Source organism: Ranitomeya imitator, chromosome 6 (genome assembly GCF_032444005.1).
Source record: "Ranitomeya imitator isolate aRanImi1 chromosome 6, aRanImi1.pri, whole genome shotgun sequence".
In the NCBI taxonomy this organism is placed as follows: Eukaryota; Metazoa; Chordata; class Amphibia; order Anura; family Dendrobatidae; genus Ranitomeya; species Ranitomeya imitator.
This window is the reverse complement of record NC_091287.1, coordinates 404,111,672-404,183,760: the sequence shown is the minus strand read 5'-3', so window position 1 is coordinate 404,183,760 and position 72,089 is coordinate 404,111,672.

Here is a 72,089-nt window from a genome sequence, read left to right as displayed (position 1 = left end):
TGTAGTGCCAGTAGGCCCAGCTCCCCCTGTAGGACTGTTGGGGTTCGGTAACTGCGGCTGCCTCGCGGCCTAGCTGTTCTCTCCTCTCCTGTGGGCCTTGGGGTCCACCACCTGGTTCCAGCACCGTCAGCTGGTTCCGGGCCGAGCCTTTGGCTAAGGTGCCTCCTCCTGGGTATCCGAGTTCCGCCAACGCCAGGCGGTCCTTGGTAGTGCTTTTAAGCGCGGGCACCTACAGCTTAGTAACCGGGTTCCAGCACCGTCAGCTGGTCCTCGGTCGTGCCATTGGCTCTTGCACACTGGGGCAACGCATCCGAGTTCCAGCACCGCCAGCTGGTTCTCGGCAGTGTTCTTGTCACAGGTACTCCCTCGTGCCAAGCCTGGTTTCAGCACCGTCAGCTGTTTCCGGGTTGTGTCAACTTCACTGAGACGCCTATGCTTGCCCCGTCGTGGGGCGGTCGAGTTAGCCAACTCCAGGGTGCCTCCAGTTTAGGAGCTTCCTATGTGGGCTGCGTGAACTGGTAGTCAAGGCTGGTTCTGTAGTGCCAGTAGGCCCAGCTCCCCCTGTAGGACTGTTGGGGTTCGGTAACTGCGGCTGCCTCGCGGCCTAGCTGTTCTCTCCTCTCCTGTGGGCCTTCGGGTCCACCACCTGGTTCCAGCACCGTCAGCTGGTTCCGGGCCGAGCCTTTGGCTAAGGTGCCTCCTCCTGGGTATCCGAGTTCCGCCAACGCCAGGCGGTCCTTGGTAGTGCTTTTAAGCGCGGGCACCTACAGCTTAGTAACCGGGTTCCAGCACCGTCAGCTGGTCCTCGGTCGTGCCATTGGCTCTTGCACACTGGGGCAACGCATCCGAGTTCCAGCACCGCCAGCTGGTTCTCGGCAGTGTTCTTGTCACAGGTACTCCCTCGTGCCAAGCCTGGTTTCAGCACCGTCAGCTGTTTCCGGGTTGTGTCAACTTCACTGAGACGCCTATGCTTGCCCCGTCGTGGGGCGGTCGAGTTAGCCAACTCCAGGGTGCCTCCAGTTTAGGAGCTTCCTATGTGGGCTGCGTGAACTGGTAGTCAAGGCTGGTTCTGTAGTGCCAGTAGGCCCAGCTCCCCCTGTAGGACTGTTGGGGTTCGGTAACTGCGGCTGCCTCGCGGCCTAGCTGTTCTCTCCTCTCCTGTGGGCCTTCGGGTCCACCACCTGGTTCCAGCACCGTCAGCTGGTTCTCGGCAGTGTCTTTTGCTCTTGTACCTTCTGCTCCCCATCCTGGTTCCAGTACCGTCAGCTGGTTCCGGGCAGAGCCTTTGGCTTAGGTGCCTCCTTCTGGGTATCCAAGTTCCACCAATGTCAGGTGGTCCTTGGTAGTGCTTTCAGGCACGGGTACCTCCTGCTTAGTAACCGGGTTCCAGTAACGTCAGCTGGTCCTTGGTAGTTCCATTGGCTCTTGGACATTCGGCTACCCATCCGGGTTCCAGTACCGTCAGCTGGTTCTCGGCAGTGTCTTTTGCTCTTGTACCTTCTGCTCCCCATCCTGGTTCCAGTAACGTCATCTGGTTCCGGGCAGAGCCTTTGGCTTAGGTGCCTCCTTCTGGGTATCCGAGTTCCGCCAACGTCAGGCGGTCCTTGGTAGTGCTTTTTAGCACGGGTACCTCCTGCTTAGTAACCGGGTTCCAGTAACGTCAGCTGGTCCTCGGTAGTTCCATAGGCTCTTGAACCTTCGGGTAGCCATCCGAGTTCCAGTTCCATCAGCTGGTTCTTGGCATTTTCTCAGCCTTCTTGTACCTTCTGCTACATTTCCAAGTTGAAGACCCTAACGTCGACAACCCGGAAGACCACCCCGATGACGACGACCCGGAAGACCACCCCGATGACGACGACGACGACGACGGCGGAGACGACGACGGCTGAGACGACGACGGCGGAGATGACGACACTGGAGACGAAGACCCTGGAGACGACAACATGGAAGACCGAGAAGCAGAAGAACAAGAGGCTGCAGAACAAAGAGCAGAAGAACATTAAGCATAAGACTTAATATCAGAGCAAAAGATATTATCTAAATTATATGCAGAAGAAGACTAAGCAGTGTATGGGGGTGAGTCCGTTCCTCCTCGTGGTGCCCCTGGATAAAGCCTGATGCTGCAGGCAAAACTGAACGCGGACAAATGTAACTTTTGTGACTGGCAGAACGGAAGGTGTAATCTTCCAACTTTTATAGATAACAACTACGGGAATGCCTGTCACAAATGAGAATATGATGAAGAAGTAGAATAGGAAGAATAATAACAGTGGAATAAAAAGAATATGTAGAATAGGAAGAATAATAATAGTTGAAGAAAATGAATATGAAGAATGTAATAAAAAAAAAAATAGGTAGAAGATGAAGAAGAAGATGAATAAGGTGAAGAAGTTGATGTCAAGGATGCTGATGATGATGAAGATGAAAGTGTGGGAAAAGAAAAAAAAAAAAAAGAAAAAAAAGAAGGGGAAGGGCGTGGAATAGTGAAACATCAATATCTGACAAAATAAAAAAAATTTACATACTCAATATCTTTTTCAATCCGAACTTCTTTAAAAAAAACAAAAAAACATGCTATTCTATTTGATTGGACTAATCCTCATTGCCTTTAATGTCTCCGCCACCTCCCCCATACATCCTACATTATTCTTAGTTGTTTTCCTTCAGGTAGAATGAACCTACAAGGAAAGAAAGGGTTTATTTTAATTCCGATATTTTGGTCCCATTGACTTGCATTGGGATCGGGTATCGGTATCGGCGATATCCGATATTTTTTGAATATCGGCCGATCCAAACCGATACCGATACTTTCCGATATCGGAAGGTATCGCTCAACACTAATTTTAAGCTGTCATTAGCAGGGTCATTTTATTTTGATTTAATTATTGTATTATTGTTATCGTTGTTATTTAGGACTGTTGTGTTTGAAACTGTTAAACTGTAAATATATTGGCTATATATATATAAATATATATTATTATCAGAGCACAGAGATGCAGGATGGAGACGTTAAGTATGGCGTCATTGCCGCTCACCATCTTGGTGGATTCCTCAAAGTTTTGGAGGATGGTACATATGTCTGACATCCATGTCCACTACTGAGATCTTATGTGTGAAGTCAGAACTGAATAGCGACGGCCTTATTGATGCTGGTAGTCACCAACTGCTCTCTTCTGCTCACAAATCCTTTCCAACAAGTGCAGTGTAGAGGTCCAACGCTTGGAGACATCACACATCAGTCACTGAGCCAGAAGCTGCAAATGCTGCTGAAGCACGGCAAGGGCAGTTGAAGCTCTAGCTGACTTTCTGGGTATGCAGGGCGTCGTACTTTCCATAGCAGAGCCGGCAGCTCTGTGTCGCTTTTCATAAACCGTTGAACAATTAGGTTAAGCACATGGGCCAGGCATGGCACATGTGTGAGCTCACCTCAGAGCAGCCACCAAGTTCCAGCCATTGTCACACATGACCATGCCTGGCTGTAGGTTCAGCGATGTCAGCCATAGATCTGACTGGTCTTTCAGAGCTGTCCACAACTCTTCAGCATTGTGCGGTTTTTCACCTAAGCATATTAGATTCAGCACAGCCTGTTGCCGCTTGGATGAGGCAGTGCTGCAGTGCTTCCAGCTTGTGACTGATGTGCTACTTTTGGAGGTGGAGGCTGAAGAGAAGGAGGAGGAGGAGGTGGAGGAGTTGTAGACTGTGGGGGCCAGATTGACGTAGGGCCCGCAATACTCGGGGTTGAGAGGGCGTGCACAATCCCAAGGTCAGACTGGTTCCTGGCTTACAGTCTATAGAAAATGAAGTGCTCACTGTCCTTAGATAAGGTGCTCAGGAGAAAAATAGTAGAATCAATAGAAAAAACTCCGGCACACAATGGAAGTAAATGCAATTTTCTTGTGAATTTATTGGGAAATAACAACGTTTCAAATAATATTAAATCCGTTAGAGGAAGAATATGTAACACCGCATACGGAGGGAAAAAAAATTCTATGCATCAATTCACAGGTAACAATTTCATTTCAACGTTTCGGCCTGTAAGCCTTTTTCAAGAAAACCTGTACATGAATCTGTAATGATAACCAAAGTAAATGCATTAAGGTACATATAAAAACCAAAAAAGTGACAAAAATAAAATAAAAACAAAACAATAAAGCAATAAAACAATAATAGAATAGAGCAAAACAACACAGGATCTCGAAATGTAAAGTCCCTTAAAAGGGCCCCTTGCGAATATATGAAATTGTATGTCTATATTCAGAAATACACAAGCGGAACCAGAAGACAACATATATACTGGTCAAACTAGAAAACATCCTAAAACTAAAAAAACAAGAAGAGAAAGAAAATAAGAAGACATGATAGTAGGAGGATCACTGTAAGAAGAGGCTAAATGGAGCAAAATATCGGATATACATATATATGTGTACTCACATTCAAAAACAACGCACTGGCATCTATACTCACACACATACACTCACTCACACACACACTCACACACATTCACACACACTCTCACACACACACTCACACACACACTCACACACACACTCACACACACACTCACACATACACTCACACACACACACACACACTCACACACACACACACTCACACAGATACTCACACACACACTCACACACACACTCACACACACACTCACTCACACACACACACTCACACACACACTCACTCACACACACACTCACACACACACTCACACACACATTCACACACACACACTCACACACACACTCACACACACACTCACACACACACCCACACATACACCCACACATACACCCACACATACACTCACACATACACTCACACATACACTCACACATACACTCACTCATACACTCACACATACACTCACACATACACTCACACATACACTCAGACATCCAACCATACATGCATATATACGTATATACAAATGAAAGGAGATATAAGCATGGAAAAATAAAAATAAAGATAGCTAGGTAAATAACCGGGCTTACACTATGTTAACCCAGTGTGCCATCAGTGAGATGGTAATGTCCCTGCCCACAAGCACTTGTCCACATGTCTGTGGTTAGGTGGACTTTCCCAGTAACAGCATTGTGGAGGGCATGGGTCATATTGTGGGACACGTGCCTGTGTAATGCCGGGACAGCACACCGGGACAAATAGTCCCACACGTTCGGGGTGGTCCTCGACTCTGCTCTCTTTTTCAAGCTACATATCCAAGCCCTTGCCTTTTCCTGCCCACTACAACTCAAAAACATTTCCCGGATCTGTACATTCCAAGAAACTGCAAAAACATTTGTGCATGCTCTCATCATCTCCTGCCTTGACTATTGCAACCTTGTACTCTCTGGCCTCCCCTCTAGCATGCTTGTACCACAATCTATGCTGAACTTTGCCCCCCAAGTAATCCAACTGTTCCTACGTTATTCCCCAGCCTCTACTCTTCCAGGCCCTTCACTGCCTTCCTATTGCGCAGAGGCTACAATTCAAAACCCTAATGTCAGGGACACCACACTGTACTTACCACCTGAGTTGGTGCATGTGTCCAGAGTGGAGCTGGCAGAGCCCGGAGATTCCTGAGATGTGGTGCGGCTGTGGTGGTGAGACGTGCAACGGGTGTACAGGAACTGAAGCACGTGACTGCCAGAGGAGTGGCGGAGCCTAACCCTGGAGCCCCAGAGAACAGAGCACTGGCTAAGGAAGCCAAAAGAGGTGTCAGACAGGAGCGGGTCCAACCAGAGGACAGCATGGTTACCGAATTAAGAGAACAGGGACGTGGTCAACAACTAGCCGGGGTCAGAACCAGAGATTTACAGGAGGTACAGAATCAAAGGGCAACACTCAGAAATGTGAACAGACCGGATCATACACAAGCAAGCAATCAAGAGCAAACAGTATCCACAGATACACGGGGTCAGTATCTCAGTTGAGGACAAAAGTATCACTGACAACAGACAGAGCCCAAAAGAGGCTATTTAAAGCCCCCACAGCCAGAAGGAGGCCAAAGACATTAACCCCTGACACCCTAGACAAGCACATCCATACAGACCATAACACCTAACTATGACATACAAATCCTTGCACAACCTGTCTCCTCCATACATCTGTGACATGGTCTCCCAATGTCCAACTGGGTCATGCCTTCCTCTACGCTAACCCAGTGTGCCATCAGCGAGATGTACCATCCCTGCCCACAAGCACTTGTCCACGTGTCCGTGGTTAGGTGCACTTTCCCAGTAACAGCATTGTTGAAGGCCCGGGTACTGTTGTGGGACACACGCTTGCTTGTGTAATGCTGTGCCAGCAGACCAGGAGAAATTGTGGTGGCTGGGGACCGAGAACCTTGTGATGGTCGCTGCCATCAGGTTGCGAAAAGCTTCCGTCTCCATTTCAAGCGCAAGCAGATGAGAAATGTGTGAATTTAGTACTGTGGCCTGTGTGGCGTTGGCTACATATTTCCACTTGCTTTCCAATGACTGGGGTATGGATAACTGAACGCTGTGCTGGGACAAGAACGTAGACGTGCTTGTTGATGGTGCTAATTGAATTTGTGTGCAACTACAGATGCAGGGCAGGAGGTATCTTTGCATGCACCATGGACAGGGGATTGGCTTACACGCACAACAGCAGAAGAAGCAGTGGTATCACCCGCAGACACTGTTCATGGAGCCTGGTGTTCAGCCAACAAAGTCAGATGCTTTGCTGCCATGTGCCTGGTCATGCTGGTGGTGGTTAGGCTGGTAGTTTTGCTACCCCTGCTGCTGGGGCATGGCCCGTGGTGCAAATGGCCTTTTTATGGTTATCAGCAGAGTGTTTAAAAAACAACCAGACTGACGTTTCACATATCGGCACTTACCCGGTTCACTTTGTCAATTTGTCGCTCAGACGTTGGAGAGATGAGACAGCCACGTTCCCTTCCATACATATCCCACCTCCCCTCCCAATATTCATCCCCTCCCCCTTCCTTTCTTTTTCTATACTTTCTTTGTTTGTCCTCTTTCTTATCTAGATTAAATTTTCTTTATCTTTTTTGAATAATTATCACAATACCAATAGAAGGTGTTACTAAATATTTTTATTGTTCTTTTATTATTAACTAGATGGCAGCCCGATTCTAAAGAATCGGGAGTCTAGAATCCATATATACTTTATTTATTCAAATGTAAGAATAATACAATTAATAAATAATAGTAAGATAGAACAAAAATAATAGGCAGTATATGGAGAAAACACCAAACAAAAGTTCAAAATTGGTGTGAAAATGTCACTGAACCACTTCACAACTAAATATATATAGTTTTGGTAAATGGTATTATCATTTTTTTGACGAAATTCGGCAGGAGCTTGAAGAGCAACGTCACTGGGCCCGCCTCCACGCAGTAGAAACTTGCTGTGAGGTAAAAATTCAAAAATCACACCAAAATGGCGGGCGGAGTGTGTCACAGTACGGCACGTTTCTGATTGGTCGCTCGCAGCAGGCGGCAACCAATCAGACACTGGACATTGTTGACGTCACTTATCTCCGGACATTAGCTCCGGACATTAGCTCCGGACATTAGCTCCGGACATTATCTCCGCACATTAGCTCCGGACATTAGCTCCGGACATTAGCTCCGGACAAAGCCACGGAAGTTGGCACAAATTGCAGGAAGTAGTATTCTAGGCAATTATATATTAGATATTTTACAGTGTTATCATGACCAGCAACATTATTTGACAGCATACCAACTTACGCAGACCTGTGGAGATGCTGTATTGTAATACTCGACCAGTTTGTAACATTACTTGGTAATTTACTGACTTATCTGATTGTACTCCTGTACGTTATATTTCAATAAACTTGATTTATACAAAAAACAACCAGACTGTTACGGGGACATTCAGTGTCTTCATCTCCCACACCACCTCCTCACCTCGACCCCGGTCTTTCAGTGTTCCCCAAGGCTATGTTCTAGGACCCCTACTCTTCTCCAGCTACACCTTCGGCCTGGGACAGCTCATCTAATGGCACAGTTTGCAATATCATCCATACACTGATGGCACAAAGATCTACCTATCTGTACCTGACATCACCTCCTTACTGACCAAAATCACACGTCTTCCGGCTATTTCATCCTTCTTTTCTGCTCGCTTTCAAAAAATGGATATGGACAAAACAGAATACATCATCTTTCAACTGTCTCACGCTGACATGAGAGCTGTGTAACACTTTAGTAAGAGGTAAAGTTTGCCCAAGAGAAAATTAATTTCCAGACATTCACAGCCTTTTTTGTACATTGTTAGCAGCTGTGATCTTCATCTTCTTGGTGGGGATGTGGTAAAGTTCCAAGTCTCAAACTCAAACTCACACATAGGAGTGCTGTCCTCTGGATCGCAGCCAGGTTCCATAAACACAGTCCAGAACTCAAAACCCGTTACCGTGGACAATGGTGCCGCCGTGTCTTTGGGTGCGTCAGCCACCTGGAATTCTCTGGCTCTGTGTTAGCTTCACATAGTCCTGAGTTGCACAGAGACACCTGCTCTGCATATTGCAAACTCCAAACTGATACACCCAAGTCAAAAACTGACAGATTTAAATGGATTCGTGGCCATAGAGCCACTTCCAAAACCTGGAGTGTAGAAAGGGATTCACCCCACGGCCAAACCTGGAAATCCCTCTAAAAATAAACGCCCTTAATGGGTTTTCCTAAAAATCTGAGTCACTACTTGGACCCAATCCACTCTTTCTTTTATTTTGCCTTGTGTCTCACTCCAGCGGGTTTAGCAGAACTACATCCGCATCCTGTGGGATACATATCGACCCTCGCATATGATCCCCCTCACTGCCTCACTATATATATATGTGTATATATACAGTGGGGCAAAAAAGTATTTAGTCAGTCAGCAATAGTGCAAGTTCCACCACTTAAAAAGATGAGAGGCGTCTGTAATTTACATCATAGGTAGACCTCAACTATGGGAGACAAACTGAGAAAAAAAAATCCAGAAAATCACATTGTCTGTTTTTTTAACATTTTATTTGCATATTATGGTGGAAAATAAGTATTTGGTCAGAAACAAAATTTCATCTCAATACTTTGTAATATATCCTTTGTTGGCAATGACAGAGGTCAAACGTTTTCTGTAAGTCTTCACAAGGTTGCCACACACTGTTGTTGGTATGTTGGCCCATTCCTCCATGCAGATCTCCTCTAGAGCAGTGATGTTTTTGGCTTTTCGCTTGGCAACACGGACTTTCAACTCCTTCCAAAGGTTTTCTATAGGGTTGAGATCTGGAGACTGGCTAGGCCACTCCAGGACCTTGAAATGCTTCTTACGAAGCCACTCCTTCGTTGCCCTGGCGGTGTGCTTTGGATCATTGTCATGTTGAAAGACCCAGCCACGTTTCATCTTCAATGCCCTTGCTGATGGAAGGAGGTTTGCACTCAAAATCTCACGATACATGGCCCCATTCATTCTTTCATGTACCCGGATCAGTCGTCCTAGCCCCTTTGCAGAGAAACAGCCCCAAAGCATGATGTTTCCACCACCATGCTTTACAGTAGGTATGGTGTTTGATGGATGCAACTCAGTATTCTTTTTCCTCCAAACACGACAAGTTGTGTTTCTACCAAACAGTTCCAGTTTGGTTTCATCAGACCATAGGACATTCTCCCAAAACTCCTCTGGATCATCCAAATGCTCTCTAGCAAACTTCAGACAGGCCCAGACATGTACTGGGTTAAGCAGTGGGACACGTCTGGCACTGCAGGATCTGAGTCCATGGTGGCGTAGTGTGTTACTTATGGTAGGCCTTGTTACATTGGTCCCAGCTCTCTGCAGTTCATTCACTAGGTCCCCCCGCGTGGTTCTGGGATTTTTGCTCACCGTTCTTGTGATCATTCTGACCCCACGGGGTGGGATTTTGCATGGAGCCCCAGATCGAGGGAGATTATCAGTGGTCTTGTATGTCTTCCATTTTCTAATTATTGCTCCCACTGTTGATTTCTTCACTCCAAGCTGGATGGCTATTGCAGATTCAGTCTTCCCAGCCTGGTGCAGGGCTACAATTTTGTTTCTGGTGTCCTTTGACAGCTCTTTGGTCTTCACCATAGTGGAGTTTGGAGTCAGACTGTTTGAGGGTGTGCACAGGTGTCTTTTTATACTGATAACAAGTTTAAACAGGTGCCATTACTACAGGTAATGAGTGGAGGAAAGAGGAGACTCTTAAAGAAGAAGTTACAGGTCTGTGAGAGCCAGAAATCTTGATTGTTTGTTTCTGACCAAATACTTATTTTCCACCATAATATGCAAATAAAATGTTAAAAAAACAGACAATGTGATTTTCTGGATTTTTTTTTCTCAGTTTGTCTCCCATAGTTGAGGTCTACCTATGATGTAAATTACAGACGCCTCTCATCTTTTTAAGTGGTGTAACTTGCACTATTACTGACTGACTAAATACTTTTTTGCCCCACTGTATATATATATCTATCTATAAAATAACGCTGGGAGCATCACTCTGTCCGAAGCCTTTATAGACTGCGCAAGCGCCGGCGCAGTCTGGACCCCACAGAGTGACGCTCCCAGGAGATCGCAGTATGCGTAAACACTGAACGCACACCGCGATCTCCACCGGACAGGCAGGGACGCGCCAGGAGGGTAAGTATTATATTCACCTGTCCCCCGTTCCAGCGATGCGTGCGGCTCTGTGTTCCGGGTCCTCTGCCTGTGACGTTCACAGTTCAGAGGGCGCGATGACGCGCTTAATATGCGCCGCCCTCTGACTGAACAGTGACAGCCAGAGGAGCCGGAACACGGAGCGGCACGCAGCGCTTGATCATGGCCAGGTGAATATAGCAAGTGTCGGGGGCCTGAGCTAGCGGCGATACCGGCACCTGACCCCCACAGCGCACCGGTGTCCCCGCCTGCTCAGGCGCCCCAGCACTCGGCGCCCAGCGACGATAGGTGAGTATGGTATTATTTTTTATATATCGCAGCAGCATTTGGGGCATATACAATGGAGCATCTTATGGGGGCCATAAACCATAATGGAGCAGTGTACAGGGGCATATAATATCGAGCATCTTATGGGGGCCATCAACCATAATGGAGCAGTGTACGGGGGCATATACAATGGAGCATCTTATGGGGGCCATAAACCATAATGGAGCAGTGTACGGGGGCATATACTATGGGGCATCTTATGGGGGCCATAAACCTTTATGGAGCAGTGTATGGGGCATATACTATGGAGCATCTTATGGGGCCATAAACCTTTATGGAGCAGCGTATGGGGCATATGGATGGGAGCAGCAAATTACAGAACGGTGGCGCAGGATGGCAGCAGCACATGACAGAACGGGGGCGCAGGATGGCAGCAGCACATGACAGAACGGGGGTGCAGGATGGCAGCAGCACATGACAGAATGGGGGTGCAGGATGGAAGCAGCACATGAAAGAATGGGGGCGCAGGATGGGAGCAGCACATGACAGATCGGGGGTGCAGGATGGGAGCAGCACATGACAGGATGGGGGCGCAGGATGGGAGCAGCAAATGACAGAATGGAGGCGCAGGATGGGTGCAGCACATGTCAGAATAGAGGCGCAGGATGGGTGTAGCACATGTCAGAATGGAGGCGCAGGATGGGTGTAGCACATGTCAGAATGGAGGCGCAGGATGGGTGCAGCACATGTCAGAATGGGGGCGCTGGATGGGAGCAGCACATGATAGAATGGGGGCGCAGGATGGGTGCAGCACATGACAGGATGGGGACGCAGGATGGAGCAGCACATGACATGATGGGGACGTAGGATGGAGCAGCACATACCAGGATGGAGACCATATACCAATATAAATGCTTGCCACCCGGGCATAGAACGGGTTCAATAGCTAGTATATATATATATATATATATATACATATACATATATATATATATATATATATATATATATATATATATATATATATAAAAGCATTAAAGGTATTCCCATCTATTTTTACGTTACTACTTTTTCTCTGTAGACAAAGAACAATGATATTCTCAGTTGGATGTTTTTTTTCCACTTGCCCTTTATTATTATGACTCATGTTTTTATACTCTCTATTCAAACCTAATATTTTTCTTTTATTGTTGAGTTCTTTCATTTTATTTTGCATTTTATTGATTACTATCTGGGAGATTTTACAAGTATGTACATAAATAACTGCACCTCATGGGAAAACTGGAACAGCAGCCATAAATAAGATTAGGTCACTGGTGAATATATGAAGATCTGGGTAATACAATAAAAGCTGGGATGTTAAGGTATATAGGCGTGGGAATGGATAATACATTGGAAGCAACACTGACCATGAGGAATGGGACAATTAAGAACATGAGATTATGTCAGTGGAAGATTTAGTGAAGATGAGCCGATCTAACCTACGTACTCTGGGTGAGCTGAGGTATGTTCATTATAGGGACTAATAAGGAAAACGAGACAGAGAAATATAGGAACTCGTAAAGTGGAAATATTGCCTGAAAGACAGAAGGAGGCTATAATTGTTTCTCTGATGTGAGCAGAGGTGCAAGCCTTCTAGTCATCATAATGAAGGCATATCAATATCACATGAACCTCTGATACACTAAGAGCAGGTAAAAAGTTATTCGATCCTGTGGTTAAGGTTTCTATGGAAACAACTTCCTCCGGTAAGCTCAACATCCCTGCTACATCTATCACACTTTGTCAATGAGTTTGTACCTTAGAGCACTTAGTGGAAGTGAAGCGCCGCTCCCTATATATCTGCCATTATACATTTCTACAAATAAGTGCATTTTCAAATAAGAAAACAGGAGGATGCACAAATAGCGATAAATTGGTACCAGACAGATCCATGTCTGAAAATAATGCCTTCACATCACAAACACATAAATAGTACAGGAAGGGTAAGCTAGGTTCTTATAGCCCAAAAAGTTGCTAATAGCTGCACATCTGACAAAACTGCACTGTGTTATGCCTGTGTGCACCAATCAAAAAGAACCGAACATAAGGTCATAAAAATATGGGGACAAAAAGGATTACATAAAAATGCCTTTATTCATGAAAACATACATGTCAGTTGGCAACACCAACACAAAAGGGTTTATCGCACAGTAAAAGTAAGTAAAATAATAATTATACCAGATAAAGAATAAATATTAATGATATATTATATTACTAAATGCAGGCCCGATGCTATCGCATCGGCAGGGCGTTTATGTCATGATGGGGGCAGGCTTTGCAGCGTTGAGAATCTCTCCCCCTCAATGTTCTCACCCACCTATCCACGCTCTCTTTCACCAAGTGCTGACTTCTCCCATCTGTGCTCTCTTCTTTGATCTGTCTACCCCATGTGCTATATGTATTGTTTTTGTTCCAGCGATGCTGTTACTCTTCAAGAGTTTCATTTGCCCGTTATTGTCTTCGATGTTGTGCCTTTGCTGCTTTCCTCTCATTGTCATTGGCGTACTTTTTAGGAGGAGCCATGTTGGTGTTGATATTTGCTTTTTAAAGGGGTTTTCCCGCGAATGAAATTTCATTTTAGAAATTTTCTGTGTCTGACCGTGTACAGAACATTCCACAGCTCCAGGGCAGGGAAGGAAGCAAAAGACAATACTGACAGGAGATTGCAGAGGATACATTTTGTGAGGTGAAATATTGTTTAAAAACAGTCAGTGAAATATTTTACCTGACAAAATGAATCCTCTTGGATCCCCTGCTGTAATGTCAGTATTGTCTTTTGCTTCCTCCCCTGCCCAGGAGATGTGGTATGCTCCGTACATGGTCAGACAAAGACAATTTTTAAAATTACCTTTCGTTCGTGGGAAAACCCCTTTAATGTGACGGCTTCCGCTGCCTGTAGACACATCGCGCATCTGCCACCATGATCAGCCGAATGATTTACTGCGCCTTCGTGCAGGTGAAATAAATCAGACCGTCGCCATCTTTGTGCAGACAGATAGCCGTGGTCACATTAAAACTGCTCATGCGCTCCTCTTGTACAAAGATTGTGGCAGTCAGTGAATCATTCGGCTGGTCCTGGTGGCGGCGTGTTCGTGACGGTGTTCCGCTGGTGGTACCGCGCAAGAGGCTGCGTACGGCGTATACGGTGTGTGTGGTGCGTAAGGTGAATACAGTGTGTGTGTGGTACGATGGTGTTCTGCTGGTGGTACCGCACAAGAGGCTGGTACCACCAGCAGTTTCCTTATTGAGACACCCATCACTTGGGTGTCCCAATATGTCGGTCGGTGAACTTACACTGCTTGGAATTCTCGGATGCGGACACATCTGGATGGAATAGGATGTGCAGACATTGCAAGGTAAGTATATATTAAGACTAGATGGAGGTCCGATGTTATCGCATCGGGAGGGCGGTAATGTAACGATGGCAGGCTTTGCAGCATTGAGAATTTCTTCCCCCCATGTGCTCACCCACCAATCCACTGTCTCTTTCCCCAGGTGCTGACTTCTTCCATCTGTGCTCTCTTCTTTGACCTATCTACCCCATATGTTATATGCATTGTTTTTGTCCCAGCGATACTATTGCTCTTCAAGAGTCTCATTTGCCCGTTGTTGTCTTCGAAGTTGTGCTTTTGCGGCTTTCCTTTCATTGTCATTGGCGTACTTTTTAGGAGGAGCCATGTTGGTGTTGATATTTGCTTTTTAAAGGGGTTTTCTCACAATTGAAAGTTAATTTTAAAAATTGTCTGTGTCTGACCATGTACCGAACATACCACAGCTCCTGGGCAGGGGATGAAGTAAAATACAATACTGACATTAGAGTAGTAGATCGCAGAGAATACATTTTGTGAGGTAAAATATTATTTAAAAACAGTGAAATATTTTACCTAACAAAATGTATCCTTTGTGATCCCCTGCTGTAAAATCAGTATTGTCTTTTGCTTCCTCCCCTGCCAAGGAGATGTGGTATGCTCAGTACACGGTCAGACACAGACAAATTTTAAAATGAACTTTCGTTCATGGGAAAGCCCCTTTAATGTGACCAGCTTCCTCTGCCTGCAAACACATCATGCATCTGCCAACGGGATCAGCCGAATGATTCACTGCGCCTGCGCAGAATTCGCGCAGGCACAGTAAATCAGACCGTCGCCATCTTTGTGCAGACAGATAGTGGCGGTCACAGTAAAACTGCGCATGCGCTCCTCCTGGACAAAGATGGCGGTGGTCAGTGAATCATTTGATTTGGCTGATCCCAGCGGCAGCGTGTTTGCGACGGTGTTCAACTGGTGGTACCGCGCAAGAGGCTGTGTACGGCGTTTACAGTGTGTGTGTGGTGCATACAGCATAAACAGGGTGTGTGTGTGTGTGTGTGGTGCATATGGCATAGACAGCATGTGTGTGTGGTGCAATGGTGTTGCACTGGTGGTACCGCGCAAGAGACTGGTACCACCAGCAGTTTCCATATTGAGACACCTATCACTTGGGAGTCCCAATATGGCGGTCGGTGAACTTCCACCGCTTGGAATTTTGGGATCTAGACACATCTGGACGGAACAGGATGTGAAGACATTACAAGGTAAGTATATATTAAGATGACTACACCAGGTAAAACAAAACAAACGGTGCCAACAGTTAATAGTGAATACCATAGCCCAACAGAGGTCCTGGTACTGTAAATATCAATATCTCTTAAGTGGGAACACTGGCAATATTACACAAAGATAATTCAAATTCAAATATTCAAAAAATTGTTTTTACCATGGTCAATTACAGTAATAGGGTTTAACATCCCCTGTGTCCATATGCAGGTGGACTATATATATATATATATATATATATATATATATATATACATATACAGTACAGACCAAAAGTTTGGACACACCTTCTCATTTAAAGATTTTTCTGTATTTTCATGACTCTGAAAATTGTACATTCACAGTGAAGGCACCAAAAATATGAATTAACACATGTGGAAATATATACTTAACAAAAAAGTGAAACAACTGAAATTATGTCTTATATTCTAGGTTCTTCAAAGTAGCCACCATTTGCTTTGATGACTGCTTTGCACACTCTTGGTATGCTTTTGATGAGCTTTAAGAGGTAGTCATGGGAATGTTCTTCCAACAATCTTGAAGGAGTTCCCAGAGATGCTTAGCAATTATTGGCCCTTTTGCCTTCACTCTGCGGTCCAGCTCACCCCAAACCATTTCGATTGGGTTCCGGTCTGGTGACTGTGGAGGCCAGGTCATCAGGCGTAGCACCCCATCACTCTCGTTCTTGGTCAAATAGCCCTTACACAGCCTGGAGGTGTGTTTTGGGTCATTTTCCTGTTGAAAAATAAATGATGGTCCAACTAAATGCAAAGCGGATGGAATAGCATGCCGCTGCAAGATGCTGTGGTAGCCATGCTGGTTCAGTATGCCTTCAATTTTGAATAAATCCCCAACAGTGTCACCAGCAAAGCACCCCCACACCATCACACCTCCTCCTCCATGCTTCATGGTGGGAACCAGGGCATGTAGAGTCCATCCATTCACCTTTTCTGCGTTACATAAAGACACAGTGGTTGGAACCAAAGATCTCAAATTTGGACTCATGAGACCAAAGCACAAATTTCCACTGGCCTAATGTCCAATCCTTGTGTTCTTTAGCCCAAACAAGTCTCTTCTGTTTGTTGCCTGTCCTTAGCAGTGGTTTCCTAGCAGCTATTTTACCATGAAGGCCTGCTGCACAAAGTCTCCTCTTAACAGTTGTTGTAGAGATGTGTCTGATGCTAGAACTCTGTGTGGCATTGACTTGGTCTCTAATCTGAGCTGCTGTTAACCTGCGATTTCTGAGGCTGGTGACTCGGATAAACTTATCCTCAAAAGCAGAGGTGACTCTTGGTCTTTTTTTCCTGGGGCGGTCCTCATGTGAGCCAGTTTCTTTGTAGCGCTTGATGGTTTTTGCCACTGCACTTGGGGACACTTTCAAAGTTTTCCCAGTTTTTTGGACTGACTGACCTTAACCCCTTTACCCCCAAGGGTGGTTTGCACGTTAATGACCGGGCCAATTTTTACAATTCTGACCACTGTCCCTTTATGAGGTTATAACTCTGGAACGCTTCAATGGATCCTGGTGATTCTGACATTGTTTTCTCATGACATATTGTACTTCATGACAATGGTAAAAATTCTTTGATAGTACCTGCGTTTATTTGTGAAAAAAACGGAAATTTGGCGAAAATTATGAAAATTTCGCAATTTTCCAACTTTGAATTTTTATGCAATTAAATCACAGAGATATGTCACACAAAATACTTAATAAGTAACATTTCCCACATGTCTACTTTACATCAGCACAATTTTGGAACCAAAATTTTTTTTTGTTAGGGAGTTATAAGGGTTAAAAGTTGACCAGCAATTTCTCATTTCTACAACACCATTTTATTTTAGGGACCACATCTCATTTGAAGTCATTTTGAGGGGTCTATATGATAGAAAATACCCAAGTGTGACACCATTCTAAAAACTACACCCCTCAAGGTGCTCAAAACCATATTCAAGAAGTTTATTAACCCTTCTGGTGCTTCACAGGAATTTTTTGAATGTTTAAATAAAAATGAACATTTAACTTTTTTTCACAAAAAATTTAATTCAGCTCCAATTTGTTTAATTTTACCAAGGGTAACAGGAGAAAATGGACCCCAAACATTGTTGTACAATTTGTCCTGAGTATGCCAATACCCCACATGTGGGGGTAAACCACTATTTGGGCGCATGGCAGAGCTCGGAAGCGAAGGAGTGCCATTTGACTTTTCAATGCAAAATTGACTGGAATTGAGATGGGACGCCATGTTTCGTTTGGAGAGCCCCTGATGTGGCTAAACATTGAAACCCCCCACAAGTGACACCATTTTGGAAAGTAGACCCCCTAAGGAACTTATCTAGAGGTGTGGTGAGCACTTTGACCCACCAAGTGCTTCACAGAAGTTTATAATGTAGAACCGTAAAAATAAAAAATCATATTTTTTCACAAAAATTATCTTTTCGCCCCCAATTTTTTATTTTCCCAAGAGTAAGAGAAGAAATTGGACCCCAAAAGTTGTTGTACAATTTGTCCTGAGTACGCTGATAGCCCATATGTGGGGGTAAACCACTGTTTGGGCGGATGGGAGAGCTCGGAAGGGAAGGAGCGCCGTTTGACTTTTCAATGCAAAATTGTCAGGAATTGAGATGGGACGCCATGTTGCGTTTGAAGAGCCACTGATGTGCCTAAACATTGAAACCCCCCACAAGTGACACCATTTTGGAAAGTAGACCCCCTAAGGAACTTATCTAGAGGTGTGGTGAGCACTTTGACCCACCAAGTGCTTCACAGAAGTTTATAATGTAGAACCGTAAAAATAAAACAAAATTTTTTTCCCACAAAAATAATTTTTTTAGCCCCCAGTTTTGTATTTTCCTGATGGTAACAGGAGAAATTGGACCCCAAAATTTGTTGCCCAATTTGTCCTGAGTGCGATGATACACCATATGTGGGGGGAACCACTGTTTGGGCACATGGGAGGGCTCAGAAGGGAAGGAGTGCCATTTGAATGCAGACTTAGATGGAATGGTCTGCAGGTGTCACATTGCGTTTGCAGAGCTCCTAATGTACCTAAACAGTAGAAACCCCCCACAAGTGACACCATTTTGGAAAGTAGACCCCCTTAGGAACTTATCTAGATGTGTGCTGAGCGCTTTGACCCACCAAGGGCTTCACAGAAGTTTATAATGGAGAGCCGTAAAAATAAAACAAAAATTTTTTCCCACAAAAATTATTTTTTAGCCCCCAGTTTTGTATTTTCCCGAGGGTAACAGGAGAAATTCGACCCCACAATTTGTTGTCCAATTTGTCCTGAGTGCGCTGATACCCCATATGTGGGGGGGAACCACTATTTGGGCGCATGGGACGGCTCGGAAGGGAAGGAGCTCCATTTGGAATGAGGACTTAGATGGAATGGTCTGCAGGTGTCACATTGCATTTGCAGAGCCCCTAATGTACCTAAACAGTAGAAACCTCCCACAAGTGACACCATTTTGGAAACTAGACCCCCTAAGGAACTCATCTAGATGTGTTGTAATAGCTTTGAACCCCCAAGTGTTTCACTACAGTTTGTAACGCAGAGCCGTGAAAATTAAAAAAAAAAATCTTTCCCCCCAAAATTATTTTTTAGCCCCCAGTTTTGTATTTTCCCGAGGGTAAGAGGAGAAATTCGACCCCAAAAGTTGTTGTCCAATTTGTCCTGAGTACGCTGATACCCCGTATGTTGGGGGAAACCACCGTTTGAGCGCATGGCAGAGCTCGGAAGGGAAGGAGCGCCATTTGGAATGCAGACTTAGATGGAATGGTCTGCAGACGTCACATTGCGTTTGCAGAACCCCTAATGTACCTAAACAGTAGAAACCCCCCACAAGTGACCCCATATTGGAAACTAGACCCCCCAGGGAACTAATCTAGATGTGTTGTGAGAACTTTGAACCCCCAAGTGTTTCACTACAGTTTATAACGCAGAGCCGTGAAAATAAAAAATCTTTTTTTTCCCACAAAAAATATGTTTTAGCCCCGAGTTTTGTATTTTCCCAAGGGTAACAGGAGAAATTGGACCCCAAAAGTTGTTGTCCTATTTGTTCTGAGTACGCTGATACCCCATATGTTGGGGTAAACCCCTGTTTGGGCACACGGGAGAGCTCGGAAGGGAAGGAGCACTGTTTTACTTTTTCAACGCAGAATTGGCTGAAATTGAGATCGGACGCCATGTCGCATTTGGAGAGCCCCTGATGTGCCTAAACAGTGGAAACCCCCCAATTATAACTGAAACCCTAATCCAAACACACCCCTAACCCTAATCCCAACAGTAACCCTAACCACACCTCTAACCCTGACACACACCTAACCCTAATCCCAACCCTATTCCCAACTGTAAATGTAATCTAAACCCTAACCGTAACTTTAGCCCCAACCCAAACTGTAGCCCTAACCCTAGCCCTAACCCTAGCCCTAACCCTAGCCCTAACCCTAGCCCTAACCCTAACCCTAGCCCTAACCCTAGCCCTAACCCTAGCCCTAACCCTAGCCCTAGCCCTAACCCTAGCCCTAACCCTATCCCTAGCCCTAACCCTAGCCCTAACCCTAGCCCTAGCCCTAACCCTAGCCCTAGCCCTAGCCCTAGCCCTAACCCTAGCCCTAACCCTAGCCCTAACCCTAGCCCTAACTCTAACCCTAGCCCTAATGGGAAAATGGAAATAAATACATTTTTTTAATTTTTCCCTAACTAAGGGGGTGATGAAGGGGGGTTTGATTTACTTTTATAGCGGGTTTTTTAGCGAATTTTTATGATTGGCAGCCGTCACACACTGAAAGACGCTTTTTATTGCAAAAAATATTTTTTGCGTTACCACATTTTGAGAGCTATAATTTTTCTATATTTTGGTCCACAGAGTCATGTGAGGTCTTGTTTTTTGCGGGACGAGTTGACGTTTTTATTGGTAACATTTTCGGGCACGTGACATTTTTTGATCGCTTTTTATTCCGATTTTTGTGAGGCAGAATCACCAAAAACCAGCTATTCATGAATTTCTTTTGGGGGAGGCGTTTATACCGTTCCGCGTTTGGTAAAATTGATAAAGCAGTTTTATTCTTCGGGTCAGTATGATTACAGCGACACCTCATTTATATCATTTTTTTATGTTTTGGCGCTTTTATACGATAAAAACTATTTTATAGAAAAAATAATTATTTTGGCATCGCTTTATTCTCAGGACTATAACTTTTTTATTTTTTTGCTGATGATGCTGTATGGCAGCTTGTTTTTTGCAGGACAAGATGACGTTTTCAGCGGTACCATGGTTATTTATATCTGTCTTTTTGATCGCGTGTTATTCCACTTTTTGTTCGGCGGTATGATAATAAAGCGTTGTTTTTTGCCTCGTGTTTTTTTTTTTTTTTTTACGGTGTTTACTGAAGGGGTTAACTAGTGGGACAGTTTTATAGGTCGGGTCGTTACGGACGCGGCGATACTAAATATGTGCACTTTTATTGTTTTTTTTTTTTTATTTAGATAAAGAAATTTATTTATGGGAATAATTTTTTTTTTTTTTTCATTATTTTGGAATATTTTTTTTTATTTTTTTTTACACATTTGAAAATTTTTTTTTAAACTTTTTTACTTTGTCCCAGGGGGGGACATCACAGATCAGTGATCTGACAGTTTGCACAGCACTCTGTCAGATCACCGATCTGACATGCAGCACTGCAGGCTTCACAGTGCCTGCTCTGAGCAGGCTCTGTGAAGCCACCTCCCTCCCTGCAGGACCCGGATCCGCGGCCATCTTGGATCCGGGCCTGGAGCAGGGAGGGAGGGAGGTAAGACCCTCGCAGCAACGCGATCACATCGCGTTGCTGCGGGGGTCTCAGGGAAGCCCGCAGGGAGCCCCCTCCCTGCGCGGTGCTTCCCTGCACCGCCGGCACATCGCGATCATCTTTGATCGCGGTGTGCCAGGGGTTAATGTGCCGGGGACGGTCCGTGACGGCTCCTGGCACATAGTGCCGGATGTCAGCTGCGATAGGCAGCTGACACCCGGCCGCGATCGGCGGCGCTCCCCCCGTGAGCGCCGCCGATCGCGCTGGACGTACTATCCCGTCCATGGTCATAGGGGCCCACCCCACATGGACGGGATAGGACGTCCGATGTCAGAAAGGGGTTAATTTCATAAAGTAATGATGGCAACTCGTTTTTCTTTACTTAGCTGCTTTTTTCTTGCCATAAAACAAATTCTAACAGTCTATTCAGTAGGACTATCAGCTGTGTATCCACCAGACTTCTGCACAACACAACTGATGGTCCCAACACCATTTATAAGGCAAGAAATCCCACTTATTAAACCTGACAGGACACACCTGTGAAGTGAAAACCATTCCCGGAGACTATCTCTTGAAGCTCATCAAGAGAATGCCAAGAGTGTGCAAAGTAGTCATCAAAACAAAAGGTGGCTACGTTGAAGAACCTAGAATATAAGACATAATTTCAGTTGTTTCACACTTTTTTGTTAAGTATATAATTCCACATGTATTAATTCATAGTTTTGATGCCTTCAGTGGGAATGTACAAATTTCATAGTCATGAAAATACAGAAAAATCTTTAAATGAGAAGGTGTGTCCAAACTTTTGGTCTGTACTGTATATATATAGTGCTGTAAATACTGGCTCTGACATGAGAAATCATACATCAGTCAATGTTTTACTACAGCAGAGTCCCAGCAGAGACAGTAAAAAGGTGTATAAAGAATAAATAATACAAAAATACCTGGTGGATGGTAACTGGTAGTGCGGAACACACTGTGTTATACCTGGTGCGGAGCCTAATGGGTATAAGCAAAATAGGGATTAAAAACACAAGAGAAAATCACAGTGTCATGCACTTCACCCTTTGGTTTTGCAGTAGGTATAACAGAGTGTATCACTTTTGGCTGGAATGTACTATTAAAGAGGTTATTCAGGACTCGAGATGGGCGGACACCTGGATGTTCAAGTCCATTGGGTTCTGATGAACAGTTACAAAAAGTGCAGTTTTCAGTACCATAACAGTATCCGTACCCAAACTCGAACCAGTACCCCATTCACTTGAATGGGGGGTCTGAATATCCAGCATTTCCCATTCTGTCGTGTGCATGACAGAGCAGCAAACACTGCTACTGATCACGGTGGTAAAATCATTACCTCGGATCAGACAGCCGCTGTACCCATGCTGTCAAAACACAGCGTGAGCGCGCAGCTGTGTTCGGAAATATAAAGTTTACCAACAGTCACTGGTTTCAGCTGATGGGACTACTGCTCCTATTAGCTACCGCCTGCTTCTGCTAATAATAGTGAGAGCAGGAGCAGCTGGTGGGAGTATTCATCAGCCGGTGCCCACGAAGTAGGTTAATTATTGGAAAAAAAACGGCTTGGTTTCGTTGTATTTTTGATAACCAGCCATGCAACACTCATAGCTGGGGGCTGCAACTCTCAGCTGTCAGCTTCAGCAGAGCTGGTTATCAAGAATAGATCAGTCCTCACTCTGATTTTGTCTGCTGTGGTAAAAAGTTTACCTCTGGTCACTGGTATCGGTAAAAGTGTTTTTTTTTATTTCAAATAAAGGACTTTATGCTTACTGTGTGTTTATGTACAATACAACTATAGGATTAGTAATGGATAGGTGTCTTATAGATGCCTCTCCATTACTAATCCGTGGGCTTGATGTCACTGGACAATACAAAGGTGACATCAACCCCACAAATATGAACTCCACTTGCCACCGCCGCAGGTTAAGTGGGAAGAGCCGGGCAAAGTGTCATCTAATAGATGCGCCTCTTCTGGGTGGCTACAGGCTGCTATTTTTAGGCTGAGGGGGGCAAAATCCATGGCCCCTTACCAACCTTAGAATACCAGCCCCCAGTTATCTGGTTGTCAAAATTGGAGGTGACCTCAAGCTGTTTTTTTAAATTATTATTTTAAATAATTTAAAAAACAGCATGGAGACCCCTCATGATAAATACAGTACAGTTGCCCTGTCCCCTTTGCAGCAAAGCAATCCCAAAGTATGATGTGTCCTTCACCATGCTTCATAGTTGGGATGATGTTCTTGGGGTTGTACTCATCCTTCTTCTTCCTCCAAGTATGGCGAGTGCAGTTGATACCTAAAAGTTATATTTTGGTCTCATCTGACCACATGACCTTCTTCCGTGCCTCCTCTGGATCATCCAATTGGTCACTGGCGAACTTCAAACGGGCCTGGGCATGTGCTGGCATAAGCAGAGGGACCTTGCATGCCCTTCAAGATTTTAATCCATGACGGCGTAGTGTGTTACTAACGGTAATGTTTGAGACTGTGGTCCCAGATCTTTCCAGGTCATTAACCAGGTCCTCTCATGTAGTTCTGGGCTAATTCCTGAACTTTCTCAGAATCATCCTTACCCCACGAGGCGAGATCTTGCAAGGAGTCTCAGATAGAGGAAGATTGAGAGTGATCTTGTGTTTCTTCCGTTTTCTAAGAATTGCGCCTTATCACCAAGCTAGTTGTTGCCTTATCACCAAGCTTCTTGTCTATTGTCCTATTGTCCTATAGCCCATCCCATCCTTATGCAGGTCGACAATTTTGTCCCTGGTGTCCTTAGATAGCTCTTTGGTCTTGGCCATGGTGGATAGGTTGGAGTGTGATTGATTGAGTGTGTGGACAGGTTTCTTTTATACAGGTAACAAGATAAACAGGTGCAATTAATACAGGTAATGAGTGCAGAGTGGGAGGGTTTCTTAAAGAAAAACTAACAGGTCGTGGTTGGATGATTTGTCAGGAGGCAGCTAGTCCTAGCAAGGATAATCTCCTAGTGATAAAACTTTAATAGTAAGTAAACAACAGCACACAGCTTGATAAGTGACACATCATTGAATTCAGTGCTTTAAATCGTACATCATGCTATCCTCAGGTTACATAGCAAAAACGTACTGACATATCCCCTTTAAGGCTTATAAATCATATAAAATGCCAAATATCTGCCATCCATAAGCTCTACAGTAAAAATACTGCTGCACCTTCCGTCACTGAACTTTATATGTCTGGTTTTCAGATAATATTGAGTTATTGAGATGGACAGATGATTTTTAAAGTGCATAAAACAGCTTTAAACTCCTTTACCACCGAGGGTGGTTTGCACGTTAATGACCAGGCCAATTTTTACAATTCTGACCACTGTCTGTTTATGAGGGAATGACTCTGGAACGCTTCAATGGATCCCTGTAATTCTGACATTGTTTTCTCGTGACATATTGTACTTCATGATAGTAGTAAAATGTCTTTGATATGACTTGCGTTTATTTGTGAAAAAAACAGAAATTTGGAGAAAATTTTGAAAATTTCACAATTTTCCAACTTTGAATTTTCATGCCCTTTAATCACAGAGATATATCACATAAAATACTTAATAAGTAACATTTCCCACATGTCTACTTTACATCAGCCCAATTTTGGAACCAAAATGTTTTTTTGTTAGGAAGTTATAAGGGTTAAAAGTTGACCAATGATTTCTCATTTTTACAACACTATTTATTTTTAGGCACCACATCACATTTGAAGTTACTTTGAGGGTGTATATGATAGAAAATACCCAAAAGTGGCAGCATTCTAAAAACTGCACCCCTCATTATACTCAAAACCACATTCAAGCAGTTTATTAACCTCAGGTGCTTCACAGGGATTTTTGGAATGTTGAAAAAAAAAAGAATATTTAACTTTTTTTCACAAAAAATGTACTTTAAATTAAATTTTTTTATTTTTACAAGGGTAACAGAAAAAAAAAACGGACTCCAAAATTTGTTGTGTAGTTTCTCCTGAGCATGATGATACCACATATGAGAGATAAAACCACTGTTTGGGCACACGGCAGAGCTTGGAAGGAGCACCATTTAACTTTTTTAATGCAAAATTTGATGGTACAATAGGCGGACGCCATGTCGCGTTTGGAGAGCCTCTGATGTGCCTAAATAGTGGAAATCCTCCACAAGTGACAAGGGAACCGTGTGGTAAGCACATTGAACCCTCAGCTGCTTCACAGAAGTTTTAACATTGAGCCGTAGGAATAAAAAAAAATCTAATTTTCCCCACAAATATGAATTTAGCACAAAAAAGTGCATTTTCATAAGGGTAACAGGTGAAATTACACAATACAATTTTGTTGTGGAATTTCTCCAGAGTACGACGATACCCAACATGAGGGAAAAAACACTGTTTGGGTGCAGGACAGAGCTCAGAAGGGAAGGAGTGCCATTTGCTGGAACAATTGGCTTACGCCATGTCACGCTTGGAGAGCCTCTGATGTACCTAAACAGTGAAAATCCCCCACAAGTGACTCCAGTTGGGAAACTAGACCCCTCAAAGACTGCATTTAGATGCATGTTGAGCACCCTGAACCGCCATGTGCTTCACAGAAGTTTAGAACGTTGAGCAGTGAAAATAATATCACATTTTCCTCACAAAAATTTTATTATAGCCCCAAATTTTGCATTTTCATGAGGGAAATTGCACCATTCTCCTGAGTACGCCAATACCCTGTATGTGGGGGGATACTACTTTTGAGAAACAGTGCAAAGTTCAGGGGTGATGAGGCACCATATTGGAGTTCAGCTTTTGCTGGAATGGTTTGAGGGTGCTATTTCTCAATGGCAGAGCCTCTAAGGTTCCAGAAGAACAGAAACCCCCTAAATGTGATTTTATTTTACAAACTGCACTCCAAAATGAATTAATCTAGTGGCGCAGTGATCACATTGACACCACATGTGCCTTACAGAGTTTTATACCACTGAGCGGTGAAGAAATAATAAATTCCATTCTTACCGCTAAAATGTTGTTTTGGCCCCAAGTTTTTCATTTTTCTAAGGGATAATAGAACTTTTTTTTTACAACAAAAAATAAGGTCCATTTCTTCCTGAGTGCGCCAATACCCTACAAGTCATTGGGAAATATTTTTCAGACACAGTGCAAAGATCAGAAGGCAAGGAGCCAGATTTTTCTGTTATGGTTTGCAAATGCCATGACTGACTGAGGTGCCAGAAGAGCTCATGAAGTGCCAGAACAGCAGAACCGCCCATAAGTGACCCCATTTTATAAACTACACCTCTCAATGAATTAATCTACAAGTGCAGTTATATTGACACCTTGTGTGTGTAAGGCTGGTTTCACATTGGCGTTTTTTGGGGTGCGTTTTTGCGGTAAAAAACGCAAAAAAACGCATTGTGAAAAAACGCATGTAAACGCGTGTAAACGCTGCGTTTTTTTGATGCATGCGTTTTTGCATGTGGTGAAAAAAACGCGGCGTTTTGACGCGTTTACATGCGTTTTTACATGCGTTTGCGGTTTTTAAACGCATGCTGAGAAATGTGTGACAGCTGCCAATCATCAAAATAAAGTAAAAAACCCACTGTAAACAGAAATAGTTAGGGTTAGGGGTAGGGGTAGTATTAGGGGTAGGGATCATAACCCTAACCCTAAAGGGATCCTACCCCTAACCCTACCCCTAACCCTACCGCTAACCCTAGCCCTAACCCTAAGGGATCCTAACCCTAACCCTACCCCTAACCCTACCCCTAACCCTACCCCTAACCCTAACCCTAAGGGATCCTAACCCTAACCCTACCCCTAACCCTACCCCTAACCATAAAGGGATTAGGGTTAGAGTTAGGATCCCTTAGGGTTAGGGGTAGGGTTAGGGTTAGGGTTAGGGGTAGGGTTAGGATCCCTTAGGGTTAGGGTTAGGGGTAGGGTTAGGGGTAGGGTTAGAATCCGTTAGGGTTAGGGTTAGGGGTAGGGTTAGGGGTAGGGTTAGGGGTAGGGTTAGGGGTAGGGTTAGGGGTAGGGTTAGGTTCCCTTTATCACCTTTATGTTGGGGGGTGGCATATCAGTGTGTTTTCTGGTTTTTTAATAAAAAAACGCATGCGTTTTTTACCGCAAAAAACGCATGCACCAAAAAACGCATGCGTCCCCATTGACTCCAATGTATTTTTTGACCCAAAAACAACGCATGAAAACGCATGCGTTTTTTTTTTGGTCCAAAAAACGCTTCTAAAAATACTACAAGTAGCATTTCAGAAAATGAACGCATGCAGTAAAAAAACGCATGCGTCACAAAACGCGACCAAACGCGTACACAAAAAAACGCATGCGTTTTCAATGTTAAATATAGGGAAAAAAAACGCATGCTTTTTTTGAAAAAAAACGCTGCAGACAAAAACGCAAGTGTGAAACCACCCTAACAGAATTTTATACCATGGGGCAGTGAAGAAAAAATAACTACATTTTAACAACCAAAATTTTGTTTTATCCCCAGATTTTACATTTTTACACAAGAAGTGAGTTAAAATGGCACCATAATTTGTCCCACAATTTCTACTGAATGTGGCAATACCTCATATGTGGTTGTACAGTACTACTTAGCCATACGGGGAGAGACTCAGGAGGAACGGAGTGCTATTTGTCTCCTGAACAAAAGATATTGCTAGAACAGTTTGCAGACTCCATACTCAGATCCCTTAATTGCTAGAAAAGCAGAATCCCCTCAAGTGACTCTATTTTGGAAACTATTCCCTTTAGGCCGGGATCACACACAGCGAGATATGACCGAGTCTTGCAGGATAAAACCAAACTCTGGCACCGGCACTCCAGAGTGGAGCGTGCGGCCGCACAGCAATACATGGAGCGGCACGCTCCGATCCGGAGTGCCGGTGCCAGAGCTTGTTTTTAACATGCGAGACTCGGCCGTATCTCGCTGTAGTTTGACTCCGGCCTTACGGAATTTATCTACAGGTTTAGTGCCGATTTTGATTTCATGGGTATTTTCCTAAAACAAGCAGCAATGAATGCTGCCGAGTAAAATGTCAAACTACCGTTGTAGTGAACAGTATGCTGCAGTACACTGCAGTGAACAGTAAGCTGTAGTGACCAGTACGATGTAGTCACCAATACGTTATGCCCATCCTGTGCTTCTGGAGACATGCAGCGCTTCCGAAATGCCAACATGTAGACGCAATATGTGGCTTAGGTACACTGTGGGGTTCAGAACTTTTGTGCTAACGGTAACGTGGAAAACCCCTATATTTCCGTTAACAACTGACAGACCCGAATGAGGACTTGCTTTTTTTGTGGATTGAGTGGAAGGTTTTATTGGGAATATTTTACATGATATTTATGATCACATTTATCCGGCGCTCTACGCTGAGCACTTACATCGGAGTTTCCATCTAAATCTCTGAGTGATGTGATCAGGATGAAACCCCTGAGGAATCCATTCAGTATAATAAGGCAGCAGAGTTACTCTGGACTCCATCTGGCTTCTGTTCAGTGTTGTCCTTCTTTTCAGAAGTGCACAAAACTGGCTGACGACACTTTTATGCAATCCTAAAAAGATGGACACTGCCGGATCACAGGTCAGACAGTGTCCACAATGCCTCCATCTGCCTCATTATAGGAAATCTTCTTCCATGGGTTCCATTTGATTCACATATTTCATTAATTTACACGGAAACCCCGGTGTAAGTGCTCAGCACAGAGCACAGGAAAAAGGCAGAATGAAGAAATCAACAGCATGTGAAGAATTTGCTTTATTTATTTTTTACTCCATTCCTCCAACTGTCACTCTATACATATATACAGTGAGAAAAAAAGTATTTAGTCAACCACCAATTGTTCAAGTTCTCCCACTTAAAAAGATGAGAGAGGCCTGTAATTGACATCATAGGTAGACCACAACTATGAAAGTCAAGATGAAAAAATTATAATTAACGAAATAAATCTTGCCAAATCAAACAAGGTGATTTTCTGGATTTGTTTTCTCATTTTGACTCTCATAGTTGTGGTCTGCCCATGATGTCAATTACAGACCTTTCTCATCTTTTTAAGTTTGAGCACATGCACAATTTGTGGCTGACTAAATATTTTTTCCCCCACTGTATACACTATATATATATATATATGTATATATATATATATATATATATATATATATATATATATATATATACTGTATATACACTACTGTTCTAAAGTTTAGGGTCACCCAGACAATTTTATGTTTTCCATGAAAACTCAAATGAATTGCCAAATGAATTTAAAATCTAGTCCAGACATTCACAAGGTTTGAAAATTTGAAAATTTTATTTGAAATAATAATCTTCTCCTTCAAACTTTGCTTTTGACAAAGAATGCTCCCTTTGCAGCAATTACAGCATTGCAGACCTTTGGCTTTCTAACAGTTAATTTGCTGAGGTAATCTGGAGAAATTTCTCCCCATGCTTCCAGAAGCCCCTCCCACAAGTTGGTTTGGTTTGATGGGCACTTTTTGCGTACCATACAGTCAAGCTGCTCCCACAACAGCTCAGTGGGGTTGAGATCTAGTGACTGCGCTGGCCACTCCACTACAGATAGAATATCAGCTGCCTGCTTCTTTCCTAAATAGTTCTTACTAGGGTTGAGCGAAATGGGTCGTTCATTTTCAAAAGTCGCCGACTTTTGGCAAAGTCGGGTTTCATGAAACCCGATCCGACCCCTGTGCGGGGTCGGCCATGCGGTACGCGACTTTCGCGCCAAAGTCGCGTTTCAATGACGCGAAAAGCGCCATTTCTCAGCCAATGAAGGTAAACGCAGAGTGTGGGCAGTGTGATGACATAGGTCCTGGTCCCCACCATCTTAGAGAAGGGCATTGCAGTGATTGGCTTGCTGTCTGCGGCGTCACAGGGGCTATAAAGGGGAGTTCCCGCCGACCGCCATGTTACTGCTGCTGATCTGAGCTTAGGGAGAGGTTGCTGCCGCTTCGTCAGAAGCAGGGATAGCGTTAGGCAGGGTCCATTAACCACCAAACCGCTTGTGCTGTAGCGATTTCCACTGCCCAACACCACCTTCGGTGTGCAGGAACAGTGGAAGCTACATTTTTTTTTTTTCCCCCTCAGCGCTGTAGCTCATTGGGCTGCCCTAGAAGGCTCCCTGATAGCTGCATTGCTGTGTGTACGCCGCTGTGCAAACCAACTGCTTTTTTCAAAGCACAAATCCTCTTGTTCCTTCCTTTCTGCACAGCTATCTTTTTGGTTTGTACACACTTTTTTTTTAATTTGTGCATCAGTCCACTCCTTATTGCTGCCTGCCATACCTGGCTGAGATTACTGCAGGGAGATAGTAATTGAAGGACACTCCCTGTTTTTTTTTTTTTTTTTTTGTGGGAGATTAAGATTGACATTCCTGCTAGAGTGCCATCCCTGTCTGTGTCATCTCTCACTCAGTGGGCCATAGAAAGCCTATTTATTTTTTTGCTTGATTTTGGTTCTAAAATCTACCTGAAAAAATCACTACATCAATCAGTGGGAGAAAAATATTGGCCTCAGGGCTTGTGTGCCACTCCTGACTCCTGTGTGCATCATCACTCACTCAGTGGGCCATAGAAAGCCCATTTTTTTTTTTTTTTTGCTTTATTTGGGTTCTAAATTCTACCTGAAAAAAATCAATAAATCAATCAGTGGGAGATTAATATTGGCCTTTGGGCTTGTGTGCCAGTCCTAAGCGTGCCATCTCTCTCTCTCAGATAGTGGGCCATAGAAAGCCTATTTATTTTTTTTTTTTTTTATTGGGTTTATAAATTTTCCCTGGAAAAAAAAAAAAAGTGGGAGATTAATATTGGCCTCTGGGCTTGTGTGCCAGTCCTGAGCGTGCCATCTCTCTCACAAATAGTGGGCCATAGAAAGCCTATTTTTTTTTTTTTTTTTGGTTTTATAAATTCTCCCTTAAAAAAAAAAGGGAGATTAATATTGGCCTTTGGGCTTGTGTGCCAGTCCTAAGCGTGCCATCTCTCTCTGTCTCTCAGATAGTGGGCCATAGAAAGCCTATTTATTATTTTTTTTATTGGGTTTATAAATTTTCCCTGGAACAAAAAAAAAAAAGTGGGAGATAAATATTGGCCTCTGGGCTTGTGTGCCACTCCTGACTCCTGTGTGCGTCATCTCTCACTCAGTGGGCCATAGAAAGCCTTTTTTTGTTTTATTTGTTTTCTAAATTCTCCCTGAAAAAATCATTTTATTTTATTTGGTTTCTAAATTCTTCCTGAAAAAATCATTTTATTCTATTATTTTATTTTCCTAAAGTCTCCCTGAAAAAAACAAAAAAAAACAAATCAGTGGGAGATTAATATTGCCCTTTCTGCTTGTGTGCCAGTCTTGACTCCTGGGTGTGCCATCTCTCTCTCTCTCTCCAATTGTGGGCCATAGAAAGCCTATTATTTTTTTTAGCTTGATTTGGGTTCCAAAATCTACCTGAAAAAATCACTACATCAATCAGTGGGAGATAAATATTGGCCTCTGGGCTTGTGTGCCACTCCTGACTCCTGTGTGCGTCATCTCTCACTCAGTGGGCCATAGAAAGCCTTTTTTTGTTTTATTTGTTTTCTAAATTCTCCCTGAAAAAATCATTTTATTTTATTTGGTTTCTAAATTCTTCCTGAAAAAATCATTTTATTCTATTATTTTTTTTTCCTAAAGTCTCCCTTAAAAAAAAAAAAAAAATCAAATCAGTGGGAGATTAATATTTACATTTGTGCTTCAGTGACAGTCCTGCGTGTGTGGCATCTCTCTCATTTGTTGCCACCAACAACAGAGTGTGTAACATTGTGCCTGATTTTCGTTGTGGTCTCACTCACCTGTAAAGGGGTAGCTAAATCATACTGAAGTTATAGCTCACCGTGTAATTTGTGTGACAGCAACAAATACCGTTAGTTTGTTTACGTTTTTAAAACAATGAGGAAGTATGGTGGAAGATGTCGTGGCCGGGGGCGTTCATTGTCAGCTGGTAATGAGGGTAGTGGTAGTGGTGGAGCATCAGCTGGTCGTGGGAAAAAAATATTGCACCTAAGTCTGGAGCTGTGGAGCCAGGTTCGTCGTCTGGCTACACAAGGCCTCGAACGCTCCCTTTTCTGGGAGTAGGAAAACCGCTTTTAAAGCCGGAGCAGCAAGAGCAAGTTTTGGCTTATCTTGCTGACTCAGCCTCTAGCTCTTTTGCCTCCTCTCGTGAAACTGGTAAATGTCAAAGCAGCGCGTCGTTAGTGGATGTTCACGGTCAGGGACAAGTCGCTTCCTTGTCCTCTTCAGCAAAAACAACAACAGAGAAGAATGCAGCAGGCGACACAACGGGTTACTCCATGGAGCTCTTTACACATACCGTCCCTGGCTTAGAAAGTGAAGCAGTTAACAGTCCATGCCCATTACAAGTTGAATCTGACATGGAGTGCACTGATGCACAGCCACAGCCAGACTACTATGCTGGTCCTTTGACTCAGACCACAACATTGCCCTCGCAGGGTGCTGATCAAGAATCGGACCCTGATGAGACTATGTTGCCCCATCACGAACGCTATACCACCGACCGACACGGTGACACAGACGAAGTTGCACACGAGCTACAAGAAGAGGTAATAGATGACCCAGTTCTTGACCCCGATTGGCAGCCATTGGGGGAACAGGGTGCAGGCGGCAGCAGTTCTGAAGCGGAGGAGGAGGGGCCGCAGCAGGCATCAACATCGCAACAGGTTCCATCTGCCGGGCCCGTATCTTGCCCAAAACGCGTGGCAAAGCCAAAACCTGTTGGAGGACAGCGTGGCCATCCGGTTAAAGCTCAGTCTGCAATGCCTGAAAAGGTATCCGATGCTAGAAAGAGTGCAGTCTGGCATTTTTTTAAACAACATCCAATTGATCAGCGCAAAGTCATCTGTCAAAAATTTTCAACTACCTTAAGCAGAGGACAGAATCTGAAAAGTCTCAATACAAGTTGCATGCATAGACATTTAACCACCATGCATTTGCAAGCCTGGACTAACTACCAAACGTCCCTTAAGGTTGTAGCACCCTCGGCCAATGAAGCTAGTCAGCAACGCAACATCCCTTCCGGCAGTGTAGGGCCACCATTTTCCGCACCACCTGCAGTATCTGTGCAGGTTTCTTTGCCAGGCCAAAGCAGTCAGGGTCAGGGAATCACCAGTTTCGTAGTAGGAAACACTGCATCTAGGGCACCGGAGGCAACAATACCATCTCCCACCGTCTCTCAGTCTGCCATGTCCACCGGCACCCCCGCTAGTTCCACGATCTCCAGCTCTCCAGTCCAGCTCACCCTACATGAGACTATGGTTAGAAAAAGGAAGTACTTAGCCTCGCATCCGCGTACACAGGGTTTGAACGCACACATAGCTAGACTAATCTCGTTAGAGATGATGCCCTACCGGTTAGTTGAAAGCGAAGCTTTCAAAGCCCTGATGGACTACGCTGTACCACGCTACGAGCTACCCAGTCGACACTTTTTTTCCAGAAAAGCCATCCCAGCCCTCTGTCATGATCCCAATGGCAGGGGATCACCAAAGGACAAGCACAGATACAAACAAGCTCTAGGGCGATGGAACCTGAGCTGACCGCAACCCTGAACCTAACACACAAATAAAAGTAGCCGGGGAACGTGCCTACGATGATCCTAGACGTCTCGCTCCAGCCGAAGATCTAACTTCCCCTATTAGTAGAAACACAGACCTCTCTTGCCTCCAGAGAAATCCCCCACAGAAATAGCAGCCCCCCACATATAATGACGGTGAAATGAGAGGAAAGCACATACGCAGTATGAAAACAGTTTCAGCAAAATGAGGCCCGCTAAAGCTAGATAGCAGAGGATACAAAAGTGAACTGCGCGGTCAGCGAAAAACCCTTCAAAAAACCATCCTGAAATTACTTGAGCTCATGTGCCAACTCATGGTACATGAGGAGCAATTTCAGCCCACTAGAGCAACCAGCAGCAAGAATCACATATCTGCAGGCTGGACTAAAAACCAAATAAAGCAAAACACCAAAACAGGAAAATCCAAACTTAGCTTGACCAGAAGGTTCTAGGAGCAGGGAGCAGAGGTAACAAGACACACTGGATACATTGATAACCGGCGAGGAAATGCCAGCAAAGCCAGGTTAAATAGGAAACTCCCAAATGCTGATGGATCAGGTGGAACCCAGAAACCCAGGAAAGACAAGTCACCCAGTACCATCAGTAACCACCAGAGGGAGCCCAAAAACAGAACTCACAACAGTACCCCCCCCTTGAGGAGGGGTCACCGAACCCTCACGAGAACCACCAGGGCGACCAGGATGAGCCCTATGAAAAGCGCGAACCAAATCATCAGCATGGACATCCGAGGCAACCACCCAAGAATTATCCTCCTGACCATAACCCTTCCACTTGACCAAATACTGGAGTTTCCTTCTGGAAACACGAGAATCCAAGATCTTCTCCACAACATACTCCAATTCTCCCTCCACCAGCACTGGAGCAGGAGGCTCAAGCGAAGGAACAACAGGTACCTCATACTTCCGCAACAACGACCGATGGAACACATTATGAATAGCAAACGATGCCGGGAGATCCAAACGAAACGACACAGGGTTAAGAATTTCCAAGATCCTATAGGGACCGATGAACCGAGGCTTGAACTTAGGAGAAGAGACCTTCATAGGAACAAAACGAGAAGACAACCACACCAAGTCACCAACAAGAAGTCGAGGACCCACGCGGCGACGGCGATTAGCAAACTGCTGAGCCTTCTCCTGGGACAACTTCAAATTGTCCACCACATGACTCCAAATCCGGTGCAACCTATCCACCACCATGTCCACTCCAGGACAATCAGAAGGTTCCACCTGACCAGAGGAAAAACGAGGATGAAACCCCGAATTACAAAAGAAAGGAGAAACCAAGGTAGCAGAACTAGCCCGATTATTAAGGGCAAACTCGGCCAGCGGCAAAAAGGTAACCCAGTCATCCTGATCAGCAGAAACAAAACACCTTAAATAAGTTTCCAAGGTCTGATTAGTTCGTTCAGTCTGGCCATTCGTCTGAGGATGGAATGCAGACGAAAAGGACAAATCAATGCCCATCTTAGCACAGAACGTCCGCCAAAATCTAGACACAAACTGGGATCCCCTGTCAGAAACGATGTTCTCAGGAATCCCATGCAAACGAACCACATTCTGAAAAAACAGAGGGACCAACTCAGAGGAGGAAGGCAACTTAGGCAAGGGTACCAGATGAACCATTTTAGAAAAGCGATCACACACAACCCAGATGACGGACATTTTTTGAGAGACAGGGAGATCCGAAATAAAGTCCATGGAAATGTGCGTCCAAGGCCTCTTCGGGATAGGCAAAGGTGACAACAATCCACTGGCCCGAGAACAGCAAGGCTTAGCCCGAGCACAAACCTCACAAGACTGCACAAAAGAACGCACATCCCTCGACAAGGAAGGCCACCAAAAAGACCTGGCCACCAAGTCTCTAGTACCAAATATTCCAGGATGACCTGCCAACGCAGAAGAATGGACCTCGGAGATGACTCTACTGGTCCAATTATCCAGAACAAACAGTCTCTCAGGCGGACAACGATCAGGTTTACCCGCCTGAAACTCCTGCAAAGCACGTCGCAAGTCTGGGGAGACAGCAGACATAATCACCCCATCCCTAAGGATACCAGAGGGCTCAGAATTTCCAAGGGAGTCAGGCACAAAACTCCTAGAAAGAGCATCCGCCTTCACATTCTTTGAACCTGGCAGGTATGAAACCACAAAATTGAAACGAGAGAAAAACAGTGACCAACGAGCCTGTCTAGGATTCAGACGCCTGGCAGACTCAAGGTAAATCAAATTTTTGTGATCAGTCAAGACCACCATACGATGTCTAGCACCCTCTAGCCAATGACGCCACTCCTCAAATGCCCACTTCATGGCCAAAAGTTCCCGATTACCAACATCATAATTCCGCTCAGCCGGCGAAAACTTTCTAGAAAAAAACGCGCATGGCTTCATCACTGAGCCATCGGAGCTTCTCTGTGACAAAACCGCCCCTGCTCCAATCTCGGAAGCATCAACCTCAACCTGAAAAGGGAGCGAAACATCTGGCTGACGCAACACAGGAGCAGAAGAAAACCGGCGCTTAAGTTCCTGAAAGGCCTCCACAGCCGCAGGAGACCAATTAGCAACATCAGCACCCTTCTTAGTCAAATCCGTCAAAGGCTTAACAACACTAGAAAAATTAGTTATAAAACGACGATAGAAATTAGCAAAGCCCAAGAACTTCTGTAGACTCTTAAGAGATGTAGGCTGCGTCCAGTCACAAATAGCCTGAACCTTGACGGGATCCATCTCAATAGTAGAAGGGGAAAAAATATACCCCAAGAAAGAAATCTTCTGGACTCCAAAGAGACACTTTGAGCCTTTTACAAACAAGGAATTGGCCTGCAGGACCTGAAACACCTTCCTGACCTGCTGAACATGAGACTCCCAGTCATCAGAAAAAAACAAAATATCATCCAAATACACAATCATAAATTTATCCAGATATTCACGGAAAATATCGTGCATAAAGGACTGGAAGACTGAAGGAGCATTAGAAAGTCCAAAAGGCATTACCAAATACTCAAAATGGCCCTCAGGCGTATTAAATGCGGTTTTCCACTCATCACCTTGCTTTATTCGTATAAGATTATACGCACCCCGAAGATCAATCTTAGTGAACCATTTAGCCCCCTTAATGCGAGCAAACAAATCAGTCAACAATGGCAAAGGATACTGATATTTTACGGTAATCTTATTCAAAAGACGATAATCTATACTAGGCCTCAAGGAACCATCTTTTTTGGCCACAAAAAAAAAACCTGCTCCCAAAGGGGACAAAGATGGACGAATATGTCCCTTTTCCAAGGACTCCTTAACATAATCCCGCATAGCAGTATGCTCTGGCACTGACAGATTGAACAAACGACCTTTAGGAAATTTACTGCCTGGAATTAAATTTATAGCACAATCGCAATCCCTGTGAGGAGGAAGCGAACTGAGCTTAGGCTCCTCAAAAACATCCCGATAGTCAGACAAAAACACAGGAATCTCAGAAGGAGTAGATGAAGCGATAGAAATCGGAGGTGCATCATCATGAACCCCCTGACAACCCCAGCTTAACACAGACATTTTTTTCCAGTCAAGGACTGGATTATGAGTTTGTAACCATGGCAGACCAAGTACTAGAACATCATGCAAATTATACAGTACCAGGAAGCGAATCACCTCCTGATGAACGGGAGTCATACGCATGGTCACTTGTGTCCAGTACTGAGGTTTATTCATAGCCAAAGGTGTAGAGTCAATTCCCTTCAAAGGAATAGGGACTTCCAGAGGCTCCAGACTAAACCCACAGCGATTGGCAAATGACCAATCCATAAGACTCAGGGCAGCGCCTGAATCCACATAGGCATCGACGGAAATGGATGATAATGAACAAATCAGAGTCACAGACAGAATGAACTTAGACTGTAAAGTACTAATGGCAACAGACTTATCAACCTTTTTTGTGCGTTTAGAGCATGCTGATATAACATGAGCTGAATCACCACAATAAAAGCACAACCCTTTTTTCCGCCTATACTTTTGCCGTTCACTTCTGGACTGAATTCTATCACATTGCATTATCTCAGGTGACGGTTCAGACGACACCGCCAAATGATGCACAGGTTTGCGCCCCCGTAAACGCCGATCAATCTGAACAGCCATAGTCATAGACTCATTCAGACCAGCAGGCGCAGGGAACCCCACCATAACATCTTTAATGGCCTCAGAAAGGCCATCTCTGAACTTTGCAGCCAGAGCGCACTCATTCCACTGAGTAAGCACCGACCACTTCCGAAATTTTTGACAATAAATTTCTGCTTCATCTTGCCACTGAGAGAGGGCCAACAAAGCTTTTTCAGCCTGAATCTCTTGGTTAGGTTCCTCATAGAGCAAACCCAATGCCAGAAAAAACGCATCCGCATTAAGCAACGCAGGGTCCCCTGGTGCCAATGCAAATGCCCAATCCTGAGGGTCACCCCGCAGGAAAGATATAATTATCTTGACTTGCTGAGCAGGGTCTCCAGAGGAGCGAGATTTCAGAGAAAGAAACAACTTGCAATTGTTCCTAAAATTCAGAAAACGAGATCTATCTCCAGAAAAAAACTCTGGGACAGGAATTCTAGGTTCAGACATAGGAGCATGTACAACAAAATCCTGTATATTTTGAACCTTAGTGGCAAGATTATTCAGGCTGGAAGCCAAACTCTGGACGTCCATGATAAACAGCTGGGATCAGAGCCATTCAAAGATTAAGAGGAGGAGGAAGTAGCCAGGCTGCAATAAGGCTAGGCAGCAAACTCTGAGGGAAAGAGAAGGAAAAAAAAAAAAAAAAAAAACTTCCTCAAACTACTTATCCTCCTACTTCAGCCAATACAATTAACACTTTGTGGGCCGGTTATACTGTCATGATCCCAATGGCAGGGGATCACCAAAGGACAAGCACAGATACAAACAAGCTCTAGGGCGATGGAACCTGAGCTGACCGCGACCCTGAACCTAACACACAAATAAAAGTAGCCGGGGAACGTGCCTACGATGATCCTAGACGTCTCGCTCCAGCCGAAGATCTAACTTCCCCTATTAGTAGAAACACAGACCTCTCTTGCCTCCAGAGAAATCCCCCACAGAAATAGCAGCCCCCCACATATAATGACGGTGAAATGAGAGGAAAGCACATACGCAGTATGAAAACAGTTTCAGCAAAATGAGGCCCGCTAAAGCTAGATAGCAGAGGATACAAAAGTGAACTGCGCGGTCAGCGAAAAGCCCTTCAAAAAACCATCCTGAAATTACTTGAACTCATGTGCCAACTCATGGTACATGAGGAGCAATTTCAGCCCACTAGAGCAACCAGCAGCAAGAATCACATATCTGCAGGCTGGACTAAAAACCAAATTAAGCAAAACACCAAAACAGGAAAATCCAAACTTAGCTTGACCAGAAGGTTCTAGGAGCAGGGAGCAGAGGTAACAAGACACACTGGATACATTGATAACCGGCGAGGAAATGCCAGCAAAGCCAGGTTAAATAGGAAACTCCCAAATGCTGATGGATCAGGTGGAACCCAGAAACCCAGGAAAGACAAGTCACCCAGTACCATCAGTAACCACCAGAGGGAGCCCAAAAACAGAACTCACAACAGCCCTCCACCAGCATGTTAAAGAGCGCATCGTCCATGCACTCAGGCAATCTGTGAGCACAAACGTGCACCTGACAACAGATGCATGGACCAGTAGGCATGGCCAGGGACGTTACGTGTCCATCACGGCACACTGGGTAAATGTGGTGGATGCAGGGTCCACAGGGGACAGCAAGTTTGGGACAGTTCTGCCTAGCCCACGGTCTAGGAAACAATTGGCTGTAGCCGTTCGCACCCCCTCCTCCTCCTCTTCGTCCTCCTGCAGAAGCAAGAGCTCGTCCACAGACCGCAGTCGCACAACCACTCCATCCGCAGCTGCCACTGTTGCACACCAGGTCTCCCATTATGGGGCAGCTACTGTCAAACGTCAGCAGGCTGTATTGGCTATGAAGTGTTTGGGCGACAACAGACACACCGCGGAAGTTCTGTCCGAGTTCTTGCAGAAAGAAACGCAGTCGTGGCTGGGCACTGTAGATCTTGAGGCAGGCAAGGTAGTGAGTGATAACGGAAGGAATTTCATGCCTGCCATCTCCCTTTCCCAACTGAAACACATTCCTTGCCTGGCTCACACCTTAAACCTGGTTGTGCAATGCTTCCTGAAAAGTTATCCGGGGTTATCCGACCTGCTCCTCAAAGTGTGTGGACTTTGCTCACATATCCGCCGTTCGCCCGTACACTCCAGCCGTATGCAGACCTATCAGCGTTCTTTGAACCTTCCCCAGCATCGCCTAATCATAGACGTTGCAACAAGGTGGAACTCAACACTGCACATGCTTCAGAGACTGTGTGAACAGAGGCGGGCTGTTATGTTTTTGTGGGAGGATACACATACACGGGCAGGCAGTAGGATGGCAGACATGGAGTTGTCAGGTGTGCAGTGGTCGAAGATTCAAGACATGTGTCAAGTCCTTCAGTGTTTTGAGGAATGCACACGGCTGGTTAGTGCAGACAACGCCATAATAAGCATGAGCATCCCCCTAATGCGTCTGCTGATGCAAAGTTTGACGCACATAAAGGATCAGGCGTCTGCAGCTGAGGAAGAGGAAAGCCTTGATGACAGTCAGCCATTGTCTGGCCAGGGCAGTGTACAGGACGAGGTAGCGGGCGAAGAGGAGGAGGAGGACGAGGAGGATGATGGGGATGATTATATTTTTAATGAGGAAGCTTTTCCGGGGCCACTGGAAATTGGTGGCGCGGCAAGGCCTGTTCTGGTTTTGATGACGATTACTGGTTGGCCTGCCTCCTTGATCCTCGCTATAAAGGCAAATTGCAAAATATAATGCCACATGAGAACTTGGAACTAATATTAGCAACCAAACAATCAACTCTTGTTGACCGTTTGCTTCTGGCATTCCCTGCACACAGCGCCCGTGATCGTTCTCACACGAGCTGCAGGGGCCAGCAGACCAGAGGAGTTAGAGGGGCAGAAATCAGAAGTGGCGTTGGCCAGAGGGGTTTTCTGACCAGGTTGTGGAGTGATTTTGCTATGACCGCAGACAGGACAGGTACTGCAGCATCAATTCAAAGTGACAGGAGACAACATTTGTCCAGTATGGTTACAAACTATTTTTCATCCCTTATCGATGTTCTCCCTTAACCGTCATTCCCATTTGATTACTGGGCATCAAAATTAGACACCTGGCCAGAATTGGCAGAATATGCATTGCAGGAGCTTGCTTGCCCGGCAGCTAGTGTCCTATCAGAAAGAGTATTCAGTGCTGCAGGTTCAATACTAACAGAAAAAAGGACTCGTCTGGCTACCCAAAATGTAGATGATCTAACCTTCATTAAAATGAACCACAACTGGATTTCGAAATCTTTTGCCCCACCTTGCACGGCTGACACCTAGCTTTCCTATGAAAAGGTCTTGCCTGTGGACTATTCTGAATGCCTTTTCCAATCTCGTAATTTTCTGCACCTGATTGTCCAGCATACGACATGTTTACACCTCACTAAATGGCCAAACTCCCCACACGGGGCCGTGGTATCGACACTTGGCGACAGCACCCGTGAGAGTGCAGTTTGTCTGAAGAGGTGGGTGAGCCCGCTTTTGGTCGACGGCACTGCCACTGGGTCCCTCCTAGTACAATAAAGTGTTTCTGGCGGTGGTGGTGCGCACCCAACGTCAGACACACCGTTGTAATATGAGGGGCCCTGGGCCTGTACCGCCGGCCACAAGACAGTTTCCCCCCACCCCAGCTCAAACAGTGCTCTACCACTTGCAAAATTATCTCACAGCTCCACCAATGTTTAGTCTATGCGCTGACATCCTTCAATGCCTGCCACTGACAATACCATTGTATTGACATTTTTGTTATGTTAGGCCTTCGATGCCTGTCTGTGGTCACTCCTTCCACTAGGCCTCCACTGACCACACCACTGCTGCCCGTGTACCCCTGTAACCAATTTAAAATTGCCTACAGCCATGTGTTATTATTTTAGGCCTTCGATGCCTGTCTGCGGTGACTCCTTCCACTAGGCCTCCACTGACCACACCACTGCTGCCCGTGTACCCCTGTAACCAATTTAAAATTGCCTACAGCCATGTGTTATTATTTTAGGCCTTCGATGCCTGTCTGCGGTGACTCCTTCCACTAGGCCTCCACTGACCACACCACTGCTGCCCGTGTACCCCTGTAACCAATTTAAAATTGCCTACAGCCATGTGTTATTATTTTAGGCCTTCGATGCCTGTCTGCGGTGACTCCTTCCACTAGGCCTCCACTGACCACACCACTGCTGCCCGTGTACCCCTGTAACCAATTTAAAATTGCCTACAGCCATGTGTTATTATTTTAGGCCTTCGATGCCTGTCTGCGGTGACTCCTTCCACTAGGCCTCCACTGACCACACCACTGCTGCCCGTGTACCCCTGGAACCAATTTAAAATTGCCTACAGCCATGTGTTATTATTTTAGGCCTTCGATGCCTGTCTGCGGTCACTCCTTCCACTAGGCCTCCACTGACCACACCACTGCTGCCCATGTACCCCTGGAACCATTTTAAAATTGCCTACAGCCATGTGACTCCTTCCACTAGGCCTCCACTGACCACACCACTGCTGCCCGTGTACCCCTGTAACCAATTTAAAATTGCCTACAGCCATGTGTTATTATTTTAGGCCTTCGATGCCTGTCTGCGGTCACTCCTTCCACTAGGCCTCCACTGACCACACCACTGCTGCCCGTGTACCCCTGGAACCAACATCAGAAAATATAAAAATAAGTATTTTGCTTATAAAAAAGAAAATACTGCAGAGATATCAAATGCAGACATTTTAACATTAAAAACAAACACATACAACAAAAATCTGGTACAGTACTAAAAATGGCCACCAGCTACAATAACTTTCTCCTGCAAGTAGTTTTTTAAACACAGATATGGCATCCACCGAGTGTTGTCCTGTCGCGTCTTCTTTATATTATTGCCAAGAAGATGCAAAACAATGAAAATAATAAAATCATTATTTACCAAAAAAATAGAGTAAGTCAAAACCACATTGCAAATAAACATTCATTACAAATAAAGAAGCAGGGCGCGTCCGAGGGTGAGTATATACCTAATAAGAATATAATCACCCTCGGACGCGCCCTGCTTCTTTCCGACAGCCTTCCTTCCTAAGAATCAGCCCTTCCGTGGTGTAGAGAGAGGGTTTGTTACACTCCAAGGTGTTCCCCAGGTTGCCTTTCCTGAGCTTCGATCTTCCGGCTCTCGTTTAGTAGTTGTTGGAAACTACGCTGCATTAGGCCTACAAATTGGGTATGGGGTGTAGAGAGATGGTGTGTTCCACTCCAAGGTGTTCCCCAGGGTTCCTCTCCATTGCTTCGATCTTCATGCTCTCGTTTAGTAGTTGTTGGAAACTACGCTGCATTAGGCCTACAAATTGGGTATGGGGTGTAGAGAGATGGTGTATTACATTCCAAGGTGTTCCCCAGGTTTCCTCTCCATTGCTTCGATCTTCCGGCTCTCGTTTAGTAGTTGTTGGAAACTACGCTGCATTAGGCCTACAAATTGGGTATGGGGTGTATAGAGATGGTGTGTTACACTCCAAGGTGTTCCCCAGGTTTCCTCTCCATTGCTTCGATCTTCCGGCTCTCGTTTAGTAGTTGTTGGAAACTACGCTGCATTAGGCATACAAATTGGGTATGGGGTGTAGAGAGATGGTGTGTTCCACTCCAAGGTGTTCCCCAGGTTGCCTTTCCTGAGCTTCGATCTTCCGGCTCTCGTTTAGTAGTTGTTGGAAACTACGCTGCATTAGGCCTACAAATTGGGTATGGGGTGTAGAGAGATGGTGTGTTCCACTGTAGAAAGATGGTGTGTTCCACTCCAAGGTGTTCCCCAGGTTTCCTCGCCAATGCTTCGATCATCATGCTCTTGTTTAGTAGTTGTTGGAAACTACGCTGCATTAGGCCTACAAATTGGGTATTGGGTGTAGAGAGATGGTGTGTTCTACTCCAAGGTGTTCCCCAGGTTTCCTCTCTATTGCTTCGATCTTCATGCTCTTGTTTAGTAGTTGTTGGAAACTACGCTGCATTAGGCCTACAAATTGGGTATGGGGTGTAGAGAGATGGTGTGTTACATTCCAAGGTGTTCCCCAGGTTTCCTCTCCATTGCTTCGATCTTCCGGCTCTCGTTTAGTAGTTGTTGGAAACTACGCTGCATTAGGCCTACAAATTGGGTATGGGGTGTAGAGAGATGGTGTGTTCCACTCCAAGGTGTTCCCCAGGTTGCCTTTCCTGAGCTTCGATCTTCCGGCTCTCGTTTAGTAGTAGTTTGAAACTACGCTGCATTAGGCCTACAAATTGGGTATGGGGTGTAGAGAGATGGTGTGTTCCACTCCAAGGTGTTCCCCAGGTTTCCTCGCCAATGCTTCGATCATCATGCTCTCGTTTAGTAGTTGTTGGAAACTATGCTGCATTAGGCCTACAAATTGGGTATGGGGTGTAGAGAGATGGTGTGTTACACTCCAAGGTGTTCCCCAGGTTTCCTCTCCATTGCTTCGATCTTCCGGCTCTCGTTTAGTAGTTGTTGGAAACTACGCTGCATTAGGCCTACAAATTGGGTATGGGGTGTAGAGAGATGGTGTGTTACACTCCAAGGTGTTCCCCAGGTTTCCTCTCCATTGCTTCGATCTTCCGGCTCTCGTTTAGTAGTTGTTGGAAACTACGCTGCATTAGGCCTACAAATTGGGTATGGGGTGTAGAGAGATGGTGTGTTACACTCCAAGGTGTTCCCCAGGTTTCCTCTCCATTGCTTCGATCTTCCGGCTCTCGTTTAGTAGTTGTTTGAAACTACGCTGCATTGGGCCTACAAATTGGGTATGGGGTGTAGAGAGATGGTGTGTTCCACTCCAAGGTGTTCTCCAGGTTGCCTTTCCTGAGCTTCGATCTTCCGGCTCTCGTTTAGTAGTTGTTGGAAACTACGCTGCATTAGGCCTACAAATTGGGTATGGGGTGTGGAGAGATGGTGTGTTCCACTGTAGAGAGATGGTGTGTTCCACTCCAAGGTGTTCCCCAGGTTTCCTCGCCAATGCTTCGATCATCATGCTCTCGTTTAGTAGTTGTTGGAAACTACGCTGCATTAGGCCTACAAATTGGGTATGGGGTGTAGAGAGATGGTGTGTTCCACTCCAAGGTGTTCTCCAGGTTTCCTCGCCAATGCTTCGATCATCATGCTCTCGTTTAGTAGTTGTTGGAAACTACGCTGCATTAGACCTACAAATTGGGTATGGGGTGTAGAGAGATGGTGTGTTCCACTCCAAGGTGTTCTCCAGGTTGCCTTTCCTGAACTTCTATCTTCAGGCTCTCATTAAATTGTGGTTAAACGGAACAACTGCATTTGGCGTACTAGTTGGTTTGGGGCCTACTATCGGTGTCTGCCGCTCCTTGCTGTTCTCCTGGTTTCCTGTCCTGAAATTCCGTTTTCAGGCGCTCGTTAAGTAGTTGTTAATGTTAGACTGCATTTGGCCTACTAGTTGGGTTGGGGCCTACTATCGGTGTCTGCCACTCCTTGCTGTTCTCCTCCACTGAACAAAGCTGTGCCGCTTGTTTACTACTGTTGCCAATTTTGAACTGCATTTCGACTACTTACTGATTTGGGCCTACTCTCTGTGTCAGCCTCTCATTCCAGTTGTCCTCCACTGCAATGCCCCCTGATTAGTCCTGTGTTACCAATTTTGAACTGCATTTAGCCCACTTTATTCTTTGGGCCTATATCTGTGTTTCCTCCTCATCCTGCCCATTGCCCAGCCAGTGATAGATGAGTCTGCTGGTACATTGACCCATAACGCAACATTTCCCATGCACGCTACACTGCAAGATTGTGACCCTGCTGAAAGTCAGGTCCCCCTTCCCGCATACCATACCACCTTACACGGGGACAAACAGGAAGGTGCAGATGAAAGTGCAGGTTCCTTCATCAGGTGGGGGGAGGAATACTAGTTGGCGACGTCACTGGCACAGGGCCTCTCATGGTACGCAAAAGTGTTGCTGCCGGTGGGAGGCGCCCCCGCCGTGCAAACACACCGCTGTACTTTGAGGGGCCCTGTGCCAGTGCCAATGCCAACGAGTGGGCCCCCCCTGCTTGCTCAGGTTCACAGCACTTGCAAAGTTGAAATACTTACCTCTCCCTGCTCCACTGCCGTGAGGTGGTCCAGATTTCCTGGGCCCACTAATTACTTGAACCAGCCCTACCCACCACAACTTTAGCCAAATGACCCCCAATTTCAAATGCCTTCCAATTATTATAAGGTAAATTACGCTTGACAAGTTTCATTAAGAAGAATGGATGGTTTTGACATTAAAATGGGCACTCTAGGTGTTTTCCTGGCCCCCACTCACTGCCGACTATGCTGCCCCATTGACTTGCATTGGGTTTCGTGTTTCGGTCGATCCCGACTTTACGTCATAATCGGCCGATTTCACTCGACCCGACTTTTGAGATAGTCGGGTTTCGCGAAACCCGGCTCGACTCTAAAAAGGTCAAGTTCGCTCAACTCTAGTTCTTACTTAATTTTGAGGTGTGCTTTGGGTCATTGTCCTGTTGTAGGATGAAATTGGCTCCAATCAAGCCCTGTCCACAGGGTATGGCATGGCGTTGCAAAATGGAGTGATCACATTACCTCCACCATGCTCGACAGATCGCGTCAGACACTCTTCAAGCATCTTTTCAGTTGTTGTACGTCTCACAAATGTTCTTCGTTGTGATCCAAACACCTGAAACTTGGATTCCTCTGTCTATAAAACTTTTTTCCAATCTTCCCCTGTCCAATGTCTGTGTTCTTTTGGCCATATTAATCTTTTCCTTTTATTAGCCAGTCTCAGATATAGGTTTTTCTTTGTCACTCTGCCCTGAAGGTCAGCATCCCCGAGTCGCCTCTTCACTGTAGACGATGACACTGGCATTTTGCGTGTACTATTTAATGAAGCTGCCAGTTGAGGGCCTGTGAGGCGTCAATTTCTCAGACTACAGACTCCAATGTACTTGTCTTGTTGCTCAGTTGTGCAGCGGGGCCTCCCACATCTCTTTCTACTCTAGTTAGAGACTGTTTGTGCTCATCTCTGAAGGGAGTAGAACACACCACTGTAGGAAATCTTCAGTGTCTTGAAAATTTCTCGCATGGAATAGCCTTCATTTCTAAGAACAAGAAGAGATGTCATGCCGCCACCGCTGCTGCCAGCTCCGCCCACTCATACTCACCTGTCTCCAGCATTCCGGCATGCCTCCTCTCCTGCGGCGTCTTCCTCTCTGCGCTCGCTCTCGGCCTCTGATGTACGTCGGGCGCACGCGCACGTGCACGCCAGATTCAGCACTGCGCATGCGCACTTCTGATCCTCCTGCCGGGCGCTCCTTCTTGTCCTCTCTATCCTCCAGGAGGACTGTTACCTGGAAGTGTTCTTCGCGCCGGTATGTATACCGCTTCCTGCCGCCCCTCTGTGCCTGATGCTCATTTGTGCTCTTATGTGCTCTTGGCCGCCCGTGGTCCCCGTGCATTCTATGCTCTCTGACTTTGGGTCTCTTCTTTCTCCACAGTACCCCGCCAGTTCCAGCATCCCTGTGGTGTTCCCGTCTGTCCCTGTGTCTCTGAGGTACCGCGCCAATTCCTGTGTTTCTGCCGTATCCCTGCCAGTCCCTGTGTCTCTACGGTACCTCGTCTGTTCCTGTGTCTTTGGCATGTTCCTTTCATTCCCTGTGTCTCTGTGTACCTGGTTAGTCCCTTGATCTCTGCAGTGCTATCGCCACTTCCACTGTTGCTGCAGTGCTGCAGTATCCCCCTATCCTGTGTCCCCTTCCTCTTCCGCCAGTCCGTTTTCTCGTTCTTTTTCCATCTTGGTCCTCCAGCTTCCGTGGCGATAGTCCCTCACAGGCCTGTCCCTAGCGCTCCCTGTATAGGGGATGGTCTATCTGGCTAGCTCGTCCGTGAGGGGATCGTCGTCACGGTCCAGAGGGTCTACTTTTGTTTTTGTATGGATCGTCACAGTAGCATCAAGCCATGGACCCCGCTGGTGTTACCGCCACTCAAAAAAGAGTTGCTTTTTTTGCGAGAGAACCAGACAAGAATCATGTCCTTTCTTAAAAACATGGAGACCCTTCTCACAGCTTTACAGTCTACCGACCCAAGTAACGCTTCACAGTTGTCGACTCTCCAGCAGGAGCTTAGCCAACAACGGGACACTCAGTCTCATATTTTGAACTTTATGGCCTCTGTTGACAATCGACTTCTCTCCCTACAGGGTGCCGTCTCAGCTCCAATCCAGGCCTCCACTCCGCAGCCCTCGCCTCGTCTGGCCAGACCTCCTTGCTATGGGGGAGATCCTAAATTGTGTTGAGGGTTTCTCAATCAGTGTCATTTGCACTTTGAGTTGTCCCTGCTGCTTTACCCTACGGACTGAGCTAAGCTAGCTTTTGTGATTTCCCATTTGGAAGGTAAGGCTTTGGCTTGGCTTAACCCCCTCTGGGAGCGAGATGATTCGGTGGTCTCTCAACTTAATCGTTTTTTAGATATCTTCCGCAAGGTATTTGATGAACCCCGTTGTCTGGTATCTTCTACTCTTTTTAACCTTCACCAGGGTACCCTTTCTGTAGCTCAGTACGCCATCCGTTTCTGAACACTGTCCTCTGATTTAGGGTGGAACAATGAGGCTCTGGTGGGAGCCTTTTGGCGAGGTCTGTCTTCTCGAATTAAGGATGAGCTGGCAGGGCGTGACACTCCTACTACTTTGGATGATCTAATTTTCTTGGCGACTCACATTGATTTGCGATTCCAGGAGCGCTCTCGTGAGGTTGTCAGAGAAAGGAGGTCCCCTCGCTTGTCTTCTGTTACTCGGGGTGCTTCTTTCCCTCAGAGTACTACGGTAACAACCTCTTCTTCTCATGAGCCCATGCAGGTAGATCGTCTCAAGCCCGCCGAACAATGCCGTAAGGAGAGACTTGCACAGGGGTTATGCTTAGACTGGCAAACGGGAGACATTTTAAGTTGGGGACAGTCTTGTCTGAATAGATGCCTACTTCCTGTCAAGCCTATTTGCTCTTCTCCTTCTGTTCCTGATCTAGCAAATCTGCCCTCAGTTTATTCTGCATTTTTGGACGTCTTCAACAAGAAAGAAGCAGAGGTACTACCACCGCATCGACCTTACGATTTTCCGATTGATCTTATTCCTGCTTCTACTCCTCCCAGAGGTCGTATATATCCTCTGTCTCCCTCCGAAACTCAAGCCATGTCCGAATATGTTTAAGAGAATTTGGCCAGAGGCTTAATTCGGAAATCTTTGTCGCCTGCAGGAGCTGGGTTTTTTTTTGGTAAGAAGAATGATGGTTCCCTTCGACCCTGCATAGATTACCGTGGACTCAATAACATCACAATCAAGAATAAGTATCCTCTTCCTCTCATCCCGAAACTCTTCGATCATTTACGAGGAGCACGCATCTTCACTAGACTGGATCTCAGAGGAGCTTATAATTTGATCCGAATGCGTTCAGGAGATGAATGGAAGACTGCGTTTAACACCCGTGATGGTCATTATGAGTATTTAGTGATGCCCTTCGGCTTATGTAATGCTCCTGCAGTCTTTCAAGAGTTGGTGAATGACGTTTTCCGGGATCTACTTTATACCTGTGTTGTGGTATATTTGGACGATATCCTTGTGTTTTCACCGGATCTACTTGGTCATCGAAGAGATGTCCGTCAAGTTCTTCTTCGTTTAAGAGAAAATCGGCTGTATGCAAAACTTGAAAAATGTGCCTTTGAACAGTCATCTCTGCCGTTCTTAGGTTTCATCATCTCCGATTCTGGTCTTCATATGGATCCAGATAAGGTCTCTGCCATACTCAATTGGCCACATCCACTCTGAGTAAAAGCAATCCAGCGTTTTCTAGGATTCGCAAATTATTATCGGCAGTTTATTCCTCACTTTTCTTCCTTGTCGGCTCCCATCTCATCTCTGACAAAGAAAGGTGCCAATCCTCAACATTGGCCAGCAGAGGCTGAAGAGGCTTTCCTGTCTCTCAATGAAGCTTTTGCCTCGGCTCCTGTGCTCAATCGCCCTGAAGCTAATAAACCCTTCTTCCTGGAGGTTGATACCTCCGCTATCGGAGCGGGAGCTGTGCTTTCTCAGAGGTCCTCTTCTAGCTGCCTTGTGCCTTGTGGCTTCTTCTCCAAGATCTTCTCATCTTCTGAGAGAAATTATTCCATTGGTGATAGAGAACTTTTGGCCATCAAACTGGCACTGGAGGAGTGGAGGTATCTGCTGGAGGAAGCTCTACATCCCTTTATAATCTATACAGATCATAAGAATTTGGCATACATTCGTTGTGCGCAGCGACTGAACACCCGACAAGCCAGGTGGGCTTTATTCTTCGCCTGATTTGACTTTGAACTCTGTTTTTTACCTGGTGAAAAAAACTTCAAGGCTGACGCCTTGTCCAGATCCTTCTCACCAGTGGATGCTGAGGAAGAGACCACGCACATTATTGATCCAACTAGACTCATCACGGTTGCTCCAGTCTCCCTGACCTCTTTACCTCCGGGTAAGACCTTTGTCTCTGAGAAGGACAAGAGACGCGTTTTACTTTGGGGACATGCCTCCAAGCTGGCAGGCCATATCGGCTTCAAGAAAACCTTCAATCTCATATCCCGCTACTACTGGTGGCCGACTCTTTTGAAGGATGTCCGAAGTTTTGTCGAGTCATGTCCATCCTGTGCTAAAAACAAGGTTCCTAGGCGGCTGCCTTCAGGTATTCTGCATCCTCTTCCTATGCCTTCTGCTCCGTGGCAACATATTGCAGTAGATTTTATTACTGATCTGCCTCGTTCTTCTGGTTGCACCGTCATCCTCGTGGTAGTTGAACGTTTCTCTAAAATGGCTCATTTCATTCCTCTTTCAGGTTTGCCTTCGGCTCCTGTGTTGGTGAAAATTTTTGTTCAACATATTTTTCGCATTCATGGTTTACGACGACATATCGTCTCTGATCAAGGAGTCCAATTCACCGCTCGATTCTTGAGGTCTCTCTATAAGTCGATGAACATCTCCCTTGACTTTTCTTCGGCCTATCATCCACAATCCAACGGCCAAGTGGAGCATACTAATCAAATTCTGGTGACTTATCTCCAGCATTTCTCCAACGCTCATCAAGATGATTGGTTCGACTTACTACCATGGGCCGAATTTTCTTATAATAATCATACCAGTGAAGCCTCTACCAAGTCTCCATTTTTTATCGTTTATGGACAACATCCTGGACTTCCTCTACCGGTCCCTCCTGTCTCTTCCGTGCCAGCGGCAGATCTTCTGTCTAGGGAATTCTCCAGGGTCTGGCAGGAGACCAAATCTGCTCTCATGACATGCGGATAAAAGGCGTCTTGATCCTCCTGTATTCCATCCTGGTGATAAGGTCTGGCTTTCTTCTAAATTTATTCGCCTCAAAATGAGTCCTCGCTACATTGGTCCTTTTGAGGTCTTGGCACGTATTAACAATGTTTATTACAAACTTAAGTTACCTGCCTCTCTTCGTATTCCCAATTCATTTCCGGTTTCTTTCCAGCCTTAAGGTTAAGAGGGGACGTAAGGACGGGGTACTGTCTGTCATGCCGCCACCACTGCCACCAGCTCTGCCCACTCATACTCACCTGTCTTCGGCATTCCGGCACGCCTCCTCTCCTGCGGCGTCTTCCTCTCTGCGCTCGTGCCCGGCCTCTGATGTTCGTCGGGTGCACGCGCACAACAGATTCAGCACTGCGCGTGCGCACTTCTGATCCTTCTGCTGGGCGCTCCTTCTCATCCTCTCTATCCTCCTGAAGGACTGTTACCCGGAAGTGTTCTTCGTGCCGGTATGTATACCGCTTCCTGCCGCCCCTCTGTGCCTGATGCTCATTTGTGCTCTTATGTGCTCTTGGCCACCCGTGGTCCCCATGCATTATATGCTCTCTGACTTTGGGTCTCTTCTTTCTCCACAGTACCCCGCCAGTTCCAGCATCCCTGTGGTGTTCCCGTCTGTCCCTGTGTCTCTGCGGTACCGCGCCAATTCCTGTGTCTCTGCCGTATCCCTGTCAGTCCCTGTGTCTCTACAGTACCTCGTCTGTTCCTGTGTCTTTGGCGTGTTCCCGTCATTCCCTGTGTCTCTGCGTACCTGGTTAGTCCCTTGATCTCTTCAGTGCTCTCGCCAGTTCCACTGTTGCTGCAGTGCTGCAGTATCCACCTATCCTGTGTCCCCTTCCTCTTCCGCCAGTCCGTTTTCTCGTTCTTTTTCTGTCTTTGTCCTCCAGCTTCCGTGGCGATAGTACCTCACGGGCCTGCCCCTAATGCCCCCTGAATAGGGAGCAGTCTATCTGGCTAGTTCGTCAGTGAGGGGATCGTCGTCACAGTCCAGAGGGTCCACTTTTGTTTTTGTACGGATCGTCACAATAGACTGTCAAGTTTCACATGAAAGTTCTTTTTTCTGGCCATTTTGAGAGTTTAATGGAACCAACAAATGTAATGCTCCAGATTCTCAAGTAGCTCAAAGGAAGATCAGGTTTATAGGCTCTCTAATCAGCCAAACTGTTTTCAGCTGTGCTAACATACATGCACAAGGGTTTTCTAGGGTATTCTAACCATCCATTAGCCTTCTTACACAGTTAGCAAACATAAAGTACCATACACTGTAGTGATGGTTGTTGGAAATGGGCCTCTATACACCTATTAAGATGAAGATATTGCATTACAAACCAGATGTTTGCAGCTAGTTTAGTCATTTACCACATTAACAATGTATAGAGTCTATTTTTGAAAAATTTAATGTTAGCTTCATTGGAAAAATCTGTGCTTTTCTTTCCAAAATAAGGAAATTTCTAAGTAACCGTAAACTTTTGAATGGTAGTGTGTATATATATATATATATATATATATACACTACCGTTCAAAAGTTTGGACACACCTCATTTAAAGATTTTTCTGTATTTTCATGACTATGAAAATTGTACATTCATGCTGAAGGCATCAAAACTATGAATTAACACATGTGGAATTATATACTTAACAAAAAAAGTGAAACAACCGAAATTATGTCTTATATCCTAGGTTCTTCAAAGTAGCCACCTTTTTCTTTGTTGACTGCTTTGCACACTCTTGGCATTCTCTTGATGAACTACAAGAGGTAGTCATCGGGAATGGTTTTCACTTCACAGGTGTGCCCTGTCAGGTTTAATGAGTGGGATTTCTTGCCTTATAAATGGGGTTGGGACCATCAGTTGTGTTGTGCAGAAGTCTGGTGGATACACAGCTGATAGTCCGACTGAATAGACTGTTAGAATTTGTATTATGGCAAGATAAAAGCAGCTAAGTAAAGAAAAACAAGTTGCCATCATTACTTTAAGAAATGAAGGTCAGTTAGTCCGAAAAATTGGGAAAACGTTGAAAGTGTCCCCAAGTGCAGTGGCAAAAACTATCAAGCACTACAAAGAAACTGGCTCACATGAGAATCAATTTCACATGCTGTTGTGAAAATGGAATAGACAACAGATGGAAATTATTGGCAATTATCAAGACACACTCAATATTGGAGTGGTTCTGCAGGTGGGGACAACAGACCACATCTCAGTACCAATGCTTTCTAGCTGATGTTTTGGCCACTTTTGAATGTTGGTTGTGCTTTCAGACTCGTGGTAGCATGAGACGGACTCTACAACCAACACAAGTGGCTCAGTTAGGCTCAGTTAGTGCAGCTCATCCAGTATTGCACATCAATGTGAGCTGTGGCAAGAAGGTTTGCTGTGTCTGTCTGCGTAGTGTCCAGAGGCTTGGGGCGCAACCAGGAGACAGGCCAGTACACCAGGAGTTGTTGAGGGGGCTGCAGGAGGGCAACAACCCAGCTGCAGGACCGCTACCTCAGCCTTTGTGCAAGGAGAAACAGGAAGAGTATTGCCAGAGCCCTGCAAAATGACCTCCAGCAGGCCACAAATGTGCATGTGTCTGCACAAACGGTTAGAAAACGACTCCATGAGGATGGTCTGAGTGCTCGACATCCACAGATGGGGGTTGTGCTCACAGCCCAACACCGTGCAGGATGCTTTGCATTTGCCACAGAACACCAGGATGGGCAAATTCGCCACTGGCACCCTGTGCTCTTCACAGATGAAAGCAGGTTCACAGTGAGCACATGTGACAGACGTGACAGAGTCTGCAGTGCAAAGATGGAGTGGAGAGTATCTGCTGCCTGCAACATCCTTCAGCATGACCGGTTTGGCAGTGAGTAGTAATGGTATGGGGTGGCATTTCTTTGGAGAGCCACACAGCCCTCCATGTGCTCGCCAGAGGTAGCCTGACTGCCATTAGGTACCGAGATGAGATCCTCAGACCCCTTATGAGACCATATGCTGGTGCGGTTGGTCCTGGGTTCCTCCTAATGCAGGACGTCATGTGGCTGGAGTGTGTCAGCAGTTCCTGCAAGATGAAGGCATTGACGCTATGGACTGGCCTGCCCGTTCCCCAGACCTGAATCCAATTGAACACATCTGGGACATCATGACTCGCACCATCCACCAACATCACGTTGCACCACAGACTGTCCAGGAGTTGGCGGATGCTTTAGTCCAGGCCTGGGAGGAGATCCCTCAGGAGACCATCCACCGCCTCATCAGGAGCATGCCCAGGCGTTGTAGGGAGGTCATACAGGCACATGGAGGCAACACACACACACACAACTGAACATCATTTCCTTTTCTTGAGGCATTTCCACTGAAGTTGAATCAGCCTGCAATTTGATTTTCCACTTTGATTTTGAGTATCATTCCAAATCCCGACCTTCATGGGATATTCATTTTGATTTACATTGATCATGTTTATGTATTATTGCTCTCAACACATTCCACTATGTAATGAATAAAGATTTGCAACTGAAATATTTAATTCAGTGATATCTAGGATGTGGTATTTTAGTGCTCCCTTTATTTTTTTGAGCAGTGTGTTTATATATATATATACTGTATATATATATATATATATATATATATATATATATATATATGATTAGGCGACTTTATGCCGTTCCACGTCAGGTAAAATTGATAATGCAGTTTCATTCTTTGGGTCAGTATGATTGCAGTGATACCTCATTTATATTTTTTTATGTTTTGGTGCTTTTGTACAATAAAAACTATTTTTAGAAAAAATAATTATTTTTGTATCACTTTATTCTGAGAGCTATCACTTTTTATTTTTCTGCTGATGGAGCTGCATGGAAGCTTGTTTTTTGCATGACAAGATTACGTTTTAATTGGTACCATGATTATTTATATCTGTCTTTTTTATGACGTTTTATTCCACTTTTTGTTCGGCAGCATGGTGATAAAACATTGTTTTTTTGCCGTGGTTTTTATGGTGTTCACTAAAGGGGTTAACTAGTGGGACAGTTTCATAGGTCAGGTAGTTCCGAACGCGGCGATACCAAATATGTGTACCTTTATTGTTTTTTTTTCATCAAATATTTATTTATAGGTACAATATCTTTTGATTTATTATTTTTGTTTTAGATTTTTTTAAAAATATTTTTACAATTATTTAAATTTTTTTTTAACTTTTTTCTAACTTTTTTTTACTTTGTCCCACAAAGTTCCACAAATTATGGTCAAACATTGTGGAACAATCATTTTTTACAGGCTGATCGCTTCTACAGCATAGAGATGCAGCAGCATCCTCATGCTGTAGAAACTTTCAACTCTGCACTGACAGACAAATTTGCTCATCATGCACTGGGCATAATCAGCAGGTTTTCTAGGTCTGGTGACCCGGCTTTCATCATGACATTGGGTCACCATGACAACGTTCTAGACCCCACGTCACGCCGCGGTGTCTCCAAAACAAAGGCAGAGGGGCTGTCGGCCCTCTGCCAGCTTGCCGAATGCTGCAATCTCGTTTGATCGCAGCATTTTGGGGTTACAGTGGCGGGAGCGGTCTGTGACCACTCCTGGCACTTAGTGCCAGATGTCAGCTGTCAGAATCAGCTGACACCCGGCGGCAATCGCCCGCACACATTCCCCGTGTACACAGGTGATTGCGCAGATGTAATAATCCGTCCTTGGTCAAATAGGCTCAGGGCACATGGACGGATTATTACGTCTAATGTCAGAAAGGGGTTAAACTTTCTGTAATGCTGCTGTGCTATTTATTAATTTTCCACTTTTATAATAAGCTGGAGTCAAATTCTACTTCTTTTGCAATTTTTTTCAGTGTACAATCGAAAATCTAATTTATTCTTATAGGTTTTGTGGTCAGGTCACTGATGCCTTGAACCATTGATCCTGTAAATAGAAATGAACTGTATAACTTTACCTCCAGTTTTGGATGTACCTAGAATAAAAGCAGACTAGGTTGATCATAAAGCAGAGAATGTAAATTCCCATACTTGCAGAAGTTTATTGTCTGTGTGCTTCAATCTGTATCCTTTGCCCAGACTACACCACAACAACGTAATAAAAGCTCATAAGCACTAACGTGGCTCTGTGTGTTACGGCTGCAGTGAACCACACTCTACAATAGAAACAAGCAAAATTTTATACTATACGGAGAGATATGGAGGGAGGACATACCATTGGTGCAATATGTGCACCTTCAAAGCAGCACATAGAGGGGTGCATTATGATGAGCTTACATATTGGCCCTTTTCTGTCTGTGTCCTCTCCTGGCTCAATCAGTGCCCTTTGTGATATTGATCGACCTACAGCCATGGTTTTGGGCCCCCTTCACACTTTAACTTTGACAAATTCAACAACCAGACTTAAACCTCCAGTTCAAGATCTACAGCTCAAGTTATATTATTGATTGTTACTTTAGATCCATCGTATTTTCCGAAATATCAAAACTGAAATTCTGAAGGGTTTTTTTTTTTAACAAAACCATCAAAGTACATTCTGTTTTCAGATTTAGGTTTATATCTCAATTCACCCACTTGATTATCCTAAAAGTAATTTTGTTTCAGGATAGCATTTTCAATTTAACCCCTTCATGACCTTGGGATTTTTCGTTTTTCCGTGTTCGTTTTTCACTCCCCTCCTTCCCAGAGCCATAACTTTTTTATTTTTCCGTCAATTTGGCCATGTGAGGGCTTATTTTTTGCGGGACGAGTTGTACTTTTGAACGACATCATTGGTTTTAGCATGTCATGTACTAGAAAACAGGAAAAAAATTCCAAGTGCGGTGAAATTTCAAAAAAAGTGCAATCCCACACTTGTTTTTTGTTTGGCTTTTTTGCAAGGTTCACTAAATGCTAAAACTGACCCGACATTATGATTCTCCAGGTCAGTACGAGTTCATAAACACCTAACATGACTAGGTTATTTTTTACCTAAGTGGTGAAAAAAAATTCCAAACTTTGCTAAAAAAAAAAATGTGCCATTTTCCGATACTCGTAGCGTCTCCATTTTTCATGATCTGGGGTCGGTTGAGGGCTTATTTTTTGCATGCCGAGATGACATTTTTAATGATAGCATTTTGGTGCAGATACATTCTTTTGATCGCCCGTTATTGCATTTTAATGCAATGTCGCGGCGACCAAAAAAACGTAATTCTGGTGTTTCAAATTTTTTTCTCGCTACGCCGTTTAGCGATCAGGTTAATGCTTTTTTTTAATTGATAGATCGGGTGATTCTGAACGCGGCGCTACCAAATATGTGTAGATTTGATTTTTTTATTGATTTATTTTGATTGGGGCGAAAGGGGGGTGATTTAAACTTTTATATATTTTTTTTTTTCACTTTTTTTCACTTTTTTTTTACTTTTGCCATGCTTCAATAGCCTCCATGGGAGGCTAGAAGCTGGCACAGCACAATCAGCTCTGCTACATAGCAGCGATCTGCTGTTCGCTGCTATGTAGCAGAAAATCAGGTGTGCTGTGAGCGCCGACCACAGGGTGGCGCTCACAGCTACCGGCGATCAGTAACCATAGAGGTCTCAAGGACCTCTATGGTTACAATGGAGAAGCATCGCCAACCTCCGATCATGTGACGGGGGTCTGCGATGACGTCATTTCCGGCCGCCCGGTCTGCGTTTGACAGCGGCATTTAACTAGTTAATAGGCGTGGGCAGATCGCGATGTGATATGAAACTTTATGCAAACTTAAGGCACATTAAAAAAATTATAATTTTTTAGTTGCAAAAAGTTAGACAGCCCATGGTATCACACTTTGCCATTATGTTGGGTTGAAATTAAGCTGTCAGGAGAACTCACGCTCATAACCCCAAATTTTTTTCTGCTGCTAAACATCATACAGTGAGGAACCTAACTTTAAATTACCGTATAAAAGCGAGCATAAGCCGACCCGAGTATAAGCCGAGACCCCTAATTTTGCCACAAAAACTGGGAAAACTTAATGACTCGAGTATAAGCCTAGGGTGGAAAATGCAGCAGCTACTGGTAAATTTCAAAAATAAAAATAGATACCAATAAAAGTAAAATTAATTGAGACATCAGTAGGTTAAGTGTTTTTGAATATCCATATTGAATCAGGAGCCCCATATAATGCTCCATATAGTTCATGATGGGCCCCATAAGATGCTCCATACAAAATACGCCCCATACAGTGCTGCACAAATGTTGATTATGGCCCCATAAGATGCTCCATACAGACATTTGCCCCATATAGTGCTCCACAAATGCTGATTATGGCCCCATAAGATGCTCCATAGAGATATTTGCCCCATATAATGCTGCGCATGGCCCCATAAGATGCTACATAGAGATATTTGCCACATATAATGCTGCACATGGCCCCATAAGATGCTCCATACAGATATTTCCCCCACATAATGCTGCACATGGCCCTATACAGATATCTGCCCCATATAATGCTGCACATGGCCACATGAGATGCTCCATACAGATATTTGCCCCATATAATGGTGCACATGGCCACATAAGATGCTCCATACAGATATTTACCCCATATAATGCTGCACATGGACCCATACAGATATTTGCCCCATATAATGCTGCACATGGCCCCAAACAGATATTTTCCCCATATAATGCTGCACATGGCCACATAAGATGCTCCATACAGACATTTGCGCCATATGCTGTTGCTGCGATTAAAAAAAAATCACATGCTCACCTCTCAGGCCCCCGGCACTTGCTATATTCACCTGCTCCCCGTTCCACCAATGGGCGCCGCTGTGAGTGTTCAGGCAGAGGGCGGCGCGCACTAATCGCATCATCGAGCCCTCTGACCTGAGCATCACTGCAGAGGACGTGGAAGACGGAGCGGTGCCAACGGTGGAATGAGGAACAGGTGAATATTGTGCACTGCTCCCGCCATACTTACCTGCTCCCAGCGCGGTCCCTGCCCGTCTGTTCCCTGGCGCAAGCAGTTTCTTCCTGTAGTGAGTGGTCACATGGTACCGCTCATTACAGTAATGAATATGCGGCTCCACCCCTATGGGAGTCGAGTCGGGTCCACATTCATTGCTGTACCATGTGACCACTCACTACAGGAAGAAGCTGCCGGTGCCCGGGAACCAGGGAAGAGCAGGGACCGCGCCAGGTGCAGATGAGTGTTATTAGACAGCTGCCGCTCCCCCTCCCCTGCCGACCCCTGGGAATGACTCGAGTATAAGCCGAGAGGGGCAATTTCAGCCTAAAAAAATGGGCTGAAATTCTTGGCTTATACTCAAGTATATACGGTAGTTTGTAGCATCTAGTGTGTTATAAAGGCCCGATCCAGAGGCCAAAAAAAATTTCTGTTCCTAGTGTCATACAGTAGAGGACCTGACTTTCAAAAAGTTTGTAGCATCTAGTGTGTTATAGAGTCCTTATCCATAGGCCACCAAAAAGTTCTTGTGTTCCTAATGTCATATAGTAGGGGACATCTGATTTTCAAGTTGTTTGTAGCATATCTTCTTTGTCATACAGAGCTCATCCACACTCAAACAATTCTTTCTTCTGTGACTAACGTGATAGAGCATGTCATATTTCACCTTGGAATTTACTGTCGCTGAAATTCGGCTGTTTGCAGAGGTGGTGCAGAGTTTGAAATCTAATTTTCTGTTGCAAATACTGTGCTCCAGGCAACATGCCTGGAAAAAAGCAAGGCCGTGGTGGAAGGGGAATTAGGCTTGGTGTTCAAGGTGTACGTGGGGTAAGTGGTAAGGTTAGTGAAAGCACAAGTGAACAAACAAGGTCATGTCCTTTGCAAAGACATCTGACAACTTCTGTTACTGGACTACCTTTCTTTGGCATTAGCACAGCAGTACGCCTTGTTGATGAGGCCCAGAAAGATCATGTGCTCAAGTGGATGGCAAGTGCAGTTTCAAGTGGCCTCTCCTTCTCTTCCTCCACCTCAACATCATACCCAGTACAGTCCAGAGAGGTGGCACTCAAATTCCCCTTGCTTCCCCCCGTGTCCCAACTCTCCAACCATATTGAACTACAGATGGGTGAGTCTGAAGAGCAACTCACACATTCTATGCCATAATCATCAGAAGTGTACTGAAAAGCTTCACAGAGTCAAGAGGAGGAAATCTGCCCCGATGCCCCAAATTTTTTTTAGCTTGGATCCGGGGCAGGATGAAGTAGGGTCCGAACAGCATCCCGACCCTTGTCATCAGACATTAGCCCCTGGGGGGAGGTGATACGTTGCACCGTACGTCGCAGACACATAGTGATGCAGCCACAACGAGCAATGCATCCTCAGCCACAACTGCAGCTTTGACCAGCAGCATCTGCGTGTCTGCAGCTCGCAGGGGTCGCAAGGGTTGCCCAGTCTGGACCTTTTTTTACACTGCAAAGGATGAGCCAAATCATGTAATCTGCCAACTTTACAAAAAAAAAAGTCGAGGTAAAAAGTGTAATAATTTGACTACTACATGTATAGACCGTCACATGCGCAATCGACATCTGGTGCTGTGGGAATCCCATTGCTCAAAAATGCGGACCAGCGGACCTCAACAACCATCTGCTGCCCCATCAATCACATCTGCTGCTTCTTCTTCCTCCTCTGTTAGCATGCTAGCTATTAAAATGAAGGTCTTCGACCACAGATCCTTGGGGTCTTTACCCGCTCAAGTTATGCCAACTGAGAGCCCACTGCTAGCTGTAACAGAAGAGGATATGCCTACTGTTTTTGACCAATCTCAGAGAACAAGCACACCACAACTTTCTCAATCCACAGTAACATCTCAACCTACACCTCTGTCACGGTACAGCAGTTTGTCTGGTTCACCGTTCTCCGCCCTCTCTCAGCACTGCAGCCAGCCCATGGTTCCACAGTTGTGGTCACGTAAAAGATTGTTTCCTCCTACGCATGACAAAGCTAAGAGGTTGTACTCCACCATCTCCAATCTGTTGGCCACGGAAATGCTGCTTTTCCACCTGGTAGATACAGCCAGTTTTCGAAAGCTGATGACCGTCGCAGTTCCTCAGTATCAATTGCCCAGTCGCCATTACTTTTCTAAGAAAGCTGTGCCTGCGCTATACCAGCATGTAGCAGACAACAACACCCATTCAGTGAGTAATTATCCCTATTATGTAGACAGGGGCAAAATTATTTGGTGAATTGGAAATTTCGCCTCACAACATAGCCTATGACGCTCTCCGGGTCCAGACGTGTGACTGTGCAAAATTTTGTGGCTGTAGCTGCGACGGTGCAGATTGCAGATGCCAATCCCGGACATACACACATACATACACACACACATTCAGCTTTATATATTAGATAATGAATGCCCTCCCCTTAGTTAATCTTAGGGGGGTCGCATGATAACACAGCCCCCATAACATTTCAATATACTGGTTTAATTAGTTTGCATCTTGTAATGCAGCGAAAGGGTTAATGAATTCAACAAGTAAGCTGTGCAGTGCACGAGCAGGTTATAACTGGTTTATTCTAGATCTTCCTCTGTTCTTCCCGCTTTTTTTTGTGTATTTTGATTGGCCACCTGGTACTGAGCGGGAAGAATTTTTGTGTATAAAAGCAGCTGTTTTGGGACCGTGTCATCAGTTGACCTCAGGAAGATTTGAAGATCAGAAGATGTCTGATGGAATAGTTGGTTCAACAGCTGCTCTGGAGAGCGGAGGAGGAGGGCAGCGCCGAGTGGCTGCAGAGCTGTGTAGCTATTCAACCTGCTATAAAACCTACCTCCGCTACGGAGGTTTCCACAGCTCATGCTCCACTGGCTCCGCTCTCTTCCGCTGTCCCTCTCAAGTCCCCGGCTCCTCAGCACTCATGCCGCAGTTCCAGGAGAAATCGACGGCCAAGGAGGTCATTTTCTCAGCCGCCATCTTCAAGATCAGCTGACCGGACATGGGAGACATGAAGCGGGAGCAGGAGAGCCCCGCGTCCGAAGTCATGCAGCCCATCGCGGGAGTTTGTCGGCGGTCATCAAGCAACGCCGCCGGCGTCATCATACCCGGCCGCCAGCGCTGCTCCAGTATCCCAACAAGGTTCTGCCGGTTGTAGCGGGTAGCGGGCACGACATCTTGGACCCATCTAGCCACCGCACCCATAAAAGAGGTGCGATGGCCCAGGGAGCTCTGGCGTCGGAGTCACAGCCGTCAAAGAAATCAGCATCGGGCGAGACGAGCGCCACCCGCGCTGCGGCGGCGGCATGGAGATCCACATCGCCCTATTCAGAGCATGAAGAAGACCAGGAATTGCCTTCTCAGCAGCATTCGCCCACTCATATGGGCTTGAGTGCAGTTACTCCCATGGATCAAAACGCCATCCAGCCGGATAGGGGTGAGATTTTAAAGGTGCCCCTGTCTGCCTCCTCCTTTAATTTGAAGTCCATGGTTAAGGATGTTATTAATGAATATTTATCCAGTGGTGCTCCTTCGTCAATGCCTAGCATTCCTGCTTCACATAGTGATGCAGCCAGGGGAATATTGTGCTTAAACCGGGTTTACCTAAGGTATTTTTGAAGGAGTCTCTTACATGCGAAGTATCCCCCGTAGGATTTCATCTTAGCTCCGCAGTAAAAGAGCAAATATGGAAGCATTCTTTGGATCAAGTTTTGGAAGAGGACATAGGAAGATCAATTTGTCCTCCACAGATATGGGACTTGATTCATGTTTAATTCAGCGCTTTGTCAAAAACTCTTTAGCAAATAAAACTTGGGCTGACTATTCGGCTGCTTGGAATTTGTGGGTAAAATTTTGTCACCTCAATAATTATACCTTTAATGAGTCTAACCCAGCCGTCGCTTTGTGTTTTGTGGAGCAGTTAGTTAAAAATGGTTTATCTTATTCAGCCCTATCTAAAAACCTGGCTGGAATCTCGTTTTTTCTTAAAGTTTTAGGTAAAAAACCTTTAACAGAATTTTTTATAGTTAAGCAATTTTTAAAGGGCTTTAGGAAGGCTACTTTTAAACCCCAATGGTCGCCGACCGATCTCGGTGCATTTGTTGAGAGACATTTGCTTATCTCTTTTCGCAGTTTGTAACGATCACTTCGAGGCGTTCCTTTTTTCTACAGCATTTTCTTTTGCACATTTTTTGCGGCTTTACGCGTTAGCGAAATTGTTTCATTAAAAAAATCCTCGCCATCGGGTTTGTTTTTGGACCACGTTCAGTTGCATAGCCATCATGTGTGTTTGTTTTTAGAGAAATCCAAAACTGACCAATTGGGCAGAGGTTCATCTGTAAGGTTAAATTCTGTTTCTGATATGGTCATTTGCCCGGTTTTTAACACTGCGAGATGGTTGGCCTATCGGCCAAGTCTTGTTGGCCTGTTTTTCGTACACAAAAACGGCAAACCTGCAACTGTGTTTCAGTTTAATTTTATTCTTAGGAAATCTTTGGAGCATTTAAAGCTAGGAACTCTTAATATTTCTTCCCATACATTTCGTATTGGAGCAGCTACTGAAGCAGCCTGGTTGGGCTTAAGCGAGGCCCATATAAAAAGAATTGGAAGATGGGAGTCTAACTGTTTTAAATTGTATATATAAAAAGAATTGGTAGATGGGAGTCTAACCGTTTTAAATTGTATATTCGTCCAAATTTGTATGACCATTAACATCTTATTCATTTCCTAGGTGTTGTTACAGTGTGGATCATCTAACACTCCTTTATTTATTGGGCTGAGAAGAGGGCTATCGTAAAAATCGTAGAAAATTTATCTTTTAATAGCTCTTCCCTGCAGATTTTTTGGCATATCAAGAGAGGAATGGTATGGCAGAACTTGATTTTTGAAATGCATAAACTATCTGAGAAAAGACCTCAACCGAATCTAGTTATTTTTCACTTAGGTGGTAATGATTTGGGTAAGGTTGGTACTCTGGATCTTTTATCTTTTATTAAGAGGGATCTGTGTTTGCTAAAAACGGAATTTTTTAATACAACTTTCTTTTTTTGGAGATTGTCCCTAGATTGTTATGGCTTCAGAATAATACTCGTTTTTTGGAGCGTATAAGAAAGAGGGTTAATAGAATTTTGCACAAATTCATGCCTCTGATACACGGATTCTCTTTCAGGCACATCAATCTGGAGGACGTGGTTCCAGGATTGTATAGGAGAGACTGGGCCCATCTTTCCGATATTGGCCTGGATATCTTTAATTTGGATCTCCAGGCCATTTTCGAGGTTTGGCTGCGGCGTTTTGGGAGGGCCATGCCTCAATGAGGCCTGGCATTTGGAAAATCGCCCGGATTCGGGTGGATTTGGACGGTTCATGGTGATTGTTATTCAGTTCAAGGAAAGTTTTATAAAGATTTGATGGTTATAATTTATTAAATTCTTATTTATGTTACTCAAAAATAAATGCCACGGCCAAATTTTATTCCAAATTAATTCCTGTGTCTTTGTTTTTATTTTATCATTGGAAAGTGGGGCTTGTGTTACCATGAGTACGTGGAGAAATCCTCATTATTACACGGAGCTTCTTAGTGTATGCCCAGATTTACCATTTGCTAATGATAAAAAATAATGAGAGCGGTGATATAGCAGTCATTAATTATAGCACAATGTGGGAGACTGTGGATCATTTTTAAAATGTCTTCTCCAATAAAACAATGGAAAAAGAAATTCTTGATTATGTTAAATAGTGTAGCTGCTTCAAATTAATTACTATGTATCCGGCTCCACTAAGTATAAAATTGGACGATGTTCATGTAACACAAAGAATAGGTTTAGCATGATAAAAAGGTAATCTACAAGCGTTTGTTGGAAGCAATATACTGTATCTATCCACACACACATAAAACTAAATGTTGTTTTATTTTACCATCTGCCCATTATTAAATATGATTTATATTTAGTTTTCTTGCTTTTACAGCACAAGCAGACTTTATGGTTTACATACATTGTCATCATTCACTGTCCCCAGTGGCGCTTACAATCTAAATTCCCCACTGTCTTTGGAGTTTGGGAAGAAATTCACACATGCATTAGTAGAGTATATAAACTCCATGAAGATGTTGTCCTTGATTAGATTTGGGCCTCGGAAATTCAAAAACAACAGTGACAGCCCCTCAGACTCCATGCTGCTCATTTAAATTTCTTATTTATGATTTATGTTGTTTTTTTTGTTATTTATTATTTCATTTTTTGGATTTAGAAATATAATATGATTTTGTATTGAGGAGTATTTCTTCAGTTGGTATTTTATTTACTCATGGTTCTCAGATTTCACAATAGACTTAACATGCATCTACAGTAGTTTTCAGACTATAAGACACACCGCACCAAAAGACACACCCCAAATTTTGTGAAGTAAAATAGGAAAAACATTTTTTTTTATAAGATGAGGGTCCGTCTTATAGTCCAAATTTAAGGTGTCTTTCCAAGGGGGTAGGGTCACAGGAGGCATAGTCCATTCCTCAGAGATATCAGTATGGTCCCCCACAGCCTCGAGTAATTTGCACATGCTGGCTCTAGCAGTCCATAACACCTGAACTTAAACTTATCATGGTCCTTCCCTCTCTGAGTCACCACCAGGAAGTGCCCACTCTTCACTAACACTAGTCCCCACCTACTGGGCTAGTTCTATCCTTTCACTATGTCCTATCCTAATCTTATTTCCTATGCCATTGATAAGCCACGTAACTATATGTACAGTGCTCATACTATCCCAGATCTACTCTGTGCTCACCCTCCACTATGCACCACTCACATTATGCATTAACACTTTACATTCTTATATGCTGTACATTGCCATCATAAAATGTGAAAAGCAGACATCACTATTCATATTACATATAAAACTGCATAACACTGTACAAATAGCGCCATTGTTGTCTTCAGGGGTAGGAACGCAGCAGAACAGTCCATCACTTGTACAAAGAGGCGAAAACAGATGAAGACTGGCTGGTAAGGCCAACTACAGGAAAAGAACTTAGATTAGTAGCACCATTAAAGCTGTAAAATAATAAAATAACGCTGGATTAGTACTTTAAGTGCTATAGAAGCAAACAGTGGCCGTGTAGAATTTAAGGTTGAGAAATTGGCTATAAGATAAATAGTTCAGATAATCTTTTAAAAATTACAGAATGTCATGATCAATCCCATCAGTAACATCTGACCATGAGGATGGTTGTTGCCTGTCCTCAGTTACCACTCTTGAATTTTGAGCTATAGCATATCATTTACATATAGTTACATGCTATATTTTGGTTTGTTTGGCACGGGTTCATGTCAGATTGCAGAATTCGTAGGACCCAGGGGGTCTCACTTTTGGAAACCTCTGCTATCACTTCTTGTCTATGAGATATTATTATTATTATTATTATTATTATTATTATTATTTATTTATATAGCACCATTGATTCCATGGTGCTGTACATGAGAAATCTTCTCTGTACGCTTTCATGCATGGAATGGAGCCAAATACACAGGGTCCCTATGCACTTTCATTCTCTTACAGGCTACGCCAATCCAATGGAACATGCTACAATTTGTTCTTTGTCAGTTTCTGAAATGTGAGGTATATGGAGGTAGAGTATGAAACCAAGATTCAATGGGTGCAATATTATGGCTCCTTACAACTTATACAGAGCTGCTGCCCATAAGCCATAAAAATTACAGGGCCATCCACTGCATCAACTATTTTTAATGGAAAATGTATCCTCCAGAGTTTGAAGTCACACACTATGGACTCTTGGCTTTTGCTAATGGAAGGGGCTTGTAAGCAGAACATGCCCTAATAGGGTGTATGACATGAGGTTACCTAAAGCAGTCAAAGATGATTAACTCCATGGGGTATGCTCACTTATTTTCTGCAGACAAGGCTCAGATTTCAGAAGTTCAGAAGCGCACATACGAGCCCTTTGTTCTACTTTTCTTTGATTTCATTGATAAAAACCCACTGTGATTTCAAAAGTGTCATTAATTCCTATGGCAAAAAAAGGTGAAGTTCTCTGTGTAATTTATGTCAATGCTGTCATTGCGAGCTCACAAACACACCATGAAGCCGCTGCTTGCTTTATTTTATTCAGCTTGGAAGCCAAGTCTTTATCCATCACTTCTATGTGATGACAATCTAATCATATCTGTCATCTTTTATGGTAAAATAAGGCTAATGTTAACTTTTTCCATGCTGCTGAAACCTTGCTACATGCTTATTGGAAATATTCTGGACAGTTTTATAAAATAACAAATGACTCTAAATTTATATGATGCAAGACAAATCGTACAATCAGTGAAAACAAGTATCACATTAAAGCTATGAATTCTGATTTTGGAAAATATTAAAAAAAAACAATTAAATGGAAATACACTAAATAAAGCACCTAAAGTTATCACGTTATAAAGGGTGTTATCAAAGCACAAATTCTTTAAATGCAGTCTAAAGTTTTATTATCTAATTTACTATCAGTAGCTGGAATGCCTCCATAGACCAAGACATACAGTACAGTACATGACCATGCTCTCACCTACTTGTGTGATGTCTGGCACACTGAACACTTGATGGTCTCCCCTCTCTTCTTCCCTGCAGTATGGTATGCTACACATTACATGCCTGCCACCCATCTGCTCCATGTTGACCCCTCAATTCCTTTCTCTGTAGGATGCTGGACAGTAAATCACATAGTGTCAAATTATTGCCAAGCAGTGTTTCATTATCAGATCAACGTTGTTGGACAGGGTATAGTAAAAGCACTACATCTTATAATACAAGGACATGATGCACAATAACAAATGATATTGTGGTTCTGTGTTAGCCAGAAAAAAGCGATGTGAATACTTTTCTGCCCAATGATGACAAAGGTATTCTCAGAGTGATACCATTATTGGCTAACCAGAAAAGTATAGATGTTTGTAAGCTTTACCGGCACAGAGGCTCCTTCTTCAGGCAAATTTACAAATAAATTAATAAGAAAAGGCACAACATTTAAGGGATATTACAGCAGGACATTTGACCTTGAAGTGGGAGTGGTGATTTATCCTAAAGATAAGCCAAGCAAATCAAGTTTGACATATTCTGACATATGGAGAGCCAGTGGGAATGTCCTTAGTTATCTGGAGTCCTTCTGGTGGAGGTGGGAATTATGTCCTTGTAGTGCGTCATTAATCCGGGTGTTAAATTGAGTCCAAGTGTCAAAGAATTGAACATCATTATAAGTTGGAATTCCCAAATATTTATCTCTTATCACTCTGGCGTCCTTAAAATGACTAGCCCTACTACAACTGAGTTGCACATTGCTGGCTAACATCTGTAGGGGATTTGAAACATGCTATCATATTAGTGTAAAGGATTATTTCTGGTCATTATTTGATTTGTATATGGCATCTCCCACTAGTTTTTCCTTCTGCATACTTCATTGCAAATTGCCAGTTTTACTGAGCTGGTGGGTAAGATTACCTGCTATAATATCTCCAATACACATTATACGTAGTCAGGGCCGTATTTAGAGTTTATGCTGCACTAGGCACATTTCGTGCTGCCTCCCCCATTGGTATGACTAATGCAGATACTGTCGATAGTGACTTAGGCTACTTTGACATCAGCAATTTTTGCCATTTGCAGCAGATCCAGCAGTTTTTCTGCATCTGCCATGTAGCAGATCACTTACGGCAACACTGTGTTCGGCCTCATTCGTTCAATATGGGACTTGCGGACGATCCGGCTAGCAGTGTTTTTTTGTCTCACCACAAGTGCAAAACGGCAAGTGCCGCAAATGTCCACAAGTAGCCATCACTACCTGTCCCTGCACCTTGCTAGCTCATCCCTAACAACCCCTCTGATCTAAAACTACACTATAAGGGTATGTGCACACGTTGCGGATTCTCTGCGGATCCGCAGCAATTTTTGAGGTGCAGAAACGCTGCAGATCCGCTATTGATTTACAGTACAATATAAATCAATGAGAAAAAAAAATGTTGTGCACACTTTGTGGAAAATCCGCTGCGGAAACGCTGCGGTTTAAAAGAAGTAGCATGTCACTTCTTTTTTGTGAATCTGCAGCGTTTTTGTACCCATTCCATTATAGAAAACCGCAGGGGTAAAAACCACAGCAAATCCACAAGAAAACCGCAGCAAAAACACACAAAAAACGCTGCGGAACCGCTGGTGCGTTTTCTGCCAGGAGAGGCAGAATCCGCACCAGAAATTCCTAAACCTAATCCAGAACGTGTGCACATAGCCTAAAGATTTAGAAAAACAATTTATTAACTGACATATATCTCTGATAATGAGGGCTCTAGGCTACGTCGTAGACTGGGACGGGTAGTATCCGGGTCTCCAATCTCTCCCCCTCGCTGCTCTTATCAAGCCCCACTGGGTGTCATCATTCCTTCTTTTCTCGCCCCCTATGTTAAAATTCCCGCCTCCTCCTTATAGTATGACGTGCAGCCGGATGTCAGTTCCGGTCCGGTGCATTGTGAGGGCTTATCAGGTGTACGGGCCAGCTTCAATATGAGCACTGCGCGTGCGCCTGGACCCAGAATGTACAGCCCATAAACCTGCAGGTGTATGTTAGGGGCAGCTGGAGACTCCTGCACCTTGGGGTTCACAGACTCCAGAGACACCAGCAGCTTTAAAAATGTTTAATCTTTCTAATGGTATTTTAACAGCAGCTCTCTTAATCTGATGAATTTGTATGGCATGACTGAGTATAGCTAGGAGAGTCTCTCTTATTAAAACATTACTTTTAATACAACACTAAAATCATGGACAAAAAGACACAAAGAAAACCACGTGTATAAAGTGCTCGTGCATACCAGTGCTCAAGATAAAAAATGGTTTAGTCTCACCATTGTAGTATGTAGAAAAGCCGCGGAGACACCATCACATATTTCTCAATGCAAGCAATAAATAGCCAGGTCTTTCACCGGGAAGGAACAACCACAGGAGGGGCAGCATCCAAAAAGGAAAACCACCTATGCCAAAACATGGTATCCATCCACAGACAGCTGTTTCGGTGTATTTGCCCCTCATCAGTGTGGAGTAGGAAACTGGCTATTAGTAGCAGTGCCTAGTAAAAGGACTATAAACATAAGGATGAATGACCTCGGGGAGATCACAACATCTAACACCGCGGAGACACCATCACGTGTTTCTCAACGCAGTGATCCAGAACACTGCCCCCATCCCTTATGGGAAATATGCAAATGCATGTAGAAAAGCTGCGGAGACTTGACAGGCGGCTGCAGACCATCTGCTGATGGTACAGTGACATGATGAAGGTGCCAGGACTTGCAGACATTGCTGGGACCATGGCATCCCCTGGAGGTGCACAGAGCAGTATCAGTCCCCATTCCTTCCCCAAGACGTTTCACACATTATTACCTTTCTCTCCAACACATAGACTCCTTTAATCAGTGCTCCCCGGCTATACTGCCACCTTCACAGAGCAGCCCCGAGCCCCTGCCGTGCACTTACACTATCCACGTCCCAGTAAAAGAGAAGGCTGGCAGCGTGATGGGCAGGATCACCCAACCTGGATTCCTGGAGAGAGGCATGCAGGTGCCAAGGCTGTGCTGACCGCTGTCCTGGGCTACAGCACTTCACAGTACATTGCCGGGATCCAGGTGGAGGCTTCTCAATTTTGTTTCAATGCAGATTGTACATTTTCTGTTAGTACAATAAACCTCATTTCAAGGCAGAAACATTACTGTGTCCAACAGTTATTAGATCTATCAAACTGAAATAGCTTTTGCAAAAAAAACAATTTTTATAAAACATACAAGCTTAAGATTAATAGGGGTGCCCAAACTTTTTCATATAACTGTATGCTCTGTTCATAACAATCTGGTAATTAAGTAAATACAACACAGAGTACAGTTTTGGTAGGCATAAAATATTTTATGGTGATAATATATTTGGAATCTAAGGAAATCACAACTGAGAAACAGCATGATCTTGCCAGGGAGTAGCACACTGAGGAGAAACAAAATAATTTGTGAAAATATCTCTCACTTTTATTCCAGAAAGGGGACGGCACGGAGGAGGGCCATGTGGTGTAGGGCTACTCACATTGGGTAACATTTCTTCACCAATAACAGATGACAGGCAATCATGAAGTCTTGTAAAATTGTGCAAAACAACACACGTTTTAATAACTTCATTAATAGTAGACTCACTCAGCTGAATGGCAGACTGGAGGAGATGCCATTTGGCACACAGAATCCCAAAGGCACACTCCACCAGTCTACGTGCCCTGGAAAGCCTCAAATTAAAAACACGCCGCCGGTGATCCAGGTTGCGCCTGGGATAAGGCCTCTTGACATTCCTTGTTAATTGGAAAGCCTCATCTCCCACAAGAACATATGGCACTGCTTCAGCATTGGAGCCTGGGAGTTGTTGTGGTGGTGGGAGGTCTAACTGGTTTTCACGTAGCCGCCGACCCATAATGGATGAATTGAAGGCCCTTGAGTCTCCTGTTCGCCCATAGGCCCCAATGTCTACAATTATAAACCTGTAGTTACTGTCAACTACAGCTAACAGAACTAACGAGAAAAACTGTTTATAATTGTAGAATTGAGAGCCAGAGTTCGGCGACTTATGCACCCTGATATGTTTCCCATCCAGGGCTCCAATGAGGTGTGGGAAGTCACAAGTGTCATTGAACCCACGGGCTATTTTGAGCCA